Raw genomic sequence first — 72,089 nt, forward strand, 5'->3', positions numbered from 1 at the left:
TCATTTAATTCAACGAATAATTGTTGCTCTGTTTACTTGAATAAGACCTTCTATGGTCATACACTCAATATAAATGGTTTATTTAATCTTGATTGTAGTGATACACATATTCATAATATTGATGCCAAAAGATGCAAAGTTGATAATGATAGTGCAACATATTTGTGGCACTGCTGTTTAGGTCATATTGGTGTAAATCGCATGAAGAAACTCCATGCAGATGGGCTTTTGGGATCACTTGATTGTGATTCATTTGATACTTGCGAACCATGCCTCATGGGCAAGATGACTAAGACTCCGTTCTTCGGAACAATGGAACGAGCCACTGACTTATTGGAAATAATACATACCGATGTATGCGGTCTGATGAGTGTTGAGGCTCGCGACGGGTATCGTTATTTTCTAACCTTCACAGATGATTTGAGCAGATATGGGTATATCTACTTAATGAAACACAAGTCTGCAACATTTGAAAAGTTCAAAGAATTTCAGAGTGAGGTGGAGAATCATCGTAACAAGAAAATAAAGTTTCTACGATCTGATCGCAGAGGTGAATATTTGAGTTACGAGTTTGGCCTTCATTTAAAGCAATGTGGAATAGTTTCACAACTCACGCCACCTGGAAACACCACAGCGTAATGGTGTGTCCGAACATCGTAACCGCACTTTATTAGATATGGTGTGATCTATGATGTTTCTTGCCGAATTTACCACTATCGTTTTGGGGTTATGCATTAGAGATAGCTGCATTCACGTTAAATAGGGCACCATCTAAATCCGTTGAGACGACATCGTATGAACTGTGGTTTGGCACGAAACCTAAGCTGTCATTTCTTAAAGTTTGGGGTTGCGATGCTTACGTGAAAAAGCTTCAGCCTGATAAGCTCGAACCCAAATTGAAGAAGTGCGTCCTCATAGGATACCCAAAAGAAACCGTTGGGTACACCTTCTATCACAGATCCGAAGGCAAGATCTTTGTTGCTAAGAATGGATCCTTTCTAGAAAAGGAATTTCTCTCGAAAGAAGTGAGTGGGAGGAAAGTAGAACTTGATGAGGTAATTGTACCTTCACTCGAATTGGAAAATAGTTCCCGTGATGCCTACACCAATTAGTGAGGAAGCTAATAATGATTATCATGAAACTTCAGATCAAGTTACTACTGAACCTCGTAGGTCAACCAGAGTACATTCCGCACCAGAGTGGTACCGTAATCCTATTCTGAAAGTCATGTTACTAGACCATGACGAACCTACGAACTATGAGGAAGCGGTGATGAGCCTAGATTCTGCGAAATGGCTTGAGGCCATGAAATCTGAGATGGGATCCATGTATGAGAACAAAGTGTGGACTTTGGTTGACTTGCCCGATGATCGGCAAGCCATAGAGAATAAATGGATCTTCAGGAAGAAGACTGACGCTGATGGTAATGTTACTGTCTACAAAGCTCGACTTGTTGAGAAAGGTTTTCGACAAGTTCAAGGAGTTGACTACGATTAGACCTTCTCACCCGTAGCGATGCTTAAGTCTGTCGGAATCATGTTAGAAATTGCCGCATTTTATGATTATGAAATCTGGCAAATGGACGTCAAAACTGCATTCCTTAATGGATTTCTTAAAGAACAGTTGTATATGATGCAACAGAAGGTTTTGTCGATCCTAAAGGTGCTAACAAAGTGTGCAAGCTCCAGCGATCCATTTATGGACTGGTGCAAGCGTCTCGGAGTTGGAATCTACGCTTTGATGATGTGATCAAAGCATATGGTTTTATACAGACTTTTGGAGAAGTCTGTATTTACAAGAAAGTGAGTGGGTGTCGGTGTCAAAACTGGTGGATCTCGGGTAGGGGGTCCCGAACTGTGCGTCTAAGGTTGATGGTAACACGAAACGGGGGACACGATGTTTACCCAGGTTCGGGCCCTCTCTATGGAGGTAATACCCTACTTCCTGCTTGATTGATCTTGATGAATATGAGTATTACAAGAGTTGATCTACCTCGAGATCGTAATGGCTAAAACCCTAGAAGTCTAGCATGTATGACTATGATTATGATTCTTGTCCCTATGGACTAAGCCCTCCGGTTTATATAGACACCGGAGGGGACTAGGGTTATACAAAGTGGATTACAGAGAAAGGAATCTTCATATCCGGGCGCCGAGCTTGCCTTCCATGCCAAGGAGAGTCCCATCCGGACACGGGTGAGAGTCTGCGGTCTTGTATCTTCACAGCCCATCAGTCCAGCCCATGCCCAACAGGCCGGAGGCCCGAGGACCCCTTAATCCAGGACTCCCTTAGTAGCCCCCGAACCAGGCTTTCAATGACGATGTGTCCGGCGTGCAGATTTTCTTCGGCATTGCAAGGCAGGTTCCTCCTCCGATGACTTCAAAAGGCTGTATTCGGCCTTCCATTTAATGTCGTTCCCATCGGCTTCTGTGCATCCATAGCTTCGGCTTCCACGTGTCGAGTGAATACGAGAGGTCAGGGTATTTTTTGCATATAACACCCCAACCATGTAAGAAAAGCGTCTATTTAAAGGGATTGGATCTCATATCCGTTCCGCATCACGCGAAAAATCCTTAGAGCTTGCTAGGATAAACCACTCCAACATGGCCAGCGCTCCTAGCTCTTTCGTCCCCACGGCCCAGAAAAAGGCGATTGGGAGAGATGTTCCGTATCCCACGGTCAGCTGGTGAAGCTGCAAACACAGGGATTTCTCCCCCCCCCCCCCCGCGGATCTAGTCCCTGTTCGAGCAGGATTGACTTCCTTCAACGGCGGGGCTCAGGCTGAGAATTTCCCTAATCCATCCAGGGGGAACGAGTGTGCTTCGTTCCCTACTTGCTAAGAGGCGTCGGATTTCCAATCCATCCGTTCCTCCGAGGGCTTCTGGAGTATTATGGCCTTCAACTGCACAACTTCACTCCTGCCTCCATCCCGCACATCGCGGGTTACGTCGCTCTTTGCGAGCTATTCCTGGGTTGCGAGGCCCATTTTGAATTGCGGAGGAAGCTATTCTGCCTCTTCCCCCGCAACCAAGATGGATCAATATTTGAAGTGGGCAGAGCCGAGGTATGGCGTATCGCCGAGACCGGATACCTGTCCGGCACACCGAAGAAGGCATCCGAAGAGTGGCCTTCCGAATGGTTCTATATCGAGGACGTCGCCCTTCCTGACCCTGTTCGAATGGGTCTTCCTGAATTTACAAGTGTTCCATTGAAGAAACGCCACAGCTGGCGCCCTCGGAGCTTCGAGGAGGAAGATAGTGCGGAAGTCCGTCAACTGATGAGCAAGATAAAGATGCTTGCCCAGTCCGGATTATCAATAGTCGAGGTAATGGCGACTTCCATAGTGTGAGGGGTGCAGCCACTCCAATACAGAGGGCTTCCCATGTGGCACTATAATGGGGAAGATGACGCCTCCCGCTGCGGTCGGAAGGGTCCGGACACCCCCGCCGCTTTGGCAAAAATATTAGCTGAGTTGTTCAAAGGGGAGGAAGAGGAATTTATTCGTATTAAGCGCAGAGATGGATTCTCCATGTACAATCCTCCTAGCTGGGTGAGTTCCGACCCCGCTGCTCCACTCGTTCTACTCCCTGAGTCACTTTTAATGAACATTTATCCGTCCATTTGTAACAGAAATGATGAAAGATCACCGAGGGGCTACACAGCCCCGCCCCACAGCCAGAGGACCACAACTGGGACCTTGACCCTGGATTCGAAGAGGATCCAGACATAGTCGTGGTGCTCGAGGATGGGGTGTTCTACCAGGCGAGCTATGATGGCACGGAAGTGGCCATCACCGCCGACTATCCCGGTCTTCTCCCTGCCTCACACGTAAGTAATCAGGAGACATCTCCTCCAAAAGAGCCTCCTCGTTCTGCCTCACCCACCGCACTGTCTCGTGCTCCAAAGGGGAGGCGTTCGGCGTGCCATGTTGCACCAGGGGCCACTCCAGAGAGAGCGGCATCCACGCCGGGCAAGCCTTCGAAGAGGAAGGCAAACGAAGGCCCGGCCGTGCCTTCATCGAAGAGGTATGGCTTCATAAATATGCCCCTTGGCAGTCACATCCAACTATGACCTTTTCCGTTTGTGCCTTCTCAGGAAAAGCATTCGCCGGACTATGTCCGGGGATACTGCCGGTCATACTCCCAACAGCCAGGTTCCAGACCCTATCGTAAAGACAAGGGCAGATACGGGAGTAACGCCGGATTGTTCTTTGGCCGAGGATTCGGATGACGTATCTGTCACAAACTCGGAAGTGGAGAGCGCCATGGGTCATCGGCGTCGGAGGGCCGTTCTTTGCGACCCTGTTTTTACAAAAGAGGCATTCGATGGCTTCAGCTCGGCGGATGCATACATCTGAGCTGCTCGAGACGGGCTTACCAGAGCCGCAGACCAGCATTGAAAGATATGCGGGTAAGTTGATATTATACCAATCTGATAATTATATACCAATAGCCCCCGAGACTTGAAGCAGCTGATACAACTGATTTAAGGATCATTGTATAACCAGGTGCTTATGGAGAAGAACAACATGTTGTCTCAAGAACTAGAAAAGTATCAGACCCAGCTAACTGCTGCTACTGCCGAACTGGAGAAATCCAAGAAGACGTCCCCTGGTAATGTTCCCCTCCATCGAGAAAACATAATTATATACCAGAAATGCTAACACTGTTGCTCATCTCATGGCAGGATCATCAGATCAACTGACGGAGCAACAGAAAGCTGCTCAAGCGGGAGAACAAGAAGCCAAAAGACTACTGGCCGTGGGCGAACGTGTGCTGACACGAGTCAGGGAGGAGAAAAACAAGCTCCCGGATTCCAACACCCAGCTGGGCGAAGAACTGAAAGATGTGTGGGCCCAGCTGGCTGACTCCATGAAGGAAAATAAGAGGCTTCGAGGCAGCATATTTAGTATGTGGTCAAACTTACTTCCGTGTAATTCGGAGATAAAAGGGACTGACAGAGTTATTTCTATAGGTATACTGACTGGTCGTCCCGAAGAGGAGATGTCCAGATTCTAGGGCGATCTGCTAGAAGAGCTGTCGCAAATGCACGAGCAAGCTCGGCAGGTGATGCGAAGTATTGCCAAGGCCTTGTGGCCATCCGCCTCCCCTCCAGGAAGGATGGAGGAGCTTATACAGCTATTCAGGGGAGCGCGGCGGCGTTTCCGATTATGGAAGATATCAACCTGCCGGGAAGGTGCACGAGAGGTCTGGGCCATGGTGAAAACACGGTATACCAAGCTTGATCCGAATCATATGGCCCAGGTCGGACCTCTAGGGTCAGATGGAAAAGAAATTCCCGTTAATTTGGTATATGACCAAGTCGAAGTAGCCGCCAAATATTCCCAACAGGACTGTAAGTTAGACAGCCTGTTAGATGGTATAGAGGAGGAAATTTTTGAGTCCAAGTGACTATGTACTTTCCTTGACATATTTGTCCCTAGCCATATTGTAAAACGATTGTCATGGCAGACCTTTTCGCTTCGACCTCTGGACCCGAAGGTGCGGAGTGTTTCTGAATACCTGAGCGGCAAAATAGGCCAGGATATGCGTGGAAACTAGGCGTAGGGGTCATAGTTGCTTGAACAGACAATTTGTATCTGGCTAGCTATGTTATATTACATTGTGATTGTAAGAAACATCTTCCAGAGAGAATAGTTCCGTTAAGGGTTCCTTTCCCTGGGTGTACATGCGTTAATTGCATGTCCGAACTATGATTGAAATAATCATAGTGTACGTAACATCTGGGGGTTCACAATGGGGTGAATGAAAAAACATCTTTAGTCCGCCAACCGAATATTCCCTTAAGAATGCTAGCTTTTGGCTTCACCCAGTCTGAGGTACACATCCGGATGACCCGGCAGTAACAATCGCAGAGGTGCTCCCTTTATGACCTAACCGAACTAACGGGCACGTAGGGCATAAGCACAGGAGCCAGGCAACCCAGCTTGGCCAAAACTTAAGTCATATCGATGCATATAATGGCAAAGAAAAGGGACATATGGGGAAAACGCGCATATGTGATGAGTGTGATGCTCGGAAAATAACAATAATAAGCTTCTGTCCAAGAAGCCCCCAGGTACAATGGACGTACATATTTGAGGATGTGTACGTCATGGGTGCACGGTTTAGCCGCGCGAAAGCTTTAAGGCTAAAAAAAGAAAAACCGAAAAGAGAGGAAAAAATAAGAGAAACAATAGGGAGAAGGAGACAAACAAAGAGTTCGGCGCTAGGCATAGAACCTTCGGAGTCTGGCCACGTTCCAATGGTTCGGCTCTAGGCGATTGTCTGACACATCATGCAGGCAGTACGCTCCTCAAGTGAGAACTTCGTCGATGATGAAGGGACCCTCCCACTTGGGCTTGAGTTTGTCCTTTTTCTTCTCCGGCAAGCATAGAACGAGTTCGCCAACATTATAAGTCTTGGCCCATACTTCTCTGCTTTGATATCTGCAGGCCTGTTGTTGATAAAGTGTTGAACGGGCTTTTGCAACATCGCGCTCCTCCTCCAGGGCATCTAGGCTGTCCCGCCGATCAAGCTCGGCCTCTCTCTCTTCGTACATGCGCACTCGAGGTGAGTCATGAATAATGTCGCAGGGTAACACAGCCTCCGCGCCGTACACCATGAAAAAAGGTGTATATCCAGTAGTGCGGTTGGGTGTGGTCCGCATCCCCCAGAGTACGGAGTCGAGCTCCTCAACCCAGTGCTTGTCTAATTCTTTCAAAGACCGCACTAGTCTGGGTTTTATGCCGCTCATAATAAGACCATTGGCCTGTTCAACTTGACCGTTTGTTTGCGGGTGATAGACAGAGGCGTAATCGATTTTAATGCCCAGATTAGCACACCAGGTTTTCACCTCATCCGCTGTGAAATTGGAGCCGTTGTCGGTGATGATGCTGTGTGGAACACCATAACGATGCACAACACCGGATATGAATTCAATCACCGGCCCGGCTTCGACCGTTCTAACTGGTTTGGCCTCTATCCACTTAGTGAATTTATCCACCATGACCAGCAGATACTTTTTCTTATGGCTTCCTCCTTTAACGGGTCCGACCATATCAAGCCCCCAGACCGCGAAAAGCCAAGTGATGGGGATTGTTTGTAGAGCAGTGGGTGGCATATGGCTTTGGTTGGCGAAAAGCTGGCATCCGACGCAACGTTGGACAAGGTCCTGTGCATCTTCTCGGGCCGTCGGCCAATAGAAACATGTACGGAAGGCCTTGCTTACAAGGGCCCGAGCCGCGGCGTGGTGACCACCGAGACCGGCATGAATTTCAGCCAAGAGCTGCCGCCCCTCTTCCTCAGAGATACATCTTTGAAGTACTCCGGTAGCACTTTTCTTGTAGAGTTCTCCGTCGTCAACCTTGTACGCTTTCGAGCACCGGATAACGCGGCGAGCCTCATTCTGATCCTCAGGGAGTTCTCGCCTATTAAGGTAGGCCAAGAAGGGTTCGGTCCATGGGGCAATGACTGCCATGATGAGATGGGCCGGCGGTGTTAGTTTGGTGGCTGAGCCCCCGGTGATATCGGTGTATTCGGCATCTGGGGTTATAGTCGGATCCGGACTGGTGTTGCCGCTCTCCCCTTGCCACACCACGGATGGCTTAAAAAGCCTTTCCAGAAAGATGTTAGGTGGGACGGGGTCACGCTTGGCGCCGATGCGAGCAAGGACGTCCGCCGCTTGATTACTTTCTCGAGCCACATGATGAAACTCGAGCCCCTCAAACCAAGCCGAGATTTTGAGAATGACGTTACGGTAAGCCGCCATTTTCGGGTCTTTGGCATCAAAATCTCCATTTATTTGAGATATTGCGAGGTTTGAGTCCCCGCGCACTTCCAGGCGTTGTATGCCCATGGAGACAGCCATCCGAAGACCATGCAATAAGGCCTCATATTCGGCTGCATTGTTGGAGTCTGTGTATAATATTTGGAGTACGTAATGAACTACGTCTCCAGTGGGGGACGTTAAGACAACGCCCGGTCCTAAACCCGCCAACATTTTGGAACCATCGAAGTACATAACCCAGTTGGAATACGTGTCGTACTCTTTAGGGAGTTCGGCCTCTGTCATTCGGCGACGAAGTCAGCCAGTACTTGGGATTTAATGGCGCGGCGCGGTTTGTACGTTATGTCGAATGGAAGGAGCTCAATGGCCCACTTAGCAATCCGGCTCGTGGCATCGCGGTTGTTTATTATGTCGTTGAGTGGTACCTCGGAAGCCACCGTAATTGAGCACTCTTGAAAGTAGTGTCGCAGCTTCCGGGATGCCATGAAGACTGCGTATGCTATCTTTTGGTAGTGAGGGTATCGGGATTTGCATGGTGTGAGGACAGTGGACACGTAGTATACCGGTTTCTGGAGCGGGAATTTGTGTCCGTCCTGCTCTCGCTCAACGACGAGCACGGCGCTCACCACCTAGTGTGTTGCCGATATGTATAATAACATGGGTTCGCGAACGTTCGGCGCGGCCAGGATTGGGTTGCTCGCTAAAAGGGCTTTTATTTCCTCCAGTCCGGTCGTTGCCGCGTCCGTCCACTCGAAGTGGTCGGTGCGTCGGAGAAGGCGATAGAGTGGCAATGCTTTTTCTCCCAATCTGGAGATAAAGCAGCTTAAAGCTGCCACGCATCCCGCGAGTTTTTGGACCTGTTTAAGGTCTGTTGGCGTAGCCAATTGTGACAAAGCTCGGATTTTGGCTGGGTTTGCCTCAATTCCTCTATTGGAAACGATGAAGCCCAGCAATTTTCTGGCGGGGACGCCGAAAACACACTTTTCCGGATTGAGCTTGATGTCATATGTACGGAGGTTGTCGAATGTGAGACGTAGATCGTCTATCAATGACTCGACATGCCTGGTTTTGAAGACGACGTCATCCATGTATGCTTCAACTGTCTTGCTGATCTGTTTCTCCATGCATGTTTGGATCATGCGTTGGTAGGTGGCGCCAGCGTTTTGAGCCCGAAAGGCATAGTGTTGAAGCAGAAAGGCCCATATGGGGTAATGAATGTCGTTGCGGCTTGATCGGACTCCTTCATCTTGATTTGATGGTATCCGGAGTATGCGTAGAGGAAACACAGTGAGCCGTGTCCTGCGGTTGCATCAATAATCTGATCGATGCGAGGGAGGGGGAAGGGATCCTTAGGGCAGGCCTTGTTGAGGTCTTTGAAATCGACGCATAGGTGCCAAGATTTATCCTTCTTTGGTACCATCACCAGGTTTGCTAGCTAGTCTGGGTGTTTTATTTCTCTGATGAATCCGGCCTCGAGTAACTTGGCTAGCTCCTCTCCCATAGCTTGTCGTTTGGGTTCGGAAAAACGCCGCAGTGTTTGCTGATGTCTACTACGCAACCTTCTTCTTGTAGACATTGTTGGGCCTCCAAGTGCAGATGTTTGTAGGACAGTAGCAAATTTCCCTCAAGTGGATGACCTAAGGTTTATCAATCCGTGGGAGGCGTAGGATGAAGATGGTCTCTCTCAACCAACCCTGCAACCAAATAACAAAGAGTCTCTTGTGTCCCCAACACACCCAATACAATGGTAAATTGTATAGGTGCACTAGTTCGGCGAAGAGATGGTGATACAAGTGCAATATGGATGATAGATGGTGATACAAGTGCAATATGGATGATAGATATAGGTTTTTGTAATCTGAAAATATAAAAACACCAAGGTAACTACTGATAAAAGTGAGCACAAACGGTATTGCAATGCGTTGAAACAAGGCCTAGGGTTCATACTTTCACTAGTGCAAGTTCTCTCAACAATAATAACATAACTGGATCATATAACTATCCCTCAACATGCAACAAAGAGTCACTCCAAAGTCACTAATAGCGGAGAACGAACGAAGAGATTATGGTAGGGTACGAAACCACCTCAAAGTTATTCTTTCTGCTCAATCTATTCAAGAGTCCGTAGTAAAATAACACGAAGCTATTCTTTCCGTTCAATCTATCATAGAGTTCATACTAGAATAACACCTTAAGACACAAATCAACCAAAACCCTAATGTCACCTAGATACTCCAATGTCACCTCAAGTATCCGCGGGCATGATTATACGATATGCATCACACAATCTCAGATTCATCTATTCAACCAACACAAAGTACTTCAAAGAGTGCCCCAAAGTTTCTACCGGAGAGTCAAGACGAAAACGTGTGCCAATCCCTATGCATAGGTTCATGGGCGGAACCCGCAAGTTGATCACCAAACATACATCGAGTGAATGAATAGAATACCCCATTGTCACCACGGGTATCCCACGCAAGACATACATCAAGTGTTCTCAAATCCTTAAAGACTCAATCCGATAAGATAACTTCAAAGGGAAAACTCAACCATTACAAGAGAGTAGAGGGGGAGAAACATCATAAGATCCAACTATAATAGCAAAGCTCCGGATACATCAAGATCGTACCACCTCAAGAACACGAGAGAGAGAGAGAGAGAGATCAAACACATAGCTACTGGTATATACCCTCAGCCCTTAGGGTGAACTACTCCCTCCTCGGCATGGAGAGCGTCGGGATGATGAAGATGGCCACCGGTGAGGGATCCCCCCTCCGGCAGGGTGCCGGAACAGGGTCCCGATTGGTTTTTGGTGGCTACAGAGGCTTGCGGCTGCGGAACTCCCGATCTATTCTGTTCCCCGATGGTTTTAGGGTATATTGGTATATATATGAGGAAGAAATACGTCAGGGGAGCCACGAGGGGCCCATGAGGGTGGAGGGCGCGCCCCCTGCCTCGTGCCTTCCTCGTTGATTCCCTGACGTGCACTCCAAGTCCCATGGATTGCTTCCGTTCCAAAAATAACTTTCCCGAAGGTTTCATTCCGTTTGGACTCCGTTTGATATTCCTTTGTGGTATGATAAAAGAAAGAATTTATGAAGTGTGAATGCTACTTGGAAAAATTTCAATGTAATTCTTCTTAATTGTGGTATGCATATTCAGATCCGAAAGATTCAAGATAAAAGTTCAATATTGACATAAAAATAATAATACTTCAAGCATACTAACTAAGCAATTATGTCCTCTCAAAATAACATGGCCAAAGAAAGTTCATCCCTACAAAATCATATAGTTTAGTCATGCTCCATTTTCGTCACACAAGAATGCTCTCATCATGCACAACCCCGATGACAAGCCAAGCAATTGTTTCATACTTTAGTAATCTCAAACTTTTTCAACCTTCACGCAATACATGAGCATTAGCCATGGATATAGCACTATGGGTGGAATAGAATATGATGATGGGGGTTATGTGGAGAAGACAAAAAAGGAGAAAGTCTCACATCAACGAGGCTAATCAATGAGCTATGGAGATGCCCATCGATTGATGTTAATGCAAGGAGTAGGGATTGCCATGCAATGGATGCACTAGAGCTATAAATATATGAAAGCTCAACAAAAGAAACTAAGTGGGTGTGCATCCAACTTGCTTGCTCACGAAGACCTAGGGCACTTGAGGAGGCCCATTGTTGGAATATACAAGCCAAGTTCTATAATGAAAAATTCCCACTAGTATATGAAAGTGACAAAACAAGAGACTCTCTATCATGAAGATTATGGTGCTACTTTGAAGCACAAGTGCGGTAAAAGGATAGTAACATTGTCCCTTCTCTCTTTTTCTCTCTTTTTTTGGGCCTTCTTTTTTTTATGGCCTTTCCCTCCCCTTTTTTTTATTCCTCACTTGGGACAATGCTCTAGAAAATGATGATCATCACACTTCTATTTATTTACAACTCAATGATTACAACTCGATACTAGAACAGAGTATGACTCTATATGAATGCCTCCGGCGGTGTACCGGGATATGCAATGAACCAAGAGTGACATGTATGAAAGAATTATGAATGGTGGCTTTGCTACAAATACTATGTCAACTACATGATCATGCAAAGCAATATGACAATGATGAATGTGTCACGATAAACGGAACGGTGGAAAGTTGCATGGCAATATATCTCGGAATGGCTATGGAAATGCCATAATAGGTAGGTATGGTGGCTGTTTTGAGGAAGATATAAGGAGGTTTATGTGTGAAAGAGCGTATCATATCATGGGGTTTGGATGCACCGGCGAAGTTTGCACCAACTCTCAATGTGAGAAAGGGCAATGCACGGTACCGAAGAGGCTAGCAATGATGGAAAGGTGAGAGTGCGTATAATCCATGGACTCAACATTAGTCATAAAGAACTCACATACTTATTGCAAAAATATACGAGTCATCAAAAACCAAGCACTACGCGCATGCTCCTAGGGGGATAGATTGGTAGGAAAAGACCATCGCTCGTCCCCGACCGCCACTCATAAGGAGGACAATCAAAGAACACCTCATGTTTCAAATTTGTTACATAACGTTTACCATACGTGCATGCTACGGGACTTGCAAACTTCAACACAAGTATTTCTCAAATTCACAACTACTCAACTAGCACAACTTTAATATCACTACCTCCATATCTCAAAACAATCATCAAGCATCAAACTTATCTTAGTATTCAACACACTCATAAGAAAGTTTTTACTAGTCTTGAATACCTAGCATATTAGGATTAAGCAAATTACCATGCTGTTTAAGACTCTCAAAATAATATAAGTGAAGCATGAGAGAACAATAGTTTCTATAAAACAAATCCACCGCCGTGCTCTAAAAGATATAAGTGAAGCACTAGAGCAATAACAAACTACTCTGAAAGATATAAGTGAAGATCAATGAGTAGTCGAATAATTATGTAACTATGTGAAGACTCTCTAATATTTAAGATTCATATCTTGGCATTTTATTCAAACAGCAAGCAAAACAAAAGAAAATAAAATGACGCTCCAAGCAAAACACATATCATGTGGTGAATAAAAATATAGCTCCAAGTAAAGTTACCGATGAACGAAGACGAAAGAGGGGATGCCATCCGGGGCATCCCCAAGCTTAGGCTCTTGGTTGTCCTTGAATATTACCTTGGGGTGCCTTGGGCAGCCCCAATCTTAGGCTCTTGCCACTCCTTATTTCGTAGTTCATCGAATCTTTACCCAAAACTTGAAAACTTCACAACACAAAACTTAACAGAAAATCTCGTGAGCTCCGTTAGGGAAAGAACACCACTTCAAGGTACTGTAATAAACTCATTATTTATTTGTATTGGTGTTAAATCTACTGTATTCCAACTTCTCTACGGTTTATAAACTATTTTACTAGCCATAGATTCATCAAAATAAGCAAACAACACACGAAAAACAGAATCTGTCAAAAACAGAACAGTCTGTAGTAATCTGTAACTAACGCAAACATCTGGAACTCAAAAACTTCTACCAAAATGGGACGACCTAGACAATTTGATTATTGATCTTCTGCAATTGGAATCAGTATTTTATCACGTTCTGGTGATTTTAAACAATTGTTTTCGTAAACAGAAATTTCTGGAATTTTCAGCAAGATCAAATAACTATCATCCAAGAAGATCCTATAGGTCTTACTTGGCACAAACACTAATTAAAACATAAAACCACATCTTAACAGAAGCTAGATGGGTTATTTATTACTAAACAGAACCAAAAATCAAGAGACTAAAATAAAATTGGGTTGCCTCCCAACAAGCGCTATCGTTTAACGCCCCTAGCTAGGCATGATGATTTCAATGATGCTCGCATAAAAGATAAGAATTGAAACATAGAGAGAGCATCATGAAGAATATGACTAGCACATTTAAGTCTAACCCACTTCCTATGCATAGGGATTTTGTGAGCAAGCAACTTATGGGAACAATAATCAACTAGCATAGGAAGGCAAAACAAGCATAACTTCAAAACTTTAAGCACATAGAGAGGAAACTTGATATTATTGCAATTCCTACAAGCATATATTCCTCCCTCATAATAATTTTCAGTAGCATCATGAATGAATTCAACAATATAACCAGCACCTAAAGCATTCTTTTCATGATCTACTTGCATAGAAATTTTACTACTCTCCACATAAGCAAATTTGTTCTCATCAATAGTAGTGGGAGCAAACTCAACAAAATAACTATCATGTGATTGAAAATTAAGATCAAGATGAGAAGTTTCATGGTTATCATTATTCTTTATAGCATACATTTCATCACAATAATCATCATAGATAGGAGGCATGCTTTCATCATAATAAATTTGCTCATCAAAACTTGGGGGACTAAACATATCATCTTCATCAAACATAGCATCCCCAAGCTTGTGGCTTTGCATATCATTAGCATCATGGGTATTCAAAGAATTCATACTAACAACATTGCAATCATGCTCATCATTCACATATTTTATGCCAAGAATTCTATGTAATTCTTCTTCTAGTACTTGAGCACAATTTTCCTTCCCATCATTTTCACGAAAGACAGTAAAAAGATGAAGCATATGAGGCACCCTTAATTCCATTTTTTTGTAGTTTTCTTTTATAGACTAAACTAGTGATAAAACAAGAAACAAAAAGATTTGATTGCAAGATCTAAAGATATACCTTCAAGCACTAACCTCCCCGGCAACGGCGCTAGAAAACAGCTTAGTTGACGGGGTGTGAGTGCCGCTTACCTAGCCTCCCCGGCAATGGCGCCAGAAAAGAGTTTGATGTCTACTACGCAACCTTCTTCTTGTAGACATTGTTGGGCCTCCAAGTGCAGAGGTTTGTAGGACAGTAGCAAATTTCCCTCAAGTGGATGACCTAAGGTTTATCAATCCGTGGGAGGCGTAGGATGAAGATGGTCTCTCTCAAGCAACCCTGCAACCAAATAACAAAGAGTCTCTTGTGTCCCCAACACACCCAATACAATGGATTGTATAGGTGCACTAGTTCGGCGAAGAGATGGTGATACAAGTGCAATATGGATGATAGATATAGGTTTTTGTAATCTGAAAATATAAAAACAGCAAGGTAACTAATGATAAAAGTGAGCACAAACGGTATTGCAATGCGTTGAAACAAGGCCTAGGGTTCATACTTTCACTAGTGCAAGTTCTCTCAACAATAATAACATAACTGGATCATATAACTATCCCTCAACATGCAACAAAGAGTCACTCCAAAGTCACTAATAGCGGAGAACGAACGAAGAGATTATGGTAGGGTACGAAACCACCTCAAAGTTATTCTTTCTGCTCGATCTATTCAAGAGTCCGTAGTAAAATAACACGAAGCTATTCTTTTCGTCCAATCTATCATAGAGTTCATACTAGAATAACACCTTAAGACACAAATCAACCAAAACCCTAATGTCACCTAGATACTCCAATGTCACCTCAAGTATCCGCGGGCATGATTATACGATATGCATCACACAATCTCAGATTCATCTATTCAACCAACACAAAGTACTTCAAAGAGTGCCCCAAAGTTTCTACCGGAGAGTCAAGACGAAAACGTGTGCCAATCCCTATGCATAGGTTCATGGGCGGAACCCGCAAGTTGATCACCAAACATACATCGAGTGAATGAATAGAATACCCCATTGTCACCACGGGTATCCCACGCAAGACATACATCAAGTGTTCTCAAATCCTTAAAGACTCAATCCGATAAGATAACTTCAAAGGGAAAACTCAATCCATTACAAGAGAGTAGAGGGGGAGAAACATCATAAGATCCAACTATACTAGCAAAGCTCGCGATACATCAAGATCGTACCACCTCAAGAACACGAGGGAGAGAGAGAGAGATCAAACACATAGCTACTGGTACATACCCTCAGCCCCGAGGGTGAACTACTCCCTCCTCGTCATGGAGAGCGCCGGGATGATGAAGATGGCCACCGGTGAGGGATCCCCCTCCGGCAGGGTGCCGGAACAGGGTCCCGACTGGTTTTTGGTGGCTATAGAGGCTTGCGGCGGTGGAACTCCAGATCTATTCTGTTCCCCGATGGTTTTAGGGTATATTGGTATATATATGAGGAAGAAATACGTCAGGGGAGCCACGAGGGGCCCACGAGGGTGGAGGGCGCGCCCAGGGGGTGGGCGCGCCCCCTGCCTTGTGCCTTCCTCATTGATTCCCCGACGTGCACTCCAAGTCCCCTGGATTGCTTCCGTTCCAAAAGAACTTTCCCGAAGGTTTCATTCCGTTTGGACTCCGTTTGATATTCCTTTTCTGCGAAACACTGAAACAAGGGGAAAACAGAAACTGGCACTGGGCTCTGGGTTAATAGGTTAGTCCCAAAAATAATATAAAAGTGCATAATAAAGCCCATAAACATCCAAAACAGATAATATAATAGCATGGATACTTCATATATTATAGATACGTTGGAGACGTATCATTTGCTTGACCGGTTTATATCCCTTTAATATATTGAGGCTGTGTTCGGCCAACCTGCATGGGATTCCTGGCATATCAGAAGGGTGTCAGGCGAATATGTCCCAGTTCTCACGCAGGAACTCTCGTAGTGCGGCGTCGACCGTTGGGTCGAGTTGGGCCCCAATGGATGATGTCTTCTTGGGGTCCGTCGGGTGGACTTGAAATTTGACTATTTCATCTGCTGGTTTAAAGGAGGTGGATTTGGGTCGTTTGTCCAGGATTACGTCATCCCTATCCACAGTAGAGCGCAGCGCGGTTAGTTCTTCGGCCGCGAGTATTTTAGGCAGTGCCTCGAGGGCCAGGGATGCGGTTTTATTTTCGGCATGGAGTGCTATGTCCGGATCACTGGTAAGAGTGATGATACCGTTGGGCCCGGGCATCTTGAGCTTCATGTATCCGTAATGAGGTATAGCTTGGAAGCGTGTAAATGCATCTCGCCCCAATAGGGCGTGATATCCGCTGTTGAAAGGAACCACTTGTAAGGTTATCTCTTCGGACCGATAATTCTCCGTGTGCCGAATACCACGTCGAGCGTGATTTTTCCTGCGCATCGCGCCTCCCGACTGGGAATGATTCCCCGGAAAGTCGTGCTACTTTGTTCGATGTGGCTCCTGTCTATTTCCATTTTATTGAGTGTATCCTCGTAGATGAGGTTTAATCCGCTGCCACCGTCCATGAGCACTTTGGTGAGCCGAAACCCGTCCACAATTGGATTGAGGACCAAGGCGGCTGGTGCTCGAACTGTCCGTAACTTTGGTTCATCACTGGCATTGAAAGTCATGGCCGTGTCATTCCAAGGGTTTGTTGCTGCCACTTGGCAGACTTCGGCGAGGTCGCGGAGAGCCCTTTTACGCCGATTGTTTGAAGTGAAAGTCTCGAAGACTGTCAATACACTGGGGTCGTCCTCTTCCGGGGGGTGTTGCACTGGTGTACTTTTGGTGAGGATATCTTCGCCGCTCCTGGCCACTTGCCGGAGTATCCAACATGCTCTAAGGTTGTGGGTTGGTATGGTGTCAGGTGTTGCATGTATTTTGCATGGCCTATCGAGCCATCCCTCCAGAACGGTTCCGCGCCCCATGATTTGCTTAGATTTCTTTACTATTGGGTCTGGTGCGCCGCGAGGGTGCACCGTTTTTGCCCGGACGAAGGGTTGAGTGGAAACCGGTGGTTCCCAGAGAGCTGCCTGAGTTTTCCAGGCACTTTCCATTGCGCGGTACTTCTGTACGATGGTTGCCAAGTCAGCGAAGTGTAATAGGCGACGGCGATTGATGGCGTTGAGGAGTCCTTCTTCCGTGCAATTAGTGCAGAATGCTGAGATCGCGTCTTCGTCGCGGCAATCTCTAATCTTGTTTTTGTCAAGAAGGAATCTGGCCCAAAAGTGATGGGCTGTTTCCTGAGACTGTTGCCGTATGTTCGTGAGATCGCGTCTATCTGGGTGGGTGGGTGGCTTTAAATCCGAACCCTGACCCAATTTGGAATCCGGAGTTTGAAGAACTTCCGAACTTAATAGCTCGGGCTCCGGGATATTAACTGATTTTTCAGGCCCCTCGTCCGATTCTAGGTTCGGAGGGCGGGCTATGTCCTTCCGAAGGCAGGTGTCCGGCTCTTCGAGCTCGGAAATCCAAACACAGTTCGTCCTCTATATAGAGGAAGAGTAGTCGTCTTGCTCCTCAACTACCGCTATCTGGCGGGTGATCGGCGGAGATTTAATTTCTCTCTGGTCGGGTTTAAGCCCAATCCGATCATAGTCTGTAGCGACCCCCAGGGAGGCAATGCGATCTAGGAGCTCGTTCAAAGACGATAACTCAGCCGGATCCAACTGCTTAGAGTATTCAGAGCTAACACAGAGGTGGTTTTCAATGACCCGAGAAGTCATCATCGGCTTAATGGCCGTAGGGGCGGTCATGGTAAAGTCGCCCAGCCGGAGGGTTTGGCCTGAGGTCAGGGCACCTCCGGCGGTGATATTGTCCTTGACAACAAGGCGAGCCATCAATCCTGTCTTCGACGTCACAGCGGAACTCTCAATGAAAGCACCAATGTCGGTGTCAAAATCGGTGGATCTCGGGTAGGGGGTCCCGAACTGTGCGTCTAAGGTTGATGGTAACAGGAGACGGGGGACACGATGTTTACCCAGGTTCGGGCCCTCTCTATGGAGGTAATACCCTACTTCCTGCTTGATTGACCTTGATGAATATGAGTATTACAAGAGTTGATCTACCTCGAGATCGTAATGGCTAAAACCCTAGAAGTCTAGCCTGTATGACTATGATTATGATTCTTGTCCCTATGGACTAAGCCCTCCGATTTATATAGACACCGGAGGGGACTAGGGTTATACAAAGTCGGTTACAGGGAAAGGAATCTTCATATCCGAGCGCCGAGCTTGCCTTCCACACCAAGGAGAGTCCCATCCGGACACGGGTGAGAGTCTTCGGTCTTGTATCTTCACAGCCCATCAGTCCGGCCCATCCCCAACAGGCCGGACGCCCGAGGACCCCTTAATCTAGGACTCCCTCAGTGGGAGCTCTGTAGCATTTCTAATATTATATGTGGATGACATATTGTTGATTGGAAATGATATAGAATTTCTGGATAACATAAAAGGATACTTGAATAAGAGTTTTTCAATGAAAGACCTCGGTGAAGCTGCTTATATATTAGGCATCAAGATCTATAGAGATAGATCAAGATGCTTAATTGGACTTTCACAAAGCACATACCTTGATAAAGTTTTGAAGAAGTTCAAAATGGATCAGTCAAAGAAGGAGTTCTTGCCAGAGTTGTAAGGTATGAAGTTGAGTAAGACTCAAAACCCGACTACGGCAGAAGATAGAGAGAGAATGAAAGTCATTCCCTATGCCTCAGCCATAGGTTCTATAAAGTATGCCATGCTGTATACCAGACCTATTGTGTACCTTTCCACGAGTTTAGCAAGGGGATACAATAGTGATCCAGGAGTAGATCACTGGACAACGGTCAAAACTATCCTTAGGTAACTAAAAAGAACTAAGGAAATGTTTCTCGGTTATGGAGGTGACAAAGAGTTCGTCGTAAAGGGTTATGTCGATGCAAGCTTTGACACTCATCCGGATGACTCTAAGTCTCAATCTGGATACATATTGAAAGTGGGAGCAATTATCTAGAGTAGCTCCGTGCAGAGCATTGTAGACATAGAAATTTGCAAAATACATACGGTTCTAAATGTGGCAGACCCGTTGACTAAACCTCTCTTACAAGCAAAACATGATCATGCCTTATTACTCTTTGGGTGTTAATCACATGGCGATGTGAACTAGATTATTGACTCCAGTAAACTCTTTGGGTGTTGATCACATGACGATGTGAACTATGGGTGTTATTCACATGGCGATGTGATACGTCTCCAACGTATCTATAATTTTTTATTGTTCCATGTTGTTTTATTATCAATCTTGGATGTTCTATAATCATTTTATAGCCATTTTATATCATTTTTGCTACTAACCTATTGACATAGTGCCAAGTGCCGGTTGTTGTTTTCTGCATGTTTTTTACATCGCAGGAAATCAATATCAGACGGAGTCCAATTGCCATGAAACTTCACGGAGAATTTTTATGGGCTAGAAGGAACACAACGGGCCCTGGCTGCGCCTGGGGGTGCCCCGAGGGAGGCACAACCCACCAGGGCGCGCCCTAGTGGGTTGTGCCCACCTCGGGTGCCCCTCGGACCGCCTCTTTGCTCTATAAATACCCCAATATTCGAGAAACCCTAGGGGAGTCGACGAAATATTCATCCAGCCGCCGCAGAGTCCAGAACCACCAGATCCAATCTAGACACCATCTCGGATGGGGTTCACCACCTCCATTGGTGCCTCTCCGATGATGCGTGAGTAGTTCTTTGTAGACCTTCGGGTCCGTAGTTAGTAGCTAGATGGCTTCCTCTCTCTCTTGCTGAATTCTCAATACAATGGTCTCTTAGAGATCCATATGATGTAACTCTTTTTGCGGTGTGTTTGTTGGGATCTGATGAACTTTGAGTTTATGATCAGTTATATCTTTTTATATCCATGAAAGTTATTTGAGTTTCTTTGATCTCTTATATGCATGATCTCTTATAGCCTCGTATTTCTTCTCCGATATTTGGGTTTGTTTGGCCAACTTGATCTATTTATCTTCCAATGGGAAGAGGTGCTTTGTAGTGGGTTCGATCTTACGGTGCTTGATCCCAGTGACAGAAAGGGAAACGACACGTATGTATCGTTGCTACTAAGGATAAAACGATGGGGTCTATCTCTACATAGATAGATCTTGTCTACATCATGTCATCATTCTTATTGCATTACTCCGTTTTCTCCATGAACTTAATACACTAGATGCATGCTGGATAGCGGTCGATGTGTGGAGTAATAGTAGTAGATGTAGGCAGGAGTCGGTCTACTAATCTTGGACGTGATGCCTATATAATGATCATTGCCTGGATATTATCATGATTATTTGAAATTCTATCAATTGCCCAACAGTAATTTGTTTACCCACCGTTTGCTATTTTTCTTGAGAGAAACCACTAGTGAAACCTACGGCCCCGGGTCTTCTTTCTCATATATTTGCCTTTGCGATCTACTTTTCCTTTGCATTTATTTTCAGATCTATTAAACCAAAAATACAAAAACACCTTGCTGCGTTTTATTTCTATTTATTTTATTTGGCGTTCGATCTATCAATCTATTACAACTTTATCCCGTCTGCACGCCGTTTCTGGCGCCGTTACCCGAAAGGGATTGACAACCCCTTTAACACGTGGGGTTGCGAGGTGTTGTTATCTATGTGCAGGGGTTGTTTACGTTGTGTTGCTTGGTTCTCCTACTGGTTCGATAACCTTGGTTTCATATCTGAGGGAAATACCTACCGCCGCTGTGCTGCATCATCCCTTCCTCTTTGGGGAAATACCGACGTAGCTTCAAGCGACATCAAAAGGAATTTCTGGCGCTATTATCGGGGAGGATCTTCAACATATAACAGGTTCCTAATCACAAATCTCATCTCCTCGCAATTTACATTATTTGCCATTTGCCTCTCGTTTTCCTCTCCCCCGCTTCACAAAAATTCGCCATTTTATTCGCCCTCTTTTTCGTTCGCCTTTTTCTCGTCAGATCTCATGTTTGCTTGTGTTGTCATGTGCCTTCTATTTTCTTGCATCTTTGCTTGCTAAAAATCTATTGGTATGGATCCTCATCCACTTGCTAATATTTTCAAAAGATCCAATTATGATGAACCTATTGCTAGTGAATTGAGTTCACTAGATTATCTTTATGAAGTTTTGCTTGAGATTCGTGAATCTGAACATTGTGATGAAGAAATTTATGAAGTGATTCATGATAGCTCCTTGAATGAAAAGCATGATTACAATAATTTTACTATAAATTCTATTAATGTCAATTGTGCTAATAATATGCAAAACCCCAAGCTTGGGGATGCTTGTTTTGTTATGTCTGCTACTTATTGCAATGATCATGATTGGGATGATAATGTTTCTTACGATCTTGAAAATTTATTTAAGCCTCATGATGAATATGTTTGCGATAATATTGAAAGTGGGTTTGGAAGAGTGTCAACTTTAGCTAAAAATAACTCCACATATTTGGAGAGTGTTCAATCTTATGAATTTTTTGATGAAAGTGGGTTTGGAGAGGTCATGACTTTATTTGATGATCCCACTATTTTGGAAGAGTGTCAACTTTGCATGCATGTGGATCATAAAGAGAAAATTTTATATGATAGTTATATTATTGAATTTGATTATGATCCTACTTATAATTATTATGAGAGGGGGAAATATGGTTGTAGAAATTTTCATGTGATTAAATTTAGTCTCATTGTGTTTATCAATGTTTTATTCCTCTCCTTTGCATATGCTAGATATTTCTTGTCTCGATAATTTGTTTTCCTATAAAATTCCTATGCATAGGAGGTATGTTAGACTTAAATGTGTTTGTCACATGTTTCATGATGCTCACTTTGTGTTTCAATTATTATCTGTTGTGTGAGCATTGTTGAAATATTATGCCTAGCTAAGGGCGTAAAACTATAGCACTTGTTGGGAGGCAACCCAATGAATAAAATTTATTTTTGATTTTTGCTTTCTGTTTTTGTGTGTTTGCACAATTATGCTACTGGTGTGATTGTGTTTTTTATGTTTTAATTAGTGTTTGTGCCAAGTAAAGCCTATGGGATCTTCTTGGGTGATAGTTGTTTGATCTTGCTGAAAAACAGAAACTTATGCAGTCATGAAAACAATTGTTAAAAATCACCTGAACGTGATACAATGCCAATTATTTCTGCAGAAGATTAATATACGAATTACCCTGGTCGTCCTATTTTTCAGAATTTTTGGAGTTATAGAAGTATTCGAAATAGTCAGATTGCTACAGACTGTTCTGTTTTGACAGATTCTGTTTTCTTTGTGTTGTGTGCTTATTTTGATGGCTCTATGGTTTTCTTTGATGAGTTTTTGCCATAGAAAAGTTGGAATACAGTAGATATAATACAAAAACAAAATATGAATTGGTTTGATACATCACTTATAGTAGTGGTTTGCTTTCTTATACTAACGGATCTCACGAAGGTTTTGTTGAGTTTTGTGTGATTGAAGTTTTCAAGTTTTGGGTTATCGTACGATGGATGAAAGAAGGATAGAAGAGCCTAAGCTTTGGGATGCCCCGGCATCCCAAGCTATTATCCAGGAATGAGCAACCAACTAATCTTGGGGATGCCCCCGAGTGGCATCCCCTCTTTCTTCTAACGACTATCAGTATTTTACTCGAAGCTATATTTTTATTCGTCACATGATATGTGCTTTGCTTGGAGCGTCTTTTATGATATGAGTCTTTGCTTGTTTTATTTTGTGTTTTAAGTCATCAATCCTTGCTGGACACACCTATTTGAAAGAGCCAAAATTATTTCATGACTTGTTAGAATTGCTCTCTATGCTTCACTTAAATCTTTTATGAGCTAGGACTTGCTCTAGTGCTTCACTTATATCTTTTTGAGCACGGTGTGCTTAGTATTTTTGAAGAAATACTCTCTTGCTTCACTTAGATTTATTTGAGAGTTAGTAAAATTTTGAAGAAATTCTCTCTTACTTCACTTAAATTATTTTGAGAGAAAGAAATTTTTTTGTTATGCTCATGATCTTCACTTATATTTGTTCGAGCTTATGAAAAGCAACACATGAAAATTAGTCCCAAAGTGATAGATATCCAAGAAGGATAAGTAAAAAAATTCATGAATATCATTGGACAAAATAAACTTGATTATTAGTAATAGTTTTGAGATATGATGATGTGATATGTGAGTTGTGTTGATGAGTAATTATGTTTCAGTAAGAATATTGGTGTCAAGGTTTGTGATTCCCTATGCAAGTACGAAAGTCAATAGTCATGTGATGAAATTATATCCTACTTGTGGTACATTATTCGGTGTTAATTATGCTTAATGCTTGCTTATGAGATTATTCGTTCCTTGGTTGGTCGCTTCTCAATCTTTTTGCTAGCCTTCATTTTGCACCAAGTATGATCTCTACTTGTGCATCCAAAATCCTTTAAACCAGTTTTGCCACACGAGTCCACTATATCTACCTATATGCGGTATTATTTTTCCATTCTAAGCAAATTTGCATGTGCCATCTCTAACTTTCAAAATAAACTTCTCTTTTGTGTGTTTGTTTCGCTCGCGGAGCGGTGACGGGTGGCTAATATTTTTCATGCTGGATGTGTTATTCTTACGATGAGTGTTTATTCACTTGTCATTGCACGAGAGTAAGGCAAAGGTTTTAGGGATGCCCAGTCCCGAAATGCAAAAATGAATTTACTTTATGTTGTCAAATAATAAATTCCTTGGAAAGTGTTGGTATGGAGGGCAACCATGGATACGACTAGCCATGGAAAGTGAAAGTATGGTGGAAAAAGAAATAAACTTTATTTTCTGTTTGGGAACCGCCTATGGCATATCTAGCATGGAAAGTGTTGGGAACTCTAAGTCGTTTCGCAGGTGGGATGGATACACCTCCCAAAATGTTTTTATCTCTAATTTTTGGCTTTGAGCTCCGGCACCTCTACAAATCCCTACTTCCCTCTGCGAAGGGCCTTTCTTTTACTTTATGCAATTTTTATTTTGAATTTGAGTCTCCATCTTCTCTTACAAAAGCACCAACTAAGAGGCAATATGATCATACTTGAGTATTGGGTGTAGCTAATATGCGAGTGTGTTTCATGAATGGATCAATGTTTGAGCATGATGGGCTAGGGATAACTTATTTTACCGTTGATATTTTGAAAGACAAGGTTGCTTGTTGATATGCTTGAGTATCTAAATTATTATGTCAAAACTAGACTATTGCTTTGAATCACATAAAAGTCCAAATGTCCATGCTATAAAGAAAAGAATATGATATGACATGATAAACAACACTCCACACAAAAAATTCTGTTTTTATCACTTACCTACTTGAGGACGAGCAGGAGTTAAGCTTGGGGATGCTGATACATCTCCAACGTATCTATAATTTTTAATTGGTCCATGCTGTTTTATTATCAATCTTGGATGTTTTATAATCATTTTATAGTCATTTTATATCATTTTTTGGTACTAACCTATTGACATAGTGCCAGTTGTTGTTTTCTGCATGTTTTTTACATCGCAGGAAATCAATATCGGACGGAGTCCAAATGCCATGAAACTTCATGGAGAATTTTTATGGGCCAGAAGGAACATAACGGGCCCTGGCTGCCTGGGGGGTGCCCCAAGGGAGGCACAACCCACCAGGGCGCGCCAGGAAGCCCAGGCGCGCCCTGATGGGTTGTGCCCACCTCGGGTGCCCCCGGACCGCCTCTTTGCTCTATAAACACCCCAATATTCCAGAAACCATAGGGGAGTCAACGAAATATTCATCCAGCTGCCGCAGAGTCCAGAACCACCAGGTCCAATCTAGACACCATCTCGGATGGGGTTCGCCACCTCCATTGGTGCCTCTCTGATGATGCGTGAGTAGTTCTTTGTAGACCTTCAGGTCCGTAGTTAGTAGCTAGATGGCTTCCTCTCTCTCTCGCTGAATTCTCAATACAATGGTCTCTTGGAGATCCATATGATGTAACTCTTTTTGCGGTGTGTTTGTTGGGATCTGATGAACTTTGAGTTTATGATCAGTTATATCTTTTTATATCCATGAAAGTTATTTGAGTTTCTTTGATCTCTTATATGCATGATCTCTTATAGCCTCGTATTTCTTCTCCGATATTTGGGTTTTGTTTGTCCAACTTGATCTATTTATCTTGCAATGGGAAGAGGTGCTTTGTAGTGGGTTCGATCTTACGGTGCTTGATCCCAGTGACAGAAAGGGAAACGACACGTATGTATCGTTGCTACTAAGGATAAAACGATGGGGTCTATCTCTACATAGATAGATCTTGTCTACATCATGTCATCGTTCTTATTGCATTACTCCATTTCTCCATGAACTTAATACACTAGATGCATGCTGGATAGCGGTCGATGTGTGGAGTAATAGTAGTAGATGTAGGCAGGAGTCGGTCTACTAATCTTGGACGTGATGCCTATATAATGATCATTGCCTGGATATCGTCATGATTATTTGAAGTTCTATCAATTGCCCAACAGTAATTTGTTTACCCACCGTTTGCTATTTTTCTTGAGAGAAGCCACTAGTGAAACCTACGGCCCCGGGTCTTCTTTCTCATATATTTGCCTTTGCGATCTACTTTTCCTTTGCATTTATTTTCAGATCTATTAAACCAAAAATACAAAAATACCTTGCTGCGTTTTATTTCTATTTATTTTATTTGGCGTTCGATCTATCAATCTATTACAACTTTATCCCGTCCGCATGCTGTTTCTGGCGTCGTTACCCGAAAAGGATTGACAACCCCTTTAACATGTCGGGTTGCGAGGTGTTGTTATCTGTGTGCAGGGGTTGTTTACGTTTTTGTTGCTTGGTTCTCCTACTGGTTCGATAACCTTGGTTTCATATCTGAGGGAAATACCTACTGCCGCTGTGCTGCATCATCCCTTCCTCTTTGGGGGAATACCGACGTAGCTTCAAGCGACATCAGGATGTGAACTAGATTATTGACTCTAGTGCAAGTGCCACTGAAAGAAATATGCCCTAGAGGCAATAATAAAGTTGTTATTTTATATTTCCTTTTATCATGATAAATGTTTTTATTCATGCTAGAATTGTATTAACCGGAAACTTGATACATGTGTGGATACATAGACAAAACACCGTGTCCCTAGTGAGCCTCTACTTGACTAGCTCGTTAATCAAAGATGGTTAAGTTTCCTAACCATAGACATGTGTTGTCATTTGATGAACGGGATCACATCATTAGGAGAATGATGTGATGGACAAGACCCATCCGTTAGCTTAGCATGTTGATCGTTCAGTTTTATTGCTATTGCTTTCTTCATGTCAAAACATATTCCTTCGACTATGAGATTATGCAACTCCCGGATACCAGAGGAATACCTTGTGTGCTACCAAACATCACAACGTAACTGGGTGATTATAAAGATGCTCTACAGGTATCTCCGAAGGTGTTTGTTGGGTTGGCATAGATCAAGATTAGGATTTGTCACTCCGAGTATCGGAGAGGTATCTCTGGGCCCTTTCAGTAATGCACATCATAATAAGCCTTACAAGCAATGTGACTAATGAGTTAGTTGTGGGATGATGCATTACGGAACGAGTAAAGAGACTTGCCGGTAACGAGATTGAACTAGGTATGAAGATACCGACGATTGAATCTCGGGCAAGTAGCATACCGTTGACAAAGGGAATGACGTATGTTGTCATTACGGTTTGACCGATAAAGATCTTCGTGGAATATGTAGGAACCAAAATGAGCATCCAGGTTCCTCTATTGGTTATTGACCGGAGAGGTGTCTCGGTCATGTCTACATAGTTCTCGAACCCGTAGGGTCCGCACGCTTAACGTTCGATGACGATTTGTATTATATGAGTTATGTGATTTGGTGACCAAATGTTGTTCGGAGTCCCGGATGAGATCACGGACATGACGAGGAGTCTCGAAATGGTCGAGAGATAAAGATTTATATATTGGATGATAGTATTCGGACACCGGAAGTGTTTCGGAATGTATCGGGTACATATCGGAGTACCGGGGGGTTAGGATGAGATCACGGACATGACGAGGAGTCTCGAAATGGTCGAGAGATAAAGATTTATATAGTGGATGATAGTATTCGGACACCGGAAGTGTTTCAGAATGTATCGGGTACATATCAAAGTACCGGGGGAAGATATGGGCCATATGTGCCATAGGAGGGAGGCACACCAGCCCACATAGGGGTGGCGCCCCCCCCCACAAGGGAGGAGTCTGGATTGGACTAGGGGAGGGGGCGGCGCCCCCCTTTCCTTCTCCCTCTCTCTCTCTCCTTCCCCCTTTCCCACTCCGGTAAAAGGAAGGGGGGTCCTACTAGGAGCCCAAGTAGGACTCCTCCTACTTGGGGCGTGCCTAGGGCCGGCCTCCTCCCCTCTCCCTCCTTTATATATGGGGGTGGGGGCGCCTCTAACACACATCAATTGTTCCAAGCCGTGTGCGGCGCCCCCCTCCACAGTTTACGCCTCCGGTCATATTCACGTAGTGCTTAGGCGAAGCCCTGCGCGGGTCACTTCACCATCACCGTCACCACGCCGTCGTGCTGACGAAACTCTCTCTTGACACTTTGCTGGATCAAGAGTCCGAGGGACGTCATCGAGCTGAACGTGTGCAGAACTCGGAGGTGCCGTACGTTCGGTGCTTGATCGGTTGGATCGAGAAGACGTTCGACTACATCAACCGCGTTAAGATAATGCTTCCGCTTTCGGTCTACGAGGGTACGTGGACACACTCTCCCCCTCTCGTTGCTATATATCTCCTAGATAGATCTTGCGTGAGCGTAGGAATTTTTTTAAATTACATGCTACGTTCCCCAACAGAGGCGCCACCTTCCCCTCCCTCTGAAGCATCAGCCGGGGGTTCCACCCCGATGAGCGGCGGGGAAGCGATCCCCTCCTTTGCGCTAAAGCATATACCTCCGAAGCTTCCGGCAGTCCGGTGATCGGACTGCCGGACATGAGGAAGACAAACGGATCCGCTGACGGCCATTTAGATTAGGTAGTAGTTATACCTCCAGAGCCAAACTAGCACCACGTAGTTGATGCAAATGTAATAAAATCCTTCGTGTTTATATGAAAATCCGGCATTTATATGAAATCCGTCAAGTTTATATGAAATCCGGCCGTGTTTGCACGAATTTTGGCCGGTTGGTTCAAGTTGTTGTTAAAATGTATGCGGCTACGGTTGGATGACATGCTTCCATATCTGTGTCCGTGGACTGTTGCCCTCTGTCCGTGGACGGATGCGGGAGTAAATTCGCGAATCACCGTTGGAGACGCCCTAAAGCGGTTGCGCAAGTACCTGCACTACAAGCCTAAACTACTCATTGTAGTACGCACAAGATATAGTTTGGATAAGCGTACTGATTCCCGTTGAGGCCGGCTGGCTGCGGTCATCGATCGCATAGTTGAGGTCGGCGGCACGCAAGGTTACAGAGCAAGCTTCCCGTTTTCCTGGAGGTTGCATGGAGCAGTTTCCCCATGATATACGACTTAAAGATAAGTAACTGCTAACCTTTTTGTGAGCGAAAATTAATGTTGATCGCTCGGACACTCCCCATTATATTTGCACAAGTCCAGGCAGCTAAGCGCAGCAATAGTCAAAATACGCGAGACTTCTAGAGTAATGTCGGTAGTACAACTTTACCGCAATTCGCTCTTCAGTTATACTGTAATGTTCACATGTAAAAACAGCTCAGGAATGTCCGCAAAAATAAAATAAGAAAGAGAGTAAAAACAGCTCAGGCCCATGTACTAATGCACTAGCTTGTGTGGTTATCCAACCATGTAATCGTGGATGGAGTGTGCTCAGTTTTCTCCCGGTTTTCCCGTTCATTAATTGAGGAATTCTTTTTTATTAAATTAATCGATGAGGCAAATATTTTAGCCTTCGTTTTAAGAAAGAAAAGTTAAAGTGTGCGGTAATATTTTACCTTTTTTAGATAGCTCACCGCTCCATATATATATGCAACCATATACTATATGATATATCTTGTGCTAGCTTTCGACACGAGACGTCTATGAATATCCTTGTGCACGCATACGGAGGTGGATCGACGCGTTTTTTTCCTTCCTCCACACTCGCATGCATATATGCAGTTTTTTTAGCAGAATATATGCAGATTAATTGAGATCCTTACATATAGCCAGCCATCACGAGTTTCTTCCATCTTTGGCTTGGCCCTGGTCAATAGTTTTTGGTCGGTTAAAACTGATAATATAGTTGGCAGTATTTAACGTCTGGTGCTAGAGATATAGGTCGGCGTTGCGCGTGACGCGGCGGCGATTCTCGCGATCGTTTCATGCATGCACTGGGTCTGGGTTGGTTATGGAAACTGCGAGGGAGAGAACCGGGAAACTCCTGCGCAGCGCCGGCCGCGGCGGGCGCGTGACGCGGGGCCGCCACCGGAATGGCGCTTGTCCGTTTTTGGTTAAACATCTTGTAACGGACGATTAATCGATGCCTTCCAAAGAAACAAAACGGATGATGATGATGCATGATGATAATAAAGCCCCAAAAGCGCGTGGCCACAGTACGTAGTGTAACACGGCACCACCCGAGAGTATTAATTAGGATATGAAGGACGGTTGTTTATGTACGTACAGTTATATGTACGTACGTATGCGCATACATGCTTGTGGTGTACTGATGGAAGACACGTACACGACACATCGATCGTAACTTGTTGCTTTTTGGACATGTAATTGTTATTGTACTTAGTGGTAAACACATGAGTAACAATATATCTTCAACTCAAAAAACAAAATGGAAGGAGTGATATATAGCTGGACTTTTACGTCAATCTAACCGTCCATCGGTTTCAGTTCATGCAATCATCACTGACTGGCCATGCTCGATCAAGCTGTAAATAATCCATCCCGGTGCAGAGTAAGTAGGTTAACGTTAACCAAACATGGATGATCGATCCGTCGCTATTCTTCGAAAAGGGAAGGAAGAAAAACTAATCCAAATCCAAATGCATACGCGCTGCTTTCCCGATCGAGCCGAGCCTCGGTCGAACGATCAGATCACTGGTCACGCTACATATAGGCAGACGTAGCCAGATGTAGACATGGGTAATGCTGAATGCATGCACAGTGCGCGGTGCGTCGTGCCGCCTCCGATATCGATCGTGCATGAAGTGAAAAGTCTTTGACCGCAACGTCAAGCCGGCCGCGGCTACGAGCCGATGGATGGCAAGTGAAGTGCAGTCAGTAGCCACGCAGGCCGTAGCTAACTAGCCCGATCGATCACCTACCCATAAACAAAAGGGGCAGCGCGCAATACGTAGCGTATGGAGGGGAAGAATGTCATGTTAGGCTCACGTGGGGAGACTATGCACTGATCCATCCATCTCGAACTAGCGTCCACTGTAGCGGTGGTGGAATGTGCTTGAGAGAGACCCCTCAGGAGAGGAGCCAGCCGGCCGATCGATCGTGCAGTGGATGTTCGAGACAATTAATTCGGGAGAGACTTTTTCCATCTGTACGAACCAACATAGGAGTGTATGTGAGTGAGTGCATGTGTGTTTGTGTGACGGATAGATGCACCGTTGGGTGCAAATTGGGCGAGCGGGACTGTGGTGCGGTTCCCTCTTTGGCTCGATCGCCCCTCTCTCGCATACATATGCAGCATGTTTGCTTCACGCAATCTTCTAGCCCTTAAGAGAGCGAAAGAGCAGAAAGAGAAGTGTGTAGAGAGGGAAAGAGTGGTACCAGCTGCTGCTCGATCGCTAGGCTTCCATGCCGTGGCTTTAAAGTCTCATCAATACCACAAAAACAAAAACTACACATACACATACACATACATGTTAGTCCAGCAGTGGGACGAGCAGGGAAAGTGTGCGTATATGAGATATGAGATATGCATGAGAGAGAAACCGAAAAAAGAAAATCGGGGTGGAACTGTAACCCCCCATGACCTTCCACCAATAGGACAAACACCAAAAGGAGGCAGGGATTTCCATATATTACGCGTTTGCCCCTCCCCCTCCGCGTCTACTATATTGGCAGCCTGCCTCCCTCCCCATTCGACCCTCCTCTCCTCTCGGCTCTCGCCCTCTCTCTCTCTCTCTCTCTCTCTCTCTCTCTCTCTCTCTCCATACCAACACCGGCGAGCGAGGGCACTTGTTTTATCCTATAACTAGCAAGTGCCTAGAGGGAGCAGCAGATATAAGGGGAGAGGGCCGATTAAAAGCTCTCTTCTTGCGGCCGATCGATCTAGCACAGCAATGAGCTCGGGCGGCGGCAGCAGCACGCTTGGCGGCTGCGGCGGGCCGAGCGGGAGCGGCAGCGGCAGCGGAGGAGGAGGTGGAGGAGGAGGGCTTGGCGGCGGCGGCGGCGGGCCGTGCGGCGCGTGCAAGTTCCTCCGGCGCAAGTGCGTGAGCGAGTGCATCTTCGCGCCCTACTTCGACTCGGAGCAAGGCGCGGCGCACTTCGCGGCGGTGCACAAGGTGTTCGGCGCCAGCAACGTGTCCAAGCTGCTCCTCCAGATCCCCGCGCACAAGCGCCTCGACGCCGTCGTCACCATCTGCTACGAGGCGCAGGCCCGCCTCCGCGACCCCGTCTACGGCTGCGTCGCCCACATCTTCGCGCTCCAGCAGCAGGTATACATCCATCCATCCATCCATCCATCATACACCCATCGATCGAGTTAAATCTCCGTGCTGATCGATCATCGATCCTGCATGCCTCTTTGGATTACGGGAGGGAAAACCCCAGTAGGCGCCAGCGCCATGCACAGCACAGCACAGCACAGCTAGCGCCGCCTCGAACCGCCAGCTTGCTGGCTGCATGCCATGCGTATGGATCTGGATCTTTTCCGGGGAGGGTAGTATTCCGGCGGCGCGAGTATGCCGCGTCTCTTCTTTCTGGAGAAGAAAGGTAAGTCTACTTTGGGAGGAAATTAACACGGCGAAGCCAAGCAACGGCAGTGCGAAAAGGGGCACGCCAAGCGCTAAACCGGGAGACTGCTTCCCCAGCTGGACTTCGCGATGAATGATATGCGCGCGCGCACGACGTCTCATCCGTCGCGTCCGCGGCGCCGTCCGATCTTCCCCACCCGCAGATCGTACACACGCCCGTCACGCCACGTCCACGCCCACGCGCGCATATATGTTAGTACCCCGTCTCGGTCTCTGGGGTTTGAACAGGCCAAGGAGCTAGTAGTCCTTGGTTCTCGATCTGAACCCCATGAAAAGAAAGCCCTAGCACCGATCTCTAGTTCTGGAAGTTCTAACCGCCCCCTTCTCTTTTGTTTCTAGTGCAAATCTTTTGATCTTCCTTGCAAATCATTTCGTTGCATGCATGCATGTGGTTCTATCTGTTCATTCATGTGTTCGAGTATCGTTGTGTGACTGGTTTGAAGCTTGTACTAATGCATGAATGTATGTATGTGTCATGTCGTGCCGCCATTCCCCAGGTGGTGAATCTCCAGGCCGAGCTGACCTACCTGCAGACCCACCTGGCCACACTGGAGCTGCCGTCGCCGCCGCTGCCGGCTGCGCCGCAAATGCCGATGGCGATGCCGGCCCAGTTTTCCATCTCGGACCTGCCGTCCACGACCAACATTCCGACCACCATCGACCTGTCCGCGCTCTTCGAACCGCCGGCGCAACCGCAGTGGGCGCTCCAGCAGCATCACCAGCACCAGCTCCGCCAGCAGCCGTCATACGGCGCCATGGCGCACAGGGGCGGCTCCAGCAGCATGGCGGAGGGATCGGCGGGCAGCGGCGACCTGCAGACGCTGGCGCGGGAGCTCCTGGACCGCCACGGCCGGTCCGGCGTGAAGCCCGAGCTGCAGCCACCGCCGCCGCCGCATCCAAGATGATCTCAATCCTCCCTCCAAGCCGCGCGCGTGGTCCATGGCCGGAGAGCGATCAAGGCGCAGCCGTGCAAAGAGATCGAGTTCGTGATCGCAGGTGACATGGCGGCAGAAGCAGAAGAGTTGGCGCGCGGCAACAACGAGAGGGATTATTGGGATCGGTGAGGGAGGGATGATGGCGAGCATAGCGTGGTTCGAGTAGGTAGAAGAGAAGCAGCATGCAGCATTGGCCGGTTTTCGCGTATCCACCTTGTTGTTAACCAGGGGTGCAAGGGCGCCCCACTTGCTCCATATTCTACATTTGATTTGGCTTTTCCTCCAACAGAGGACGATCGCTCCGTCCATGGGTCGATCGGGTCCGTAGTCAGTAGAGGGTGGTTGTTTGACATGGGTAGCAGTGTTACTTTGGGCCACCGGCCGGACGTTCCATTAATTGCAAGATTTTTAAGAAGCTTCTATTCCTGGCTACCATACACATCCCTCTCGCTGTTGATCACGCTGGCCGGCGATGCTTAATTCTGGGTACTATCGCAGCTGTTTCGACGCATTTATGGCCTTCTCTAAATTGGTTTTGCAGCTTCTTCAGATCGACACTTTTTTTTTGAAAAAGTTCAAATCTATTCATCTTCAATCGTGGTAGTACAACAAACATTAAAAATAATAAAAATTACATCCAGATCCGTAGACCATCTAGCGATGCCTACAAGCACTGAAGCGAGCCGAAGGCGCGCCGCTGTCATCGCCCCTCCCTCGCCGGAGCCAGACAAACCTTGTTGTAGTAGACAGTCGGGAAGTCGTTGTGATAAAGCCCCGTAGAACCAACGCACCAGAACAGAAACCGCCGCGGATGAAGAGTGTAGATCAAAAGGATCCAACCTGAAAATACACGAACGAAGACGAACGACGAACAGATCCGAGCAAATCCACGAAAGGCAGATCCGCCGGCGACACAACTCCACACGCCCACCGACGATGCAAGACGCATCACCGAAACGGGGCTAGGCGGGGAGACCTTTATTCCATCTTCAGCGAGCCGCCACCGTCTCGCCTTCCTGAGCAGAACACAAACCCTAACAAAGCTCGAAAAAAGATCTAAAAACGAAGGCCTCCCACCGGCAAGAGCCGAGATCCACTCCGCCTCCATGGCCATAGGGCCACCGGAAACGGGATGGACCGGCGCCGGCGCCGGTGGGAGGCAGAAAGCTAGGGTTCTTGAAGGCGGCGGCTAGGTGTGCGCCCGTGTTGTATTTGGAAGTAGTCTTCAGATCGACTCGACTGTGCGTTAATTCATTTTATTTTTATTTCCGAACGAGGGAGAAGTCGGGCACTATCGATCGTTCGTGTATTTGTTTATTTGTTGTTGCGACGGCCAGCGGCGGTGCTGTGACGCAACAGTGCTCTGAAGTCACCTCCGGCGTGGAGTTATGAACAGCTCATCAGCTCTCTGGATAGGGGACATGTGGCTACATGATCGGGCCCACGCTTGAGTAGATGAGAGGGAAAAGGAATATGGTTTTGGTCAGTCTGTTTGTCAGGGATGGATCGATCCAGCCTGCTTTGACTATGACCATTGTTATGTGTTGTCCGCCGCTGTTGCTTCTAGGCATACGTATACCATGCCCCCCCGTATCGTGGTGTCGGTTGGAAAGTGAAATTTGAGCAAATCAATTTAAACATGGATCATGATTCTTAACTAGTAGCGCGCTGATAATCTAGATAATCTATATACTAGTAGTATATACGTTGTTTTTGATTTCGACACAAACAAAACTTTGCCTATTAGCATCCATGTCAAACAACAAAGATGCGCCATGATACACACATATACACATAATTAGTTTCCCCTGCACCATTCGCATGAACAAGCCTACACAGTCGATGCGAAAGTACGGAATTTTCTCAAATAGGAAGTCAGACTATGGAGTACAAAGCGTATCTTCTGTTTTTTTTTTTTTTTTTGAGAAAAAGGCGTATCTTCTGGTGAAGATCGCAGGTAAACACCTCGCACGAAAGGCTCAAAAACCGAAATACGAGCTCGAACCTGGAGCTGTGTCCCATGAGCTTTTGGCCCATTTATTGTTGGGCTTTTGTTAGAATTATTGGTCTTTTGACCCACTTATTATTTTCAAACAATTGCTGAAAATCTGAGAGGCCCATATGGCCCGTTCATACATGACAGGTGAGTGTGAAAATGTAAAATCCCACCTCAATTGAAAAGGGTGTGTTGGGCCAACTTATAAGTTCGGATTTGTCACACACCACCAAGAGCTTGAGAAGAGGGCACATATTCTTCTCAAAAAAAAAAAAGAAGAGGGCACATACACGCGTGGGAATATCTATTTGACGCATCTTGCGTCAAACTGTCGAGCTTTCGCACAGGCTGGTGATCGAGCGCTGAATCTGGGCCGGCCCGTTAACGTGTAACAGCGCTTCCGGTTTTAGTAAGCTACCAGAGATTCCCAGCCGGTCTTTATACGTTTTGGGAACCTTCTAGAAGGTTCTTGAACCGGGTTTTTTTGTTATTTTAATTATTTTTCTATTTACGTTGTTTCTTTTCTGTTTTTTCTTTACTTTTCGTTTTTTTGCTGTTTTTTCTATTCGGAAATTTCAAATATTTTTTGAAAGTTTTAAAAAATGTATGACTTAAAAAAAATCACAACTTTTAAAATATATTCATGTGTGAAAAAATCTTCAGCAATTTCAAAAACAATTCTCGTTTCCAAAATTCATTCGAAATTCAAAAAATGTTATTGTTTTTACATTTTGTTCATAATTTCAAAAAATTGTTCGTGTTTCAAAAAAGTTCAAGAATTTCAAAAATTGTTCCTGTTTTCAAATTTATTCACATTTTCAGAAAAATGTTCATGTTCAAAATATGTTCGGGAATTTCAATAAATGTTTTCATTTTAAAAAATTCACCATTTCAGAGAAATGTTCATGTTTAAAAAAATGCTCGTGGTTTCATCATTTTGGTCGCAATTTCTCCCATGTTTCAAATTTTATTCGCATTTTCCAAAAAGCATACAATACAATTTTTGCTTGATTTTTTTTATTTTAACTTTTTTATTCTGAATTTAAAAAATGTTCATGTTTTCCATTATTATTTAGAATTTAAAAAATGTCCACTATCTTCAAGATAGTTTTTATCAGCTTTCTTTGAGACCAACGCGGATGTCTCACTATCTTGAACCTTATGTGAATTACTTACTTTACCATTGCATAATGGGTACTCTTCTGCAATATTTTGTCGGTGTTCTAAAAGAGAAAGAAGCAGACATATCATAGGTTTAGCTTGTTGGTTATGAAACTCATTTTGGTAAACTAGTTCAGTAGTAAAGTGGACAGGATAACAACATGAAACAAACATATATCTATGTACTATGGTCACTATATGGTCTATACAATTCTAGTTTATGTTGCCAAATTAAGACAGAGGCATAGTTCAAATCATATCTGTTTAAGACAAAGCAACATAAATAGAATATAAGTATGGAAAACTACACAGCACTAATAACACTTGTAATATGCATGACATGAGAATATAACTGTTTATACAATTGAAACTGAAATCAACATAGAGCAAGTTAAAACAGCAAACCAGTTAAAAACATGTTTAAAACATACCTGTTGCGTCATTGGAGTTTCAGTTGGATCCTTTAAATTTGAAATTAGCTGATATGAGTAAATACAGTGATGCAAGAGCAAAGGAGTATGAACCATAGCTGCGGAATCTAACCTGAGAACAATTATTCTTCTGCTTTAAGCATTGAGTTGGGGTTTGGAATGGTGGTCCTCGTGCTTTGGGCACCGCAGTTGCCTTGCTAACTGCTCATGTTTGGGTGCTCTGTGGTAGAGACGGTGTTGTGTCAACTGGAACTGGGTTACTATCTACTAGGGTTGAGGTTGGAAGGGGTGTAGCTGGTTCTTTGTCCAACGGGGTAGGGGTACAATCTGCGAGAGTCTAGGTTATGTGTGGTGGGGCTGGTTCTTGGGCAAGTACAATTGTGGTTCTATTTGCATCGACGGGCAGCACTGTCTTTTCTAAAGACCGTGTTTTTACTCCCTTAGATACTGCCATCACCCCCTCCAATTGAAATGGCTGATAAACAAGAAAGTAATTGAATGTAGATACATTGTATGATAGACAGGTGCAATATCATATATGTGAATTATGCAATGCCATATTATTTAGCCAGGCATCATATATGTGAATTTTGCAATGCCATCCTGTTTAGCCAGTCATCTTATAGGTGAATTATATCATGACATCCTTTTTTCATTACGTATTACATTTGTCAACAATGTTAGTACATTCAACTACTCTTCCCGTGCATCAGCCATTTGACACGGTGATGAAAAAAAAATCTAGAGTGAAAACAAGGTCTTTAGAGCACATAGTTCTATCTGACGGAACGCATATCTTGTTGGTTACAAATAGCTCCTCAGAGGAGGATTCGGAGATAGATAATCAGTCCTACCCCCCCCCCCCCCGAGGTGTGTGCTCTAACTTGGCAGGGTTATATTGCTAATATCATGCATATGGCATCTTGCATTGCTATGTCATTTGCTTAGTTTAGACATGCTTTGAGTGAATGCCACATGTTTACTGTCTAATTTTTTTACCCAATGAAAACAACAAGAGAGACTCCTACTGTTGTTTTTATTAAAATGTTAACCTATGGTTAACATTAGGGACATGATTGTTTTACATGGCTTTTTACAAGAAAATAGAAATCACTCAACTAGCCTATGTAAAGCAGGAGATTAAATAGTCAAAGAATTGTTGAAACCTTCTAAAAAGGCTAATTTTTGAGGGTTGATCCTGTAACCTAAAATCACAAAATCTTCCTTGAGCTTCCTTAGCCACTCAGCGTGGGTGGCCACTTCACCATCAAACACCACTCTGTTGCGTTGCTTCCAAATATTCTAGGATGTCAATATGGTTATCTCTTTGAATAGAGGTCCCTGCCAGCTTGTTCTAGCTCTCTTATATTTGTGTTGTATGTCTAGCTGATTGTCCTAATCAATGCCCACAACTTCCCAACACTTTGCAGCAAATGGACACTCATAGAATAGATGGGCGTTTGTTTCCAGAACCTCCACGTTACACACCGGGCAGTTGTGATCTTCCCCAATGTTTAGTGTCTAATTACCATATATGTGTGATGTTCTCACCGCAAAATACTAAACAACAAGTTCATCAGGTTTCAGTTGTCATAGCAAACACAATTTCATATAGTAGATAAAAAAACGTCTTCTGACAGGCAAATACAACAAAAGCAATCTAATAATCATCCGCAGCAGCAGCGTCAACAACTTCGCCATGTGTATCAGTCTGAATCGTAATTCCCCCCAGTGTCATCTTCTTCTTCATCCTCAATGTCCTCGAACGCTGGCGTCTTATTGATCAACTCTCGTATGTCCACAGCCCGACAGGCAATCTTTTCGCCAGCATCATTGACGTGATGGTTCTCAAAGATATCAGGAACATATGTGGACTCTTCTACATCAGGAGTAGTGTAAGCATCATCTTATTGTGCAACTTCATTAAACGAATTCCTCTGCTCAAACCTTTGCAATACTCTCCAGTCATCACTACGTGCAAATGTGTCTTCCAAGAAAAATATCTGTGTTGCTTGATTTGCCAAAATAAAAGGCTCATAGGTCTGGTAAGCCACCTTGACATTGATGGATTTGAAATAATCATCAGCTCTGGGTTTTGCGATCCTGGAAAACAGGTTATACGAACGACAGCACAACAGAACCACACACCGATGAACCTCAAAACTGGAGATATACTGCAACTGAACAATGTCTGTTATGTTAGCATACGTTTTAGTTGTCTCTTCGCCATACTTATCCATGCTCATGATGGCACTGTTTTGTGTCTTCCTACCTTCGTCGCGTGCAAGGGTGTTGTAGCACACATCTCCAACAAGGCAAGATTCATAATGTCTTACCCGAGTATCAGAACCCATTGCTAGTGCGTAAAGGGCATCGTTAACTACCTGCCCATCCTCCCGCATCTTCTTAACCTATGGTTAGGAAATAGACAAGCTGATCATATTATGTACTCAATATATTTAAAAAAACTGATAGTGCAATTCAAAAGCTTACATGGCTCTTGAACCATTTCGCAAATCCTGCCATAACCAGTTTGTCGATGTTTCTTGGATTTTGCAGCAGTAACTCCTTTTTGTAGATGCTGCACAACATAGTGATCGCGTCAAACATCTAAATATATAAGAATGTGCTGCAAGTTTAGTGGATTACGATGTATAAGCTGCAGTACTTAGCACTTACTCTATATAAGGTAGAATCTCAGGACAGTTATTCAACACATAGCAAACCATTTTGTCCAAATCTTTAGGTTTGTCGTCTTGTCAACTCTTCCCTGTAACTCGAACAGAACAATCGAAAACATTGAGCTCGGGGTTGTCTTCACCCACCTCTTTGCTAAGCTGATCAGCTGTTTGAGCAGAATGTCAACGCTTCTGTAGCAATGTCGGCCTCTGCAATGGAACCCTCGGGTCTAGCTCTGTTCCTAGCATAGCCTTTGAAAGTGCCTAGCCACCTTTCAATAGGGCACACCCAGCCATACTATACTAGACCTCTAAGTAGTGCCTCATCAGGTAGATGAACAGCCAAATGCACCATCACATCAAAGAAGGCTGGAGGATATATCTTCTCAAGGTCGCATAGGATAGTTGGTATCTTGTCTCTAAGACGCTCCAAAGCATCTATCCTGGTATTTCTACTGCAGAGTTCCCTGAAGAATTGTCCCAACTCTGCAACTGCTCTGTATAAGTCAGGGCGGCCCAATCCTCTAAGGATAACAGGTAAAACCCTTTGAAGTAGGACGTGGCAGTCATGAGTTTTCAACCCTTGTACCTTGTTTCCATTTGCACTGACTCTTCTTTCAGGGTTGGAAGCAAATCCATGTGGGAATCTCACACGTGACAGGACCTCGCGGAATTCTTTTCTTTTTACCTTGTCCAAGACATACATAGCTGGTGCCATATCCCGTGGTTTACCTTCATCTTGCACCTGCAAATCCTTTTTGATACCCAGGTGTGTCAAATCAATCCTAGATTTTATGGTATCTTTCGTCTTTCCTTCAATAGTAAGAAGTGTGCCGATAATGTTGTCACATATATTTTCTCGATGTGCATCACATCAAGATTATGCCGCGGATCCAAATCTTTCAAATACTCCCTGCGGGTAAACAATAATCTCTCTTCTGCCCTGCCATGCTTCCTTTTCCAGCTACCATTATCAGGATGGTTTCCTGGTGTAATATGCCTGACCTTCTCTAATTCCACTTGCAACTCATCGACAGTGAGCCTCTTTGGCGCATCACGGTTTTCATGCTTTGCATTGAACACATATCTTTGGTATTTTGTAGGACACGACTTGTCCTTGGCAAGGAAATGGCGGTGTCCAATGTAACAGATCTTGCTAAGTATTGCGCATGACAGCGAATTCCTGTCACAACGAACACATGCATTGTAACCATGTATCGTTCGCCCTGACATAGTGCCCAAGCCGGATAATCATGGATGCACCAAATTATAACAGCACGCAGAAAGAAATCAGCTGGTGGGATGTTATATAGGTCTCGAGTGAGAACACCCCTCCATAGTTGTTGAAGTTCCTCCACAAGAGGCTCCATGAATAAATCAAAATCCTTTCCAAGACTTTTTGGACCTGGGATGAGCAAGCCATCATGTAGTTTGATTCTTTGGTGCGGACATTTGGAGGCACGTTATAAGGGATAAGAAGCACTGGCCACATGCTACATGTGGCGCTCTGGTGGCCAAATGAGTTAAATCCATCTGAAGCTAAGCCAAGTCTAATGTTTCTTGGGTCAGCAGCAAACTTTTTGTGTTTCTCGTTGGCGTTCTGGGAACGGGGGTCCCCAGACTTGCCTGCCTGCGGCCCATGGCGTGGCTCCACAAGCGGGCCCGTATGGCCCATCTTCACCAGCGAGCACTCAAGACCCTCGCGAGGGGCCAAGCCTCGCGAGGCGGACGACACAAGACCTCCTCGGGAGCGGCCTCACCAGGATGGCTCGCAAGGAGCGGAGAGATCAAGGCAAGGCAAACCTCGCGAGGTTCCAATGACGCAAGCCATGACGATCGAGACCAGGCGGGTGCCAGGCGGGCGCCAGCGCGCACAGTGTCCTTGTTTCCTCTTTGGTGCTAAGGAGGCTAGCGCAGGTGAGGAGTACCGAGGCGTCAAGCAAAGGTTTCACTATCGGTGCAATGAGACCAAGACCAGCAGGATGACAAGAAGGAGGTCATCGTGGAGCCCAAGACGGCGTCACCACCAGAGCCTTTGGCAGGCGAAGACTACTTTTGTCAGGATAAGCTATACTAGTTATCCCCCTTCAAACTTGGCCGTTGTGGGATCCCTTCCCTCTCAATATTTGGGAAGAGGACCAGGGCCTCTATAAATAGGACTAACCGCCACAGTAGGAGGAGGGCTCGAACGGATTCAGATCGGATCCTCATCCACTCACCAGCGCACCAAGCGCAAGAACACCTCTCCTCAGGAGGCTGTTCTTCCCTTGTACTGTTCATCTTCAACCCAAGAGGCAATCCACCACCACCACACTGGAGTAGGCTATTACACCACAACGGTGGCCCGAACCAGTATAAATCTTGTGTCCTCGTGTTCTTTGGGTTCGGCGAGCTAGTCCATGAGATCCTGGAGTGTGAGAGCGTGGGAGAGGAGAGATCTTCGTGCACACCCCAGTGTTCGAACCTCAAGGGTTTGCCGGAACCCGAAATCCGACATTTGGCGCGCCAGGTAGGGGTGCGCCGGAGCCTCTCTTTTGCCAGTTGATCCACTGACGCTCCGCGGTTCCGATGTCCGGCGACCCAAGTGCCAACGCTGACCGTTGGGCAGCTTGGCCAGCCCGGGCAGCGTCGTCCACCTAGGAAGATCTTGACCCCGCGCTCCAGGCGGCACGAGCGCCACTTAACGCTGTGGGGCGCGGGCGGTGCTGCCAGGCACCATCCACCCTTACTCCGCGACAGGCGCGGGCTGCTGCAAGGGCCGCAAGCCACGCCGCGGCGACGGCGCCACACCCCCGTCGGGAGCAGGCGAACATGCGGGCTGCACTCACGGTGGCGCGGGAGCTGCTATGGTGATGACTGATGGAGAGCGGTCGGGATGCACTGCTGTAACGCGTCGCTGAGCTACTGGACGCAGTGGCCACGGGAGCACCGCCCTTCTACTACCAGATCATGCCCCAGGCAGCGGCCGAATCCCACGGCGGGCCTCGCCATGCCCGCGTGCCCCCAAGTGCGCCCGGGGGTCTCATCGACATCGACGCGACCCACGGCGCTGGGCGCCCCCTCGCACCCGCACCACCCCTGATGGGTGCGGGCACGAGCGTTGCCGCACACGGCCCCAGCGGGGCACTACCCTACCATCCTCAGGACGGCGTGATGGGCCGGGCGACATGGAGCGTGGGGCACTTCGGCGAGGTCTTCGGGGCGGCGGCGTCGGAGGCCTACGTGCCCCGCATGATGAACCAGGAGTACACGCCGGAAGATGACCCCGGCTCGTTCCTCGAGCCAGGATGGGAAGAGGAGGCGCTAGGAGCTAAGGCCTTCTAGGAGCTGCCCGAGAGCCCCGCCAACCACGCCGTCGACAACAGTTACAGGGTACCACTAATCTCCCAGGGGCAGGCTTACGCTAACCATGAATCGCAAGTGAATCAGGTCACAGCGCCAGGCGACGGTACCGGCACGGTGGTATCCGTCCCACCAGGAGAAGCTTGCTGGGGGCTGCGTGGGACGAGCCAGGAGGTAGGCCCTCTGCCGGGGAGGCGATGGCGAGCCTTCCCCCGGCAGAGGATCCGTGGTCGCCGACGGCGCCGCTGGCGTCCCCTTTGCCCCCTTTGGTGCCTTCCTGGTTTCCGGTCGTCCCAACGGTGGTGGAGGGTGGCGCAAGGCGGGGCCCTCGTCTGGCGATATGAAGTAAGGCTCACACCTTTGAAGGTCTCCGCTCGTGACACTCTCATGTAATAATGAGTGGGGCTGTACACGCCCCGGAGCCTCAGGAGTGCCGCCCTCGGGCCTCGGGGGCTCCCTCCCACGTCCTAGTGGCAGCACTTAGCTCCGCGCTGGTGAGAAGACTCGAAGACAAGAAGACTAGACTAGGCGCCGGACGCGGCCATTTGCTTTTAACCTCTTTTCTGTAGCCCTACTTTCTTGCTTTGGATTTAAGTTGGAGTTGAGTTTTCATTGACACGCGCGGGGGGTGCCTTTTCTCGTTCCTGCTATTTCTTGCATTCTGGTTCTTGCCTTATTTCGGAGCCCGCGCTTACTGCCTCCCCCTCGCGAGCCCCTCGCGAGCGGGGCTGGGCACAACGCACGCGCACCGCACGCGGGTCGTGCCGCGGCTGGCGCACGCCTCTCACGAGGCCCTCTCAGATGGGTCGGAAGGCCCCTCAGGAGCTCCTCAGAAACTCACGACCCCGTGAGCCTGTTCGGACCCTGCCCAGGTTAAGGTAAATTACAACAGCAAGTCACCACAAGGCTCGCGAGCTCATGAAGGCACATATTCAACTTGGCAATAAAGGCAATAATTTTTTTACATGAGGGGCTTCCCCTCCCAAAATGCTCTTACAACCTCTGGGCTGCGCCCGAGCTTTTGCGTGCAGGATAAATAGCAGGGAAACATGGAATCAATCAGACATGTCGCTCGCCGCATCCCCCGGGTCGCCTTCAGACACGTCGCTGGCATCACCATCACCTTCAACGGCGCCGCCATCACCATCGTCAACCACGTCGCCTTTGTCTGCCGCGACCACAACTGCGTCGTCCTCGGAGGTGAAGGCCCTGACCAGCGCGTCCACATTGTCTTCCACCCACCGTGCCAGGTCACCCCGAATGGCCTCCGGAACTGGGGCAATGGCGGCGTCAAAGTCAAAATTGGGATAGGTGTTTTGGAGATGGCTGAAGACGCGGGAGAACGCGCGCCCGAGCAGGCTGCGACTCCTCTCTTCAACAAGCTGGCGAGCCCTCTTGGAACGGTTCTCCAGGCGCGTCACCACCTCGGTGAAGAAGCGGAGGTGACTGGGGTAGTCGTCCGCGTGGGGATGAGGGGCATTTTCATCGCAGATGTGGCCCAGCGCAATGTTGGCCCTGTTCTTGAGGCCCTGGAGCATGGGGGTGTGCACGCGCTCCAGTGTCCGCCGCTGAAGCACTTCCTCCCTGTTCTGCCGCGCGATGGACTCAGCGGCGGCAACCCGCTGCTGAAGAGGGAACAGCTCGGCATGGGCGGAGGCTAGTTCATCCTGCACCGAGACCAGGGCGGCTGCGGCGGCCTTCTCGCGTCGCTCCGCCTCAGCCAGCTTGGACTTGAGGGCATTAGTCCTGCCCGCAGTCTCGGCTTCAACGCGCTTCAGCTTCAAGTTGTACTTGCCCACAAGATCTGCGCGAGCCTCGGCCACGCGGCGGTCGACCTCCTCCTGGACCCGGGCCTCACGCGCACCAGAAGCATCCTTCGCTTGGGCGACTTGGCGTTCCCTCGTCTCCAACCGTTCAAGCTCAAGGCTGCGCTCCATAGCTTCTAGCGCTTCCTTGCGCTTCAGGATCTCTTCCTCCTCGGCAGGCGTCCCCCGCATCGATGCAAGGGCGTCTTGGCGCGCCTCCACCTGCTGCTCCAAGGAGGTGCTCCAGGCTTGGAGCTCCCACCAGCGTTTCTCCGCGATCTCGCGGCGGCGGTCAACTTCCCGGGCTTCTTCCAAGGCTCGGGAGCAGGCCTCGCGCGAGGTCGCGAGGGATGCCTCGGCCTTCGCATTGTCAAGCTCACGCTGGTGGCGCCCAAGGTTGATGGCCACCTTCAGCTTGTGCTGCTCCTCCAACACCCGAAGACCCTCGGCCACAAGGCGCGCGTCTACGTCCGCGAGTTCTTCACCGAGCCGGTTCATCGCGCCCATCGCATCCCGGAAGAGCTCGCGGCGGACGACACTCCACTCGTGCGCCGATCTAAGCACGCTGCCGACTCCGTCCTCCACCGCGGGGGACGCGGACGGGGCCCGAAGTGGCTCGCCCCCTTTCAGCAGGGGGCTGGCGCCCGCCCGGCTGTTGGCCAAGCCTCGCGAGGGGCCCGGATGAGTGGAGGCTTGCCGCTTGAAGAGGATCCCATGATCGAAGCCAACCAGCCGCCGTCCACGATCAGAGGAGCAGCCCTTGGCGCATTGGCCGCACTCCAAGCAAGGCCGCAAAAGGGAGACGGTGAAGGCCCGAGCTCAAGCCGCCCCACTGGCAGGCTTGCTCCCCCGGCGGACCCCACGCCAGGGGCGGCATGTAGACTTGGGGCGCTCAAGGCTGGCGAGGAAGGCGGAGCGAGGGGAGGATGCCCCTCGGGAGGCCCCGCGGCCTTGGTGGAAGGGACCCTGGGGAACCAACCATCAGAAAGGGAAGCGGCGCACAAGGAATGACAGAGATAAGGTACTTAGTCATCGATGGTGATATACTTCCTCCGCTTCAACGGCCCGAAGGCGCCACTGCTGCAGCTTCGGGATCCCTTCCTCTTGCGGAGCTCCTCAAAGTCCACGCGGAGCCGGCCGAAGCGTTGGATGTGGCGACCATCACGGGGCGCAACTGGAGAGGCGCCCAAGGAAGCCTCAGGAGCGCCAAGCTGGGGGAAGCTGTCGGGCTCCGCCTCGCGACGACCTGCTGAGGCCTCAGGAGCTTCGACCTTAGGAGTAGCCGACTGCGTCGCCCCTTCAGCTGCCGCCCCAGCATGGGAATCACGGGTTCCCGAGGATGATGCCTCGGGAGCCTCAGGCAGCATCGACACATCGGCACCCGCGCCCCCGGCCTCCGACGGTGCTTGCCCCCAGCGTCCAGTCTTGGGGCAAGGTCGGGGCTGGTGGCAAGGAGAGGAACCACGATGATGGGGTTCTCGTGGGGACCCATGAGGCCGACTGGACGCAGCCCCCACTCATCGAAGGAGGGCATGTGCTCCACAAATTGCACCTTGTTCAAGTAGCGGTACAGAAGACAACTCTTCCCTGGCATGTCGTCGGGCAACGGGACGCCCGTCAGGACCTCGAGCACCGTTCGCCGCGCCTCAAGGGGGAGCCCGGACTCCTTAAGTCTCATGTGGTCATTGCTGCTGAGCAAGGCCCACATTGGTCGAGAGTGTCGCTGAAGCGGAGCGACTCGGCGCCGGATGAACTCCTTCACCACCATAGGTGCAGTCACGCCGCGGTCTTTCAGCCTCTTCAGCCTGAGCCAGACGGAGACAAGGCACGGACCGGTGAGCCTTTGGTGGCACCAACCGGAGTTGGGAATGGCGGGCGCCGACGGAGAAGAGAGCAGGGGGCTGAGCACTCCAACATCAACAAATACCCACCGTGTCCGAAACCCGCTCATGGATGGTGGAAGCTCGAAGTCAATCCCCGCGCCGGCCGTCGCCGCCACGGCCTGGAAGCTCAGGCATCCCGAGTTCTGCCGGGGATCAATCAGGTGCGACGAAAAGAAGTGGTGGAGAAGAGCCACGGAAGGAGAAATGCCCACCATGGCCTCGCAAACAAAGGCGAAGACGGCGAGAAGGGTCACGGATTGAGGATCAAGGTGCAGCATGTGGATCTGATAATGGGCGAGCACTGCGTCGAAGAAGGCGGGAAAAGGAGGAACTAGGCCAGCCCAGAGGGCGTCGATGAAGAATGGGACCTTGGTGGCCGTCCTGTCGACACAAGCTTGAGACACAGGCCAGGCCACCGTTCTTCCCCACTCATTGAAGCTGGAGGCGAGCATGGGGCGCACCTTGTCCATGGCTTCTTGGTTGAGCACCAGCGACCTGCTAACGGCAGACTCAATGGCCGGACGTAGTTCGGCGGAGGACAGGGGCTCCTTCCCTTTCTCTGTTTGATCCAGCGCCATGGCGATGGGAGGACTGAGCTCAGATCGGATTGGGAGAAGGGGCTGAGCTTTGAGGAAGCGGAAGAATTGGGGGACTGTGCCGCAACGATGGGAAGGAAACCGTGTAGACCGCAGTGGCCGCCTAGCCAGGCGGGTATCAAGGCGGCATGGGGAAGCGGAGACGCCCATGTCCAATCAACCACCACGCGTCGACCAAGGCCGCAGGCTATTGGGGCCCGCGGCGCTCCGCACTTGCCCTTTGGCTTTGCCTCGAAGCCAAGTCTGAGCGCGCCTTGGGCCCGGGGGCTACTGTCGGCGTTCTGGGAACGGGGGTCCCCAGACTTGCCTGCCTGTGGCCCACGGCGTGGCTCCACAAGCGGGCCCGTACAACCCATATTCATCAGCGAGCACTCAAGACGCTCGCGAGGGGCCAAGCCTCGCGAGGCAGATGACACAAGACCTCCTCGGGAGCGGCCTCACCAGGTTGGCTCGCGAGGAGCGGAGAGATCAAGGCAAGGCAAACCTCGCGAGGTTCCAATGACGCAATCCATGATGATCGAGACCAGGCGGGCGCCAGGCGGGCACCAGCGCGCATAGTGTCTTGGTGCTAAGGAGGCAAGCGCAGGCGAGGAGTACCAAGGCGTCAAGCAAAGGTTTCCATATCAGTGCAACGAGACCAAGACCAGCAGGACGACAAGAAGGAGGTCATCGTGGAGCCCAAGACGGCGTCAGCACCAGAGCCTTTGTCAGGCGAAGACTACTTTTGTCAGGATAAGCTGTACTAGCTGTCCCCCTTCAAACTTGGCCATTGTGGGATCCCTTACCGCTCAATATTTGGGAAGAGGACCAGGGCCTCTATAAATAGGACTAGCCGCCACAGTAGGAGGAGGGCTCGAACGGATTCAGATCGGATCCTCATCCACTCACCAGCGCACCAAGCGCAAGAACACCTCTCCTCAGGAGGCTGTTCTTCCCTTGTACTGTTCATCTTCAGCCCAAGAGGCAATCCACCACCACCACACTAGAGTAGGGTATTACACCACAACGGTGGCCCGAACCAGTATAAATCTTGTGTCCTTGTGTTCTTTGGGTTCGGCGAGCTAGTCCGTGAGATCGTGGAGTGTGAGAGAGTGGGAGAGGAGAGATCTTCATGCGCACCCCAGTGTTCGAACCTCAAGGGTTTGCCGGAACCTGAAATCCGACATTTCTGATTGAAGCTTTTCCAGTCACTACCATGAGATGGATGGCTCATTACATTCTGATCTCTGTACTCCTGGTTCCTAAAATGCCACGGTACATCCTCTCTTGTTTCAGCATCATGTAACAACCTCTACAATCTTGGTATAATTGGAAAATGTCTCAGAACATTATGAGGAATCCTCTTCACAGCATCGACATCTTTCCATCTTGATGATTTGCATCTTGGGCATTCACTTAAGTTGGCATAATCCTTCCGGAACGGAACACAATTATTCTTACAAACATGGATCATATCATATCCAATTCCAACTGCATGAAGGAAATTCTTCATTTTACTATAGGTGTGTGGCAGCTTAGACGCATCTGGGAAAGATTTGCGGAAAGTAGCCAACAGCGCATCGAATGATATGTTGGTCATCTGCTTAGATGTCTTCACCTGAAAAAGGTGACCATAGCTGAGAATACTGACAGCTTATTTCCTGGGGTGATAGCCATGTTGCATTGTTCCAACATGCGGGCCCACCGTTTTTCTTCTGCAGGTGAAAGTTCACGAAATGCACGAGCATTTCATAGCATTGTTTCAATGTTGGTCAAACTCACTGGCTCCGCCACCACCTCCTCCTCCTCCTCTTCCACTTGAGCATTAGGCAGATCAAGATGGTGATCTGCTGCTTCTACATAGTGAGTAACATTGACGTTCACAGCTTCACCATGATGAACCCACCTAGTATATGTGACAAACATCCCATACAAGTGTAGACGATTTTTGCACAGTTGACTGGGGTCTTGTAACTGAATTCATACAACTGCTACATGGGCAGAGCATATTTGATTTTGGACCACCGTACTCAGCTCTGATAAAGTTCATGAAGTTTTCAACCCCCTCGACATATGCAGCGGAGAATCTTCGAGCAGAAGTTATCCAAGCCCTATCCATCTGTTAGACATACAAATTAGTTCTTCTACTAGATATTACAGGGAAAACATATATGCTTTTTTATGAAGTCCAGGAAAAACATACCTAGGTCGATGTCTAAAGCAATGGCAAGATATTCGGACAAGAAGATCTAAGTAACGAAATGTATGTAAAGCTAATTCAGCAAACATATCTGAGTGCTAAATTATGGCAGGTTGTTTCAGCAGTCAATGAGGCCAAGCACACAGCCATCGAAGGCCATCTCAGCAACAAAGATCGGGTATGAAACGGTGTAGAGCTATTTCACCTAACAGATTGGCTACTAGACCATGGCAATCTACGTGACAATAAATATATGGCAGGATATTTTAGCAACTAATCGGGCGTGGCATGCCATCTCAGCTAAGCAGATTGAGTGCAGAACAGGACAAGGAAGCTTCTTAAGCAGAGCATATTGACTGTAAACTACTTCGGCAAACAGTGAGATTAACAGCGTCAATCAGCTAACATTCGGCGCTACTCCGACATGCACGGGGCCTCAGTCTAGAATGCGCGTACCTTGGGAGAAGCTGACCGCCATGCGTCTCCACAAGAACATCGCCAGCGGTGGCGGCACGGCTAGAGGACGACAGTCTACGATAGCGTACTGTGGGAGCGAGAGGATCGCCGTGCGTACCCTCGACGAACCGCGGCGCCAACGTATCAGCGCGGCGGGGAGGGAGGCTTTGGCGGAGCGAATGGAGTGGATGGGGCGGGGGGAGGGGGTTTGGGGAATATTATTGGCTAGTTGGCCGAAGGGCGGTTGAATTTGGGATTGGGGGGGATTTTCGCGTGGTTGGAGGGGGTGTTTGGCGCATGGTTGGTTTCTTCAAATGTGGTCCCACGTGTCAGTGAAGAGGCAAGCCGAAACGCGTTCCGTTCGCATGAGCCGTGTGCAGGACCGACCGTGTGAGGGGTGCAATTCGACCGCGACAGGCGTGCTGCAAGTGTACCGCCTTTTTCCTTTTAAACTTGGTGCTTCGCGCGATCCATCAATACTACTACTAGTTATCCGGTAATCCTGACTAAAACGGCGCGGCCGGGTCTTTTCCCGCGCGATTTGCTGGGAGGTTGGCTTAGTTGTTTTTTCTAGGACGAGTAATGCTATACCTACGTAATCCCAGTTACGTTATTAACGTAATGTGAAACGTGTGGGTTGTTGATTGGAGATTGGGGGGAGGGAGGGGACCACCACCATGAAAATCAGGGGGAGAGAGAGAGACAATTTACGTTAACCCTTTCGTAGGTTTCCGTAGATGTAGAAAGATGTGAAATGTGTGAATGTGTAGTGGACGTACTATTTGAGTGCCCAAGATAAATTGTGTATGTAGACGCTATGTGTTCATTTACTTCGCATGTTAGCTTTGTCTCGGGTCAAACCTTCTAAGTTTATACATACAAAAATGAATCATCATTCCATATATTTTCATACTCCTACAATATATCTTACTGTGAAAGTTCATATACACCGGACGAGATTCATGCAAACACGGCAGATTTTCATTACATTTCGAACTTCTATAGGACATAAAAATAAAAGAAACCCGACCCTAAACCTATTCTACGGCGGCGACCGACGTCCTCCATCTGTGATCTACGTGTACAGGGGCGGGGTTCAAGACCTGTGAAGTGAAGGTGCGGTCTCCAAGAGTAAGAACACGAGAGACGGACCGGCCAATTGGCACACCATGCCCTGCCGCCTCCCATGCCCTACTCATCCTCGGAGGAGTCCCCGACCTCAGCGGTGCCGGTGGACATGAGGTCGATGATGATGGATGTGGATGGTCCGTCGCTTCACCTGCCACATGGACCACCGAACATTGGATGACGACAACTAGGATGCGTGGCTGACGGTGCTCCCATTGTCAGCCACCAGCGTGGCCACCGCTTGTGCGGTCGCATCCACGTCTTGCTACGCCGCTATTGCGTTGCGAGTGGCGACTTGAGAGAGGGCGGCAACCTCGAGCTTCATCCCCGAAGACAAGCTCTCCCGCAGAGCGTTCGCGCTCGTGGTCATGGCGGATGTGGTGCCAGGTAGCAGGAGGATGCGCTATGGTGTGGAGTTTAGCTGGGCGTTGCCGCTTTAAGTAGCGCATTCCGGTGAGGCCAAGCGTCCGGGTGCGGGCTACCTCTTGAGCACTGCGTTGGTTTTCCCTTGAAGAGGAAAGGGTGATGCAGTAAAGCAGCGTAAGTATTTCCCTCAGTTTTTGAGAACCAAGGTATCAATCCAGTAGGAGGCCACGCACGAGTCCCTCGCACCTACACAAACAAATAAAATCCTCGCAACCAACGCAATAAAGGGGTTGTCAATCCCTTCACGGTCACTTACGAAAGTGAGATCTGATAGGTATGATAAGATAATATTTTTGGTATTTTTATGATAAAGATGCAAAGTAAAATAAAAGGCAATAAAAATAGCTAAGTGTTGGAAGATTAATATGATGGAAAATAGACTCGGGGGCCATAGGTTTCACTAGTGGCTTCTCTCGAGAGCATAAGTATTACGGTGGGTCAACAAATTACTGTTGAGCAATTGACAGAATTGAGCATAGTTATGAGAATATCTAGGTATGATCATGTATATAGGCATCACGTCCAAGACAAGTAGACTGACTCCTGCCTGCATCTACTACTATTACTCCACACATCGACCGCTATCCAGCATGCATCTAGAGTATTAAGTTCATAAGAACAGAGTAACGCTTTAAGAAGATGACATGATGTAGAGGGATAAACTCATGCAATATGATATAAAACCCATCTTATTATCCTCGATGGCAACAATACAATACGTGCCTTGCTGCCCCTACTGTCACTGGGAAAGGACACCGCAAGATTGAACCCAAAGCTAAGAACTTCTCCCATTGCAAGAAAGATCAATCTAGTAGGCCAAACCAAACTGATAATTCGAAGAGACTTGCAAAGGTAACCAATCATACATAAAAGAATTCAGAGAAGATTCAAATATTGTTCATAGATAAACTTGATCATAAACCCACAATTCATCGGTCTCAACAAACACACCGCAAAAGAAGATTACATCGAATAGATCTCCACAAGAGAGGGGGAGAACTTTGTATTAAGATCCAAAAAGAGAGAAGAAGCCATCTAGCTAATAACTATGGACCCGAAGGTCTGAGGTAAACTACTCACACATCATCGGAGAGGCTATGGTGTTGATGTAGAAGCCCTCCGTGATCGATGCCCCCTCCGGCGAAGCTCCGGAAAAGTCCCCAAGATGGGATCTCACGGGTACAGAAGGTTACGGCGGTGGAATTAGGTTTTTGGCTCCGTATCTGGTAGTTTGGGGGTACGTGGGGCCCATGAGGGTGGAGGGCGCGCCCAGGGGGGTAGGCGTAGGGTCCAAGTCCTCTGGATCACGTTTGTTCCGAAAATCGCGTTCCCGAAGGTTTCATTCCGTTTGGACTCCGTTTGATATTCTTTTTCTGCGAAACTCTGAAATAGGCAAGAAACAGCAATTCTGGGCTGGGCCTCCGGTTAATAGGTTAGTCCCAAAAATAATATAAAAGTGTATAATAAGGCCCATTAATGTCCAAAACAGAATATAATATAGCATGGAACAATCAAAAATTATAGATACGTTGGAGACGTATCAGTGCATCATTAAGTCGCTGGAGTTGGTTCCTCGGGCACCGAGCCTCTTAATGACGGCATACGGATGGACGACAGGAATACAGGCAGCTGGCGCCGGCTGGGAACGCACCGCGTGACGGCGCGAGGGACGAGGGTTTTTGGTGTGCCAGGGTAGTCAGCTGCGGTCGTGGCAACGTTGTAGATGCCCTTTGCTCACATGCAATCCCCACATGTCATTGAAAAAGCAAGATGACCTGACATGGTCTCAGGTCCTGGGGATGCAGTTGGTCGCGCTTGAACACTCCACGGACGCGGCGCGGCGTGCACACACTTCAGCGCCTCGTGCATTCTCGACGAGCCGAGTGTTGACCCGTTGGTCGTGCCGCAGCGCTAACGCCACCCTCGGCACCCTGTAGCCAACCATGTCCAGCGACGATGAGTGTGTCGCTCACCGCGGTCGCCGTGTCCAGAGGCGGTGTGCGAGCTGCGCCACGTTGTTGGCCCCCATGACCCACATGAACGATTGCCGGTGGCGAGGAGGTCATGGGCCAGCTCCTCCATTGGACTAGTCTGCGCCATGTTGTCCCGACAGGTGTGCCCCACATGTCGGTTTCGCTGTTTCCCGACCAAATTCAAGCGTCAGTGCTCCGCGTTGTGCATTAGGCGCAGAACAGGTGATTTTTGTGCCCTGGTTCAAATGTGGTACAGTACCAAGTTGTTACCCTAGCCCCAAGTGTGGTGGTTTTGGGTACGGTACCGCCCTTTTCCTATTCAACTAGTGAAGCGTAACACTTGATTAAGTAGCCGGATGGTGTGCTAATGTAGGTGTCCAACCATTTGAAGGAATAATTGAGGTGTGCCCGGTCCGTGCCCGCATTTAGGGGTCCAACTTACCATGTTCCGGCAGTAGTAACTATACTAGTCCCTGCGTACTCCCTCTGTTTTTATTTACTCCACATTTTAGCTTTATGTGACAAAGACGGAAGGGAAAACGAGACAACTTATTGTTTGTTTGAGCCGTTCAAGTATAATCATATGGTGTTACTTATTTCTCATTCCTCTCCAACCCTCTTCTCCATCGATCATGCCACCCTCCGGTCAAGTCCATTCTCCCGCATGCCTCATTCGAACATCCCCCGAGTATCATTCGCATGTGGGCCTAGACCATGCTTGTATTTCCAATGTTGTAATTTGTCCGACATGCATACAGACAAACGGTTCGTTTAAAGTTTCACTTTGCCTCCACTACGTGTGGCTTCCCATCTTAGTTTTGACATCCCATTCGGTTCATGCCCCGACACATCTTGACGAGTCGATTGATGTTGAGAGATCAAGTGCGTGTCGTGCAAGGATATAAAGGTTTGGTGTGTTTCATGATAGAAATGACCCGGGGGGGTCTGTGGCGATCGGAGGGAGTACATTGTACGTTCAAAAGCAAAACAAACGCACTGTACCCACCCTAGTCCTCTTTCAATCGATCTCTGGACCCCGAGATCAAATTGAGAGAGAACGAGTTGGTGCATGTGTGATACCTAAGGCGGATTCAAAATTTTGAACCGGTGATCATAGCATTAGCAAACCATATATAAAGGGTATTCAATATTCATTTCGCTTTTGAACGTACAATATACTCCCTCCGATCCTTTCTAGTTTACATATAAGTTTTATGTGTAGTCAAAGTATCTCTACTTTGATCAAACTTACAGAAAAAGTATCAACGTTCAACAATGCTCAATCAATATTGTTAGATTCGTACGTACTCATAAATTTGTATCCAAACAGAGATGGTTTCCAATTTGTTCTCAAACACGTGAATGTGCTTCTTCTCGTGCATGCTCTTCCTACTAGGATTTCGCCACGTATAGCCAGTCTAATAGTAACTTTTTTAAGCTCCCTGTCAAATAGTACTAGTGGAGTACTAACAACATCTGCAGTAGAGTATACAGTGCTCATAGTACTAGTAGTATACTCCCTTTGTTTTTATTTACTCCACATAAAACAGAGGGAGTACAAGTAACACTCGACCAACCTCTCTCTCTTCTAGTAGTAGTATAAATGACGCGGGCGGGGGAGGGGGAAGGACGTCGGTTTGCTCTCAACTGCGGTCCCACAAGCGAGCAAAGACGCAAGACGAAGCGCGTTCCATTCGATGAGCGACGTGGAGGGTCCAGCGTGCCGGGGTGCAACGTGAATCCGACAAGAGCGATGTATAGTCAAAACTGATTGACCGGTCGTCACCGGAACCACTATTCACACAAGAACCTTCACTGCTCGGCCTACGCCAGCTACTTGTCGGCCGGTCACCACTGCCCCAAAACCACACCTCCTCTCCAGCCCATTCCCCCACCTTTCGATCCCCTAGCCCGCATCAAGCATCCCCTAGTTCACCGGAAAGCCATGGTGCACCGCAAGATCGCGTACTACAAGATGCTGACGCCAGAGCGCCGCGCAGAAATTGCGGCGGCGGTCGCCGCCACAGACCTCCATTCCCAAGCTCGCTTTCCAGCGGGCCAATCCCCGAGTTCTCTGGAGCCAAGCTCCAAGGAGGAGGAAGCCGATCCAATGTTCATGGCGGAGGTAGCGGCGCAGAAGGCCCCCGATGCATATGAGACGATGGACGTCGACTTTGTGCTGGCGTCCAGGTCCCCCATGGTGCAGGCGGACCAGCAGTTCAACCCGGCGATACTAAAGGAGGACCGGGAGGCGGAGGCTCAACTCGACGCGGAGTGCGCGGATGCCGAAGCCATCGAGGCCCTCCTGCAGGCAGAACCAGACATCGTGGGTGTGAACCGGCGGTGGAGGCTCAACTTGATGTGGAGCGCGCGGATGCCGCTGCCATCAAGGCCCTCCTGCAGGCGGAACCGGATGTCCTGGACTTGAACCGGGCGGCGGAGGCTCAACTCGACGCAGAGCGCGCGGATGCCGCTGCCATCGAGGCCCTCCGGCAGGCGAAACTGGACATCTTGGACTTGAACCGGGCGGTGCTCGTGTCCGTGCAGAGCACCCGCACGCCCCACATGAACGAGTAGCTGGAGGCCGAGGAAAACCATGGTGCGGAGACACACGTTGGCAGCTACGGCTGGTTCGTGCTGGAAGCCAAAGACGAGGAGGCTGTCTTGTTCCGCAAGCAGTGATATTTTTCTTTATGTTGTTGTTTTTAGGGTTCGTTTGCTATGTAAAAACATATATTTATGCAAGTCACCTGACTTTCATCATTTGGGTCAGTCGACCATTTCAGGCGGTTGGATGAAGCATTCCTCAGCGTAACAGGCGCTAGTCCTCCTATTACGCCAGGGAAGCAGCGCCTCGGTGTTTATCTTAGGGGTGTGTGGGGCATAGGAGCTGCTAGCGCCGGATCTGGAGGTCGACCGGGCTTAAAGGGATGGCCGGGGGGCGCTGCCAAGCACGGCGGTAGTGTGAGGTCGAGGGGAGGGCGGGGCGGCGGAGGCAGGGGTCTGGGTCGGTGGTCGCTGGCGGTTCGAGAAAGATTGTCAACAGTGACTGGCGGGAGGTAGACGAAGGCCATCTTCACGTTCCTTGTAGCCGGACGGTTCATAAAAAATCGACTGACCTATTTTTTTAGTCGACTGTTATTTTGATAGGACCACATGTGGTGGTGTGCTGGAGGAGTACCTGCATTTCCCAGCCTTCCCTGTGCTCATATATTACAAAATCATACGGAGTAGAATCTAATTTTGTTTGCCATGCAATGTTGTAGAGCTATCATATGTTTCCTGCATTTATTTTTCAGCCACCTAATATCTGCTACTTTTACAGTGAACTAGTTGTGCACACACTTGACCCATACTCTCACTATTGTTTTTTTATGCATGGGTATTTCAGACTCTGGCTTGACAGAAGCACGAAATAAAAGAGAGAAGTCACTCCTGTTTTCTACATTGGCAGGCAAGACATGTCTCGGCACTTTATGTTGGGAAACGTAGCATGGAAAACAAAAAAGATTCTACGCTCACGCAATGATCTATCCATGGAGATGCATAGCAACGAGGGAGAGAGTGTGTCTACTCACCCTCGTAGACTATAAGCGGAAGCGTTTCACAACGCGGTTGATGTAGTCGAACTTTCTTCGTGCTCCAATGATCAAATACCGAACGTATGGCACCTCCGAGTTCTGCACACGTTCAGCTCGGTGACGTCCCTTGCTTTCTTGATCCAGCAAGGTGTCGAGGAAGTGGATGAGTTCCGTCAGCACGACGGCGTGGTGACGGTGATGGTGAAGTGATCCTTGTAGGGCTTCGCGTAAGCACTGCGAGAATATGACCGGGGGTGTAAATTGTGGAGGGGGGCGCCACACACGGCTAACAATTGATGTTGTGTGTTCTACGTGCCCTCCTCCCCACATATATATAGGTGGGAGGGGAGGAGAGGCAGCCAGGGGGCGCCCCAAGTAGGATCCGAATCCTACATGGGGTTTCCCCAAGTGGCACCCCCTTTCCTTTTTTCCACCGGAGAAGAAAGGAAGGGGGAAGAAGAGAAGGAAGGGGGGCGAATGTCGGTGTCAAAACCGGCCGATCTCAGGTAGGGGGTGTGGGTGTCAAAATTGGCCGATCTCGAGTAGGGGGGCCCAAACTGTGCGTCCGAGGATCGAAGGTAATAGGGGACAAAGGGGACACAATGTTTACCCAGGTTCGGGCCCTCTTAATGGAGGTAAAACCCTACTTCCTGCTTGATTGAATTTGATGAGTATAGGGTTACAAGAGTTGATCTACCTCGATATCATAATGGCCAAACCGTAGATGTCTAGCCTATATGAATTCTGATAGCCTCTACGGACTAAACCCTCTGGTTTATATAGACACTGGAGGGGCCTAGGGTTGTACAGAGTCAGCTTGCAGAAGAAGGAAATTACATATCTGGACGCCAATCTTGCCATCCACGCATAGGAGAGTCCTATCCAGACACGGGGGAAGGCCTTCTACCTTGTGTCTTCATGGCCCATCAGTCCGACCCATATCACACAGCCCGAACACCCGAGGACCCCCTAATCCAGGACTCCCTCAGTAGCCCCTGAACCAGTCTTCAATGACGATATGTTCGGCATGCAGATTGTCTTTGGCATTGCAAGGCGGGTTCCTCCTCCCGAACACTTCAAAGCAATCTTCTGAATTAAAGAACTGTGTCCGGCTCTGCATGACAGTCACAACCCTCAAGGCAAAATATTTAATCAAAATAATGTCTGTCAACTGGCAACTTTTCCGGTGAAACACCACATCTGGCCTCTTTAACATTTCGAACCTTTTTTGGCCTCCCGCTTCGCGTTTCGAGGCGTGACCTCTATTGACACGTCTTGTCAGAACAGAGATCATGTCCGCTTATAGCGGGATCCTCATCAATACGGGTTTGGGTAATCCAACCGTGCCATTCGCACGACCCCTTGGAAACAGGCGAGTCTTAAGGCTTGAGGGGGGCGCTTGATATCCACTGCCTATATAAGTGGATAAAGATCCCTCTTTTCTCCCCACGCCTTCTTCCTTCTCCTGCTTTCCCATCCTCAAGCTCCAGCCCCCAAGTTCCAATATTTCCCACCGCTACCAACCTCTCCATCCATGTCTGGATCTGGCTCGAAGGGCAAGTGGGAGGCCTCGTCCGTCACGGAGAAGGATGTCAAGGAGCTCCGGGAAGCGGGGTACCTGTTTGCGGACATCGCACACAGGCTCCCTGCCAAGGAGCAAGTTATCCCCACCCCGGAGTCCGGCAAAAGGGTTGTGTTCATCCCTCACTTCCTCCGCGGACTAGGGTTTACTCTTCACCCCTTTGTCCGCAGCCTCATGTTATATTACAGGCTAGATTTCCATGATCTAGCCCCAAATTCTTTCCTCCACATATCGGCGTTTATCTCGTGTGCGAGGCGCTACTCCGCATCCCCCCACACTTCGGCCTATGGCTAAAAGTCTTCAATGTGAAGCCGAAGGTGGTCGACGGGCAGCATGCGGACTGAGGCAGCGCCATGGTGAGCAAGCTCCCCAACACCACTTGGCCTATAGGGGCCTTCGTGGAGACCATCAAGGTGTGGCAGCAGGAGTGGTTCTACATCACCGAACCCCGCGGCGCCAGATGGGCGGCCACTCCTGAGTTTAGATCCGGACCCCCTATGCGGCTCGCGTCGTGGACCAACAAGGGTATGGACTGGGGGTCGACCGCGGAAGTGCTCACGCTGCAAAAGCACATCAAAAACATGATAAGCAAGAACACCAGTCTCACTGACGTGATTCAGGTGATGCTCTTCCGCCGGATCCTCCCCTGCCAACTCCGGCCTCTCCATATGTGGGAGTTCAATCCGGAAGGTCCCCGGACCCTGCAGCACTTCTTCAACACAATACACGAAGAGATCTGGAAGCTGCTCTTCAAGGCCCAGAAGACGTGGCCGAAGAAGAACGAAGACATCGGCCTCGACAGCGTGAATCCAGCCACTCCGGTAAGCGTGTTATTAGAACATACACTTGGTCCACAAATTCTTAGGCATAATGAGTTTCCGTCCCTCTCACAGGGCTGGACAGCGAAGGCGGAGCGGATCAAGTGTCCGACACTGCTGCCTGAAGATCCGGCCACACCCCAGCTCACGAGGATGCTGGTTCCGGCACCCTATCAGGCGCCGGAGAAGAAGGCCAAGAAGAAGAGCAAGGAGGCCAAGGGCGGCCTCCGCCATAAGGGTACTTCGGACGCAGTGTCTGGAGAGATCAAAGTCTCCTCCTCCCACAAGGGAGATGAAGACGAAGAGGAGGAGGAGGAGGCGGAAAGTGACTCTCACCTCAAGGGGAGGAAAAAGAAAAGGGAAGCCTCCACAGACCCGGAAGAGGGGGCTTCCAAGAGCGAGAAGATAACCCTCTCGGATGGTTCGGATTCGGATGCCGAACACATCCCCAAGAGGTCCCCAGGGCAAAGGCCCTGGCCACATCGTAAGTATCAAAGGATACTTTACAGATATATGGTCTTTTATGGTTTTAATATAACTTATTATGTTGTGTGTATTTCAGTCCAGCTTGCGACCTCCCCCAACCATCGCTATCTGAGGGGAACTCTCTGGCACCAGAGATGGTGGAGAGTGAGACGCCTCCACCAGCCTCTCTGTCGATCATCGCGGATGACACTGAGGTGTTGTCCTGAAGGACCTCTCCAGGCCGTGGAGAGGTGGGCAAGGCTACCGAAACGGCGCCCGAGGGTAATACCTTGGCTGCCGAAGACATGGGGGGTGCGACCCCCATGGCGACCGACGGCGGGGGACCTGACCAGCCCGGCCCCCAGCCGGACATCCTTCCGATGACCCATGCGGCTCCGGAATCAGGCGAGTAGCCCCCTTTGAAGGAGTGGGGGAGCATCAGCTCCGGTGGCAACCTCCACTAATCTGGAGGCGCCGAATGCTCTGGTACAAGCACTACAACGTGCTGCCATTGTGGAGGAGCACCGCACCCTGATGGGTTCGGTGATCGAGAAGGTTTAGTCCGCCAAGAGCAGGGTGAACGAAGCCTTCACCAGCCTACTAACAGGCTTCGAGGTATGCGACGTAATACTCTTAGACGCTTTTCATATGAAGGAAATATACCTGTATATAGATAGTAGCCCCTGAGACTCTGTTCGGTTTTTGAAAAAGGCCGAGCATAGGATCGAGTAGTATTCAATAGAGGTGACGTACTTATCTATTTTATAACAGGCTTCCCTGTTGGCGGCAACCGCCTAGGCCGCTGAAGTTTCCGACCTCAATCGGAGACAAGCTGACTGATGATGAGATCGACCGCGTTAAACAAGCGGTTCGATGAGGTGCAAGGTATGTGCGTATTTTGAAAAGAGTTTGATCATATATATTGAAGTGATATGCAAAGTCAGAGGGTAACACATGTACTGCTTTGATTATCAGTGCAGGTAGCGCGGCCGAGGTCGAGTCCCTCAAGTGCGCCCTTGCCCAAGCCAAGGAGGAGGCGAAGGCGAGCAAGGAGGCCGCTGACAAGGCGGCTGCGGATTTAAAGACCGAATAGGTTGCCTGCCGCCAGTATGAGGAGAGGTGGCCGAGGTGGAGCAAGAGCTGAAGGACCCCGCCGGCAAGTGCGAGGCCTTAGAGGAGAAGAATACGGCCCAAGCGGCCGATCTCGCCAAGGCCCTTTAGGAGGTCAAAGAAGCACGGACTAAGGCCCAGGGTGCTCGGGAGGAGATTCGGCAGGCCAAACAGATAGCGGCTGGTAAGCCCTTTCTCTTGCAGAGTATATTTGGGGGTTAGAGATATGCCTTGCTCACTCGACTATGGAGTTCTCCAGACACCTTTGCGGATCTTCCGAGGAGTGCCACCGACGCCGCGCAATTCTTCAGAGCCCAGGAGGGGAGCTCAACGGAGAAGCTCTTATGGTCACAGTTCCTGGCACCGGAACACCCGATGCTTTTGAAAACCAGATGAAGCAACTGGCGGAGCTGCATAGGATGTCCGCCTTGGCCATGAAGGATGTCATAGTCTGGCTGTGGCCAACCAAACCCATTCCTAGCAGCTACTTAGGCCTGGTGAAGCGACTCGTCGACGCGCTGCCCCGGGTTGGAGCCGTAAAGCGCTCGACATGCATAGAGGGTGCGCGGATGGACTTTGCCCGTGTCATGATGCATTGGGCGAAGATGAAGGCCACCGTCGTGGCGACCGAGGGCCCAACCGAAGGCAAGGACCACCGCAAGCCGGAGCGGTATTTTGACGACGTCCTGGAGGGTGCCCGATTAGTAGAGGGCCAATGCTCAAAGGATATCATGTTTGAATGAATGTAGTATATTTGTCCAGACTTTTTGTTATGAACCATGGCTTGTAATATGTGTATGCTTTTATCTAAAATTACTTTCCTCCTGTGCGGCCGTTTTTTAATCTTGAGAGTTTGCCAGTCGTCGGCTTCAGCCCCACGTAAATGCTACGGGGGTGTTCGGAATAGCGCACAATCACACTTGACCCAACGTCTTGGTCCATGAAGGAGGTGTCTCCGTAGCGAACCAGGCAATCAGACTATGCGGCTTTATCACTTTCACTTAGCCATAGGAGTTTGACGGTGCGACTAAGTACTAGCCCCTGGTGCATATGCGGCTATCCGAACTGGGATGCCTTAGGCGCGTGACTGGACGAAGGCCAGTCCTTCGTATAATACAGAAGAAATCGCAAGAGATTTATAGCAAGTTGCCGAATCGCCGACCAGCTCTTGCCATATCATGACAATCAGTTTCCAGCTTTCTCTACTGAGGTGTTTGACCAGACGAACCAGAAACACAATCGCAATAGTTCTCCCTTACTACCCTAGCCGAACAAGCGGAACGTAAGGTAGTAATCACAGGAGCCGGGCAACCCAACTATTGACCAAAGACATGATTCGGAGCTGATGCATATAATGCAATATTCGGGACGCCGAAGTATACTCTAAAAGTGTTCGGACTTTTTGAAAATATGTGTGGCCGAATAGTGGCCCTGGCAGTTAAGCCATACCAAAGTATATATGGCAATCCGATGCCAAGAAGGAATATAGATTTGTGAAATAAACCAATACCGAACAGGGGTTGGTGAAAAACTGTTTCCATTATAATCTGATTGATACATCAAAACATGCTATTACAGATAATGCCATAAAGATCAAGGCTATTTTACATGCTGAAATTTGTACACAAGGGGAAGATGTATACGGGGCCTAAAAAAGAAGGTAGTATTGAAGTTCTCATCGATGCCCTGCCGCACGTCTGCGCCGTTTCTCCTTGGTAGAAAAATCCTTTGAGAGGAGCAGTCCACGGTCGTTTATACGAAAGGGGCCCGGAAAGAGCCCTTGCACGACTGTAGGATAGCTAGGTTTTAATGCACCTATGGTATGGGAAAAAGATCAAAGAAGAAAGGTTAAGGTCAAATAGGGTCAAGCCGCACTATAGACCTTGTCCGCAGTGTGCCTCCGTCGTTGCCCATGGTATTTTGAGTGCATAATTATGCACACGCGGTACATATGCCGTGGTTGTGTGGGGAGATTGACGGAGGCGATACTGCTTGTCTAGCTCTGGATCCACGGAGCTGTCATTCTGCAGAGTAGGCCGGACTCGCTTAACGGTGTCCGAGGCCTTGATGGTTGATTATTTATTTGGCTTGATGAGGCCGCTCTGTACCTCAGCTGCAAGGGCCGTGGTGTGCTCCTCAGTATGGAGGGAGCGCTCCATGTTTCCATGGACTGTGATAACGCCGCAGGGTCTAGGCATTTTGAGCTTTAAGTAAGCATAATGCAGGACTTTATTGAAGCGGGCGATGGTGGTTCATCCGAGCAGTTCGTGATAACCACTGCGGAAGGGGACAATGTCGAAGATCAAGTCTTTGCTTTGGAAGTTAGCCGGTGAACCGAAGACTACTTCCAATGTTAATGAACCCCTGAAGCGGGCCTCGACGCCGGGTATCACTCCTTTAAAGGTGGTGTTACTAGGCTTGATTCTTGACGGGTCAATACCCATTTTACGGATAGTGTCTTGATAGATTAGGTTAAGACTGCTGCCGCCGTCCATAAGGACTCGAGTGAGATGGTATCCGTCGATGATTGGATCGAGGACCAGGGCTGCCGAACCTCCATGACGGATACTGGTCGGGTGGTCCCTGCGATCGAAGGTGATCAGACAAGCCGACCACGGGTTGAATTTAGGGGCGACAGGCTCTACGGCGTAGACGTCCCTTAGTGGGCGCTTGCGCTCCCTTTTGGGGATATGCGTGACAGATATCATATTCACTGTTTTCACCTCAGGGGGAAATTTCTTTTGCCCCCTGCGTTCGGTGGGCGGGGCTCATCATTGTCCTCGCTTGGCGGCCCTTTCCCCTTATGTTCGATATTTAACTTACTGACCTGTTTGCAGACCCAATAGTTTCTGTTGGAATGATTGGCAGGCTTGTCAGGGGTGCCATGAATCTGGCAAGGCCGATCGAGTATTTTGTCCAAATTAGATGGACCATCTCTATTCCCTTTGAATGGCTTCTTTCGCTGACCGGATTTAGAGCCGCTGAATCCGGCGTTAACCACTGTTTCCTCAATCTCTTCATTGTTGTTTTGACGCTTATGTTTGTTGCATTGTGGCCTGCTGTTGCCATCCCTGGCTCGGAGGTGCCAGGGTCACTGGTACTGTTGCTTCTACGAGCCAACCAGCTGTCTTCTCCTGCGCAGAAGCGGGTCATGAGTGCGGTAAGAGCTGCCATAGACTTCGGCTTTTCCTGACCGAGGTGTTGGGCGAGCCATTCGTCGCAGACGGTATGTTTAAAGGCCGTGAGGGCTTCGGCGTTTGGACAGTCGACGATTTGGTTCTTTTTAATTAAGAACCTAGTCCAGAGTTTGCGAGCTGACTCTCCAGGTTGCTGGTCTATATGACTGAGGTCATCGGCATCTGAAGGCCAGACATAGGTACCATGGAAGTTGTCTCAAAAGGCATCCTCCAAATCTTCGCAGCTACCAATGGAGTTCTTTGGGAGGCTGTTTAACCAGTACCGTGCTGGCCCCTTTAGCTTTAGGGGAAGGTATTTAATGGCGTGGAGGTTGTTGCCATGAGCCATGTGAATATGGAGAAGAAAATCTTCAATCCATACAGCGGGCTTTGTCGTTCTGTCGTATGCTTCAATGTTTACGTGTTTGAACACATCTGGGAACTGATGCTACATTACCTCATCGGTGAAGCACAAGGGGTGTGCGGCGCCTCTGTATCGGGCAACGTCACGAGGAGCTCGGATGACATCCGTATTCGGTTTTCTGCCCGGGTTGGGTTATGCTTGTCACGCCATACTTGATGGCCGTCGTCTCTTGTTGGAGCACGACCCCTTGATCCGTGGATTGATCTGGTCTGACCAGCTCTCTTGTCTAGGTCCTGACGTAAGTCATAGGTGCAACCTGGGATCGCTACCTCTTTGCCTCAATGGCGGGGTGGCGCGGGCTGATGTTCAGCGTAAGCAGCCGCTTTGTCTCGTCCACGTGGTGGTCGGTTTGGTTCATCAGCATGATTATATCTTGACGGTATTGGCTCAAGGTCCTTGTCATCGAATTGTGGCAGTAGCCGACGCTTCAGATAACTCTTTGTTGGGTGCTGGAGGCCATATTCCTCAGCAGCTAGGACCTGGGTCCATCTGTCCTTGAGCGTATCCTGATCGGCCTGAAGCTGTTGTTGTTTCTTTGGAGGCTCCTCGCCGTGGCGATGAGCTATCGCTTAAAGCGTTCTTGCTCAGGGGGTTCCTCTGGCATGATGAAATCTTTGTTGCTGAGGCTGACTTCTTCCTCGGAGGCCGGTAGATAGTTACTATCCTCCGAATCCTCATTCTCGGCAAGTTTGTCTGGATTGACTTGTCCGTCTTCCCAATCATCATGTTCTGTGGCAGGCTCGATGGGGTGGTCGGAGTCTTCGGCATTCTCCGGAGTGTCATTGCCTCCGGTGCCGGTATTACTTTCTTTTTCCCGCTGCGATCGTGAACGGCGCCGCTGACGTTGATGCTTTGGTGGTACATTGACGGGCTTGTCCTCGATCGGATCCTAACTGCCATCGTCATCCTCTTTGGGTGTATCCACCATGTATACGTCGTATGTAGAAGTGGCGGTCCAACGCCCAGTGATAGGTGGGTTTTGGCCTGGTTCGGCTTCGGCATCATCGTCCAAACCATCGATGTCTTCGGAGGCGTAGTCGAGCATGTCAGTTAGGTCTTTGATAGTGTCTACCAAGTGGGTGGTGGGTGGGACGCAAAATTCCCTGCACTCAGCCCCTAGTTCGGGCTGGGCGTAGTTCGGAAGTGATACTTTCGTAATGGAGAGGGATCGCATTAAGTCCAAGGCCTCTCTTAGGAGCGAAGGCCGGACGGGGAACCGAGGGCCTGTGGGGCCGGGCATGGTACATGCCACTAGGGCCATGCTCGATGAGCGCAGACTTTGAGAGTTCGGAGCTAGCTTCCAGAGGTGAGTTCGGATCTCCGATGATAGGGAGAGTCCTGCTTGATTCCAGGCTTGCCGACAATGTAGCCACCTCTGAGTCTCCGGCAGGGTGTTGCATAGCAGGGGAGAGTCCGGTGGATTTAAAACTCCCATCTTCGGATGAGGTTGTCTGCTCTGGATCTAAGGCCAGGGCAGGGATGATTGCTGACTGATGTCTACTACGCAACCTTCTTCTTGTAGACGTTATTGGGCCTCCAAGTGCAGAGGTTTGTAGGACAGTAGCAAATTTCCCTCAAGTGGATGACCTAAGGATTATCAATCCGTGGGAGGCGTAGGATGAAGATGGTCTCTCTCAAACAACCCTGCAACCAAATAACAAAGAGTCTCTTGTGTCCCCAACACACCCAATACAATGGTAAATTGTATAGGTGCACTAGTTCGGCGAAGAGAAGGTGATACAAGTGCAATATGGATGGTAGATATAGGTTTTTGTAATCTAAAATTATAAAAACAACAAGGTAACTAATGATAAAAGTGAGCGTAAACGGTATTGCAATGCTAGGAAACAAGGCCTAGGGTTCATACTTTCACTAGTGCAAGTTCTCTCAACAATAATAACATAATTGGATCACATAACTATCCCTCAACATGCAACAAAGAGTCACTCCAAAGTCACTAATAGCGGAGAACAAACGAAGAGATTATGGTAGGGTACGAAACCACCTCATAGTTATTCTTTCCGATCAATCCATTGGGCTATTCCTATAAGTGTCACAAACAGCCCTAGAGTTCGTAGTAAAATAACACCTTAAGACACACATCAACCAAAAACCTAATGTCACCTAGATACTCCAATGTCACCTCAAGTATCCGTGGGTATGATTATACGATATGCATCACACAATCTCAGATTCATCTATTCAACCAACACATAGAACCTCAAAGAGTGCCCCAAAGTTTCTACCGGAGAGTCAACACGAAAACGTGTGCCAACCCCTATGCATAGGTTCATGGGCGGAACCCGCAAGTTGATCACCAAAACATACATCAAGTGAATCAATAGAATAACCCATTGTCACCACGGTTATCCCACACAAGACATACATCAAGTGTTCTCAAATAATTAAAGACTCAATCCGATAAGATAACTTCAAAGGGAAAACTGAATCCATTACAAGAGAGTAGAGGGGGAGAAACATCATAAGATCCAACTATAATAGCAAAGCTCGCGATACATCAAGATCATGCCGAATCAAGAACACGAGAGAGAGAGAGATCAAACACATAGCTACTGGTACATACCCACAGCCCCGAGGGTGAACTACTCCCTCCTCATCGTGGAGAGCGCCGGGATTATGAAGATGGCCACCGGTGAGGGTTCCCCCCTCCGGCAGGGTGCCGGAACAGGGTCCCGATTGGTTTTTGGTGGCTACAGAGGCTTGCGGCGGCGGAACTCCCAATCTATTCTGTTCCTCGAAGGTTTTAGGGTATATTGGTATATATAGGAGGAAGAAATATGTTAGGGGAGCCACGAGGGGCCCACGAGGGTGGAGGGCGCGCCCCCTGCCTCGTGCCTTCCTCGTTGATCCCCTGACGTGCACTCCAAGTCTCCCGGATTGCTTTCTTTCCAAAAACAACTTTCCCGAAGGTTTCATTCCGTTTGGACTCCGTTTGATATTCCTTTTCTTTGAAACACTGAAACAAGGGAAAAAACAGAAACTGGCACTGGGCTCTGGGTCAATAGGTTAGTCCCAAAAGTAATATAAAAGTGCATAATAAAGCCCATAAACATCCAAGACGGATAATATAATAGCATGAATACTTCATAAATTATAGATACGTTGGAGACGTATCAGCATCCCCAAGCTTAATTCCTGCTCGTCCTCGAGTAGGTAAATGATAAAAGAAAGAATTTATGAAGTGTGAATGCTAGCAGGTGCATAAGTTTGATCAATGGTAATTTCAATCACCTTTTCTAGCATCATTATATGTCATAACAGTAGTTCAACTCATAGAAATTTTCATGGTCGAGTAACAAGCTATTCACATGTTAAAGTATAGATCATAAACTTTCTTGAAAACTAACAAACCGTGTTATTAGTCATCAAACAATTACCGTTCATCTTATTTTCAGGAAGAGTCTATGTCAGAGCTTTGATTCAGCAAACTTCACATACTCAACTATCTTTTAGTCTTCCATGATTGCTACCACTCAAAGCATATTTTTAGAACAAATAGCATCCATCGAACACAGAGAAAGATAGGGGCTTAATGTTTCGCCTCCCAACTCATTTATCATATAGATAATTGTCAACAATAATAATTCATGATCAAATATATTTGAATGGCCATATATGCTCAGATCTTTCCATCACATGATGCTTTCCAACTAAAGAGTAGGTTGGAATGAGAAGGAATACTACTGACTCTTGCATAAAAGTAAAAGATAGGCCCTTCGCAGAGGGAAGCAGGGATTTGCAGAGGTGCCAGAGCTCGAAACAAAAACAGAGATGAAAATAATTTTGAGAGGTATGCTTTCATTATCAACATAACGACCAAGAGTTCCCAATATCTTCCATACTAGATACATTATAGGCGGTTCCCATGCAGAAAGGTAAAGTTTTTACTCCCCCTCCACCAACATTCACACTCCACGGCTTGTCCGAAACAATGGGTGCCGTCCAACTATCAACATTCCTGGGGGAGTTTTGTTTAAATTATTTGTGATTTTGTTTTTGATCTTTTGATCATAGGACTGGGCATCCCAGTTACCAGCCATTTTCTCGTGAATGATGAGCGAAGTCCACTCATCGTGAGAATAACCCACCTAGCATGGAAGATACTGACATCCCCTTGTCGCTAAATGAGCGATTCAGGCATACAAAACAGATTATTATTTGAAGGTTTAGAGTTTGGCACATGCAAATTTACTTGGAACGACAGGTAAATACCGCATATAGGTAGATATGGTGGACACTCATGGAAGGAAATTGGTTCAAGGAATTTGGAGGCACAAGCAGTATTCCCGCTTAGTACAGAAATTTTGGCTAGCAAAGGATTCTAAATAGCAAGCACCACATGTTAGAGGATCCATAACAATATAACTTCTATACAAATATACCCAAGCATAAATCATTATGTTGTCTTCCTTGTCCAACTTCAACTAATTTGCTCAGGTTTGAAAATAATTAATGGGGATCACAATCATAGAAGATGTCCAAGATAGTATATTTATATGTGAAATCTCTCTTCCTTCAATATTCTTTCATGAATTGTTCAAGTGACCAATACAATGTTTGCTAACCTTCAAAAAATTTACCACCTCTACTTCTCATATGTGAAGGCATTACTCCCCATGGGATAAGCATGTGAAACATATATAATTTCAGATTTATGATATTCAAATCATTCAACTATTTACTCAAAGGATATAAGTGAAGCACACGAGTAAATGACAAACTACTCCAAAAAGATATAAGTGAAGATCAATGAGTAGTTAAATAATTATGTAGCTATGTGAAGACTCTCTCTCATTTAAGAATTTCAGATCTTTGGATTTTATTCAAACAGCAAGCAAAACAAAAGAAAATAAAATGACGCTCCAAGCAAAACACATATCATGTGGTGAATAAAATATAGCTCCAAGTAAAGTTACCGATGAACGAAGACTAAAGAGGGGATGCCTTCCGGGGCATCCCCAAGCTTAGGCTCTTGGTTATCCTTGAATATTAACTTGGGGTGCCTTGGTCATCCCCAAGCTTAGGCTCTTTCCACTCCTTATTCCATAGTCCATCGAATCTTTACCCAAAACTTGAAACTTCACAACACAAAACTCAACAGAAAACTCGTGAGCTCCGTTAGCGAAAGAAAACAAAACACCACTTCAAGCTACTGTAATGAACTCATTCTTTATTTTTATTGGTGTGAAACCTACTGTATTCCAAATTCTCTATGTTTTATAAACTATTTTACTAGCCATAGATTCATCAAAATAAGCAAACAACACATAGAAAACAGAATCTGTCAAAAACAGAACAGGCTGTAGTAATCTGTAACTAACGCAAACTTCTGGAACTCCAAAAATTCTAAAATAAATTGGTGGACCTGAGTAATTTGTCTAGTAATAATTTGCAAAAAGAATCAACTAAATAGCACTCTCCAGTAAAAAGTTTTAGCTAATCTCGTGAGCGCTAAAGTTTCTGCTTTTTTTTACAGTATGATCATAAATACTTCACCCAAGTCTTCCCAAAGGTTCTACTTGGCACAAACACTAACTAAAACACAAAACCACATCTAAACAGAACCTAGATGGATTATTTATTCCTAAACAGAACAAAAAAAGCAAGAAACTAAAATAAAATTGGGTTGCCTCCCAACAAGCGCTAACGTTTAACGCCCCTAGCTAGGCATGATGATTTCAATGATGCTCGCATAAAAGATAAGAGTTGAAACATAAAGAGAGCATCACGAAGAATATGACTAGCACATTTAAGTCTAACCCACTTCCTATGCATAGGGATTTTGTGAGCAAACAACTTATGGGAACAATAATCAACTAGCATAGGAAGGCAAAACAAGCATAACTTCAAAACTTTAAGCACATAGAGAGGAAACTTGATATTATTGCAATTCCTACAAGCATAAATTCCTCCCTCATAACAATTTTAAGTAGCATCATGAATGAATTCAACAATATAACCAGAACCTAAAGCATTCTTTTCATGATCTACAAGCATAGAATTTTTACTACTCTCCACATAAGCAAAATTCTTCTCATTCGGAATAGTGGGAGTTTCATAAGAGACTTGAATACTATAAATTGTTTCCACATTAAAAAGAGTAATGTTCAGAAAAAGGGTAATCATAATCATGACAAGTTTTATAAATATAATCATCACTACTCTTTATAGCATAAGTTTCATCACAATAATCATCATAAGTAGCAACTTTGTTCTCATCATAATCAATTGAAACCTCTTCCGAAATAGTGGATTCATCACTAAATAAAGTCATGACCTCTCCAAATCCAGTTTCATAAATATTATAAGATTCAACATCCTCCAAAATATTGGGATCATTACTTCCTAAAGTTGACACTCTTCCAAACCCACTTTCATCAATATAATCATCATAAGTAGGAGGCATACTATCATAACAAATTTGCACATCAAAACTTGGGAGGCTAAAAATATCATCATTAAACGTAGCATCCCCAAGCTTGGGAAAAACATTAATTGCAGCAAATATATTCTCAAAAACATCATATTCTTCAAACATAGCATCCCCAAGCTTGGGCCTTTTCATATCATAAGCATAATCACTCTCATCATTAATAGTATGGATAGCACCAATAGTATAGCAATTATCATATTCTTCCAAGCAAGTGCCAAAAAGATATTCAAGATCATAAGAAGTATCATTATCTTCCCAATCATAATCATCACAACAAGCAATAGGCATAACGAGATCATCATCAAGTGCATCATCTTCCACAATTATTTTTGATTCATTTTCATGAGGCACAACAATAATAGGAGCAACATTATTTGGGAGAGACATCTTTTTACCTCTCTTCCCTTTTCTTTTCTTCTTCTTCACCACATCATGTGTGGGTTCAATCCTCTTTTTGGACCTCCTTATTAATGAGATTGGTTGAATAGAAGGCTCCTCCTCGTTACCTGATTCATCATAAGAAATAATAGGACGATATTGGGAAGTCTCTTCCCTTTCATTAGTATTTTCTTCATCTTCTATTTGTTTTCTTTTGTTTATGTAGTTGGCAATATAAGGATTTTCAATGCAATTCACCGCACAATACATATAAATTTCTTCTAGATCAAAATGAAGAACTCTATCAAGGGCAAATTCTGGAATGACCTTAGTTATAAGTTTCATTTCTTCATAACAAGAGAAAACTAAGTTCATTATGATGTGCAAGGGAAATCAAGTCATCGCAATTTTTGGACACGATACGATCATGAAACAATTTGCATTGGGTACTAAAATGATCATGTTCATTGCAAAGTTCACAAGTACGGCTAAGAAAATTTAAATTTTTAGCACAAACATCTAGCCTTTCTTGCAACAATTTAGTTTCTAAATGCTTATGCCTCTTGCAATATCTATCTTCCCTGTTTGGTGTGTACTTGCAAACCCAATACACTCCACAAAAATCAACATGCTTATAAGAGATATTTTCATCATGACTAGTGCAATCATCATTAGTACTATGGATATTCAAGGAGTTCATACTAA

At 47.3% G+C, this 72,089-nt stretch overlaps 1 protein-coding gene across 1 annotated transcript; it reads left to right on the forward strand.

Annotated features, from left to right (window-relative positions):
• Window positions 1-31,515: 31,515 nt before the first annotated feature.
• LOC109745714 (LOB domain-containing protein 30) lies at window positions 31,516-33,774 on the forward strand. Its single transcript, XM_020304831.4, has 2 exons — window positions 31,516-32,089; window positions 32,905-33,774. The coding sequence occupies exons 1-2, from the start codon at window positions 31,715-31,717 to the stop codon at window positions 33,310-33,312; spliced, it is 783 nt and encodes a 260-aa protein (XP_020160420.1). The 5' UTR covers window positions 31,516-31,714; the 3' UTR covers window positions 33,313-33,774.
• The last annotated feature ends 38,315 nt before the right edge of the window (window positions 33,775-72,089 follow it).

Source organism: Aegilops tauschii, chromosome 4 (assembly GCF_002575655.3).
Source record: "Aegilops tauschii subsp. strangulata cultivar AL8/78 chromosome 4, Aet v6.0, whole genome shotgun sequence".
NCBI classification, from domain to species: Eukaryota; Viridiplantae; Streptophyta; class Magnoliopsida; order Poales; family Poaceae; genus Aegilops; species Aegilops tauschii.

Coding starts and splice junctions, on each gene's coding strand:
- LOC109745714 (XM_020304831.4), top strand. CDS start 31,715: ATGAGCTCGGGCGGCGGCAGCAGCACGCTTGGCGGCTGCGGCGGGCCG. Junction 32,090..32,904: donor TCTTCGCGCTCCAGCAGCAG/GTATACATCCAT, acceptor GCCATTCCCCAG/GTGGTGAATCTCCAGGCCGA.